Consider the following 72,089-nt stretch of genomic DNA (forward strand, 5'->3'; position numbering starts at 1 on the left):
TGCAGAAAGTGGTAGTTACCGTAGCAACCTTAAATCACAATAACACTAATCAGTCATAGACCATTGCACTAAACAGTGCAGTGAATTTATGTATGGCGTTAAGATTTTTAGCATAAATTGTCAATCTTATGCTGTTAGATTGTTTAATATACCCCAGTATAATCAACCGAGTTGAAAATAGAATCTTACATTAGCTTTTATTTTGCATGGGCAATTTTTTACCATTTTGGTACAGTATTAGATTGGTTTTTAAGTGCTCAGCACAATATACAATTTAAATCAGAACATTTGCAACAAAACAAGCAATCAATGATAATAGAAACATTTAGCAATTCAGAATGATTTTGTGTAATTTTAGCCTTTCAGATTATAATTTAAAGAAGATTGCAGGCTTCTGGTATTTTTTGTAAAATTCTGGGAATCAGCTATAGTAGTCAGTAGCTGTTGGGTGAAGACACTGACCTGTGTACCTGGTTTTTGCAGACTAGATACTGAAGTGTATGGGTTCTCATCAACTGGGGCTCCCCCCGCCCCCCATTTCTGCCAGAGCGAATACTCAAAATGTTGGATCAGGTCTGGTTGTGATATGTCCCTCAGGAATATTCCTTCTGTCTAAATTTCCTGTTGCATATCAACATTTGAACAGAAGTAGACCGCTCTGGCCTGCTACACCATTCGTTAAGATCACACTGATCTGATTCCTCAGTCCTAAATAGTGCAGATAACCATTCACCCCTTTGTTTATCATGCATCTTTTGACCTCGGCCTTAAAAATGCCTTTGCTTGCACCATCTTTTGAGGAAGAGAGACTTCCAAAGACTCAGGAGCCTCTGTGAGAAAGAAAATCTAATTATCTTTGGCTTAAATAGGCCAGCCCCTATTGGAAATGTTGACCCACAGTTCTAGATGATAGGGTGAGGTGGGTGGGGAGGAATAAATATAAAATTACAAAGAACGGAATCTTGGGATGAACCATTGCTGTAAATTGCGAGAAGTGAAATTGGATTTTCATTATTTTATCACTCGTGTCTATTAAGTCTTTGAACACATTACTTCGTCAATAGCTCATTTTAAAAAATGCCAGTAATTGCCAGGGTCTTGATGACCCTGCAGCTCCATAACATCAGCAAAATTGAAATAATTTTGAAACATGGCCCAGTGCTTGTGGAACCATGAACACTACATACTCGAGACTATAGCAACATGAAGGGAATACTGCAATGTTGCAGCAAAAATCTCGTCAAGCTTGATTTGCCTGATTGATCAGCTCCTCTGATCTATGTGGCAGGTTAGATTCCTGACGACCGCTATCGGGTTAGAAATTATTATTATTTTGGATTCCGCCCTTGCATTTAGACCTTGTAGTTGAGGCGTGACCATGGCTAACTAATACAGAACTCTGAGAATCAGACCTTTGCCGTACTGCATGGATAGATTACCATACTAATTCTGGTGTGAGGACTGTAGATGTAGAACTGTTGTAGATTAAGCAAGCGTTTACAAGTAACAAAAGAATGTTTTGTGATCTTTATTGAGGCTATTTCCCCTGCCTTGGAGTTCATGTCTCTGCATCAGAGCACATATATCATTATTCCACTCTATTGTGCAGAGAAACTGGAGTAGGCCATTCAGTCCCTTGAACCAGTTCTACGATTCTGTGTAACTTCATTCACCCAACTAGGCTCATACTCCCTTAATGATGATGGGCTTATGCTTGTAACGTCGATTCTCCTGCTCCTTGGATGCTGCCTGACCTGCTGTGCTTTTCCAGCAACACACTGTTGACTCTAATCTCCAGCATCTGCAGTTTTCATTGTTTCTTCATACTCCTTAATTGCCTTCTCTCAAAAAATTGACCCAATGTTTAAAATTATTTGTTGAGCTAGCATCTCCTTTTTGTGGGAGAGAGGTCCACTCTTCAACCATCATGAACATCATGAACTTACAGGAACAAATGCTTCCCAGCATCTTTCCTGAATGTCCTGTCTCTTGTTTTATACAAATACCTCATTTTCCTGTCCTCTCTCATGAGCAGTGGGGGAAATGTTGCTTTCTCTGTAACCCTTGTGTGCTTACTTTGAATACTTTTAACACCTGCTGTCACGCTCCATTTCACAATTTACTTGTTGCAACTTCCCTCTTGGTGAGGAACAGCAAGCACTGCTGTAGGAAGGTGCAGAACCTAAAGAAATGAATCCAGCCCTCGCTGTTGGAAGAAAGCTAACATTGGAGACAGAATCGTTCAATGTGCTGGGTGAGGTAACAACATCATGAAAGGGTTCAAAAGGAATGTTGTTCGACTGTTGTAACATAGTTAATAATGTCATTTGTTGTCTGTGGTTAAAGTTTTGTTTTGTAATTTTTACCAAATCTTTGTATGGTCGTCCAAGCTCTGTTAATTTTATCTCTGTCAACCCAAATCCTATTGTATTTATTTTCATTGTGAAACTGTAACAAATGCATGATATCTGATACTGTTCTTCTTCAGCCAACTTTCATTATTTCGAAGAATGCTACAAGATGAATGTGCTCATTGTAAAACTTAAATTTGTGAGGTAATGTTTATTGGCTTACTTTTTTGTCGATATTTAAAAGCTGTCAGGGCTTTCATTCCTAGGATAATTTTACAATAGCAGTTTCACTGAGCTCTTCCCTATTGATTGCAAATTGCATTTCGAAGATGGTTTCATAAATAAGGGGATTTGTACATTAAAACATGAATTTATGATTCCTATTAAAGAGTTTGGATTATCTGGAATTGGTCAGACCTGGACCCTTTACTTTCTCATTACTGAGTGCTACATTAAGATTCAAAGTAATTAAAATATTGATGTTTTTAATTTCTTATTGAGTTTATAAATGTCTAAGAATGATCAAAGTGTTGGTTAAGGTAAAGAAAACTGCTATCCCTCACTGAATTAAAGATGTGCTATTTTCAGTGAGACTTCTGTAATTATATTTATTAATAAGAAATAATTAGTTATGGCACAAAAAGACTCAGTGTTGGGACAAGCTGCCATCTGAAGAGGATATTCTGTGAAATGAGACTTCTCTTCACATTATGAAAATGTCACCGTGTTTCTCTTGAATGTGTTACTGAGTCAGGACTTCTCAGGCACTGGGGTGTCCTGTAACAGTAGGTTCAGTGTTTGCTGTTTTTGTTCAATTAAGTTTCCTTGATATCTTCCCTTTTGCTACTCAATGTACTGTGCCCTGTGGTTTTAATCATTTTTCTTGTGCATTGTATTTATCAAAGTGAAAGATGTTTTTGCAAAAGAATCTAGCTCTTCTAAAAGAGCGATAACATTCTGTGGAAGATACAAAACTCAACTCAGCATCTCCATCATGCCAGTGATGTCTTTATGCGATACACCATTTCATGGGTAACAAAGTTGTCAAACTAATGTCACTTAATGTTGAATTTGGGCAGAGTTGTGGTTCAGCTCATGCCCATTGGAAACACTGAAACTCCCATTGAACTTAAGCTCATCAAAATTCCTTCTGCCCCTATCCTTATTGATTGTTAGCTCCATTCACTCACTGCATTGACTAATTTCTTGCTTTTGAAACTTGCATCCTTTTTAGAGTCATAGAGATGTGCAGCATGGAAACAGACCCTTCGGTCCAACCTGTCCATGCCGACCAGATATCCCAACCCAATCTAGTCCCACCTGCCAGCACCTGACCCATATCCCTCCAAACCCTTCCTATTCAGATACCCATCCAAATGTCTCTTAAATGTTGCAATTGTACCAGCCTCCACCATATCCTTTGGCAGCTCATTCCATACACGTACCACCCTCTGTGTGAAAAAGTTGCCCCTTAGGTCTCTTTTATATCTTTCCCCTCTCACCCTAAACCTATGCCCTCTAGTCTGGAATCCCTGACCCCAGGGTCTATTCATCTATTTCTCTATTTATCCTATTCATGCCCCTCATAATTTTATAAACCTTTATAAGATCACCCCTCAGCCTCCGACGCTCCAGGGAAAACAGCCCCAGCCTGTTCAGTCTCTCCCTATAGCTCAAATCCTCCAACCCTGGCAACATCCTTGTAAATCTTTTCTGAACCCTTTTAACTTTCGCAACATCTTTCCGATAGGAAGGAGACTAGAATTGCATGCAATATTCCAACAGTGGCCTAACCAATGTCCTGTACAGCTGCAACATGACCTTCCAACTCCTGTACTCAATACTCTGACCAATAAAGGAAAGCATACCAAATGCCTTCTTCATCATCCTATCTACTTGCGACTCCACTTTCAAGGAGCTATGAACCTGCACTCCAATGTCTCTTTGTTCAGTAACACTCCCTAGGACCTTACCATTAAGTGTAGAAGTCCTGCTGAGATTTGCTTTCCCAAAATGCAGCACCTCGCATTTATCTGAATTAAACTCCATCTGCCACTTCTCAGCCCATTGGCCCATCTGATTCAGATCCTGTTGTAATCTGAGGTAACCGTCTTCACTGTCCACTACACCTCCAATTTTGGTGTCATCTGCAAACTTACTAACTGTACCTCTTATGCTCGCATACAAATCATTTATTTTTTCAAACATCTTCTGCAAGCTTTATCTCTGTAGTGTTCTCTGGCCCTGCGAGATGTCCCATCCTTCAATTCAGGCTACTTGTGCATCGTTGGTTTTACCATTGACTCCCATGCCTTCAACTCCTAAGGCCTGGAATACTTTCCAAATCTCTCTGCCTATCCACATCTCTTGACTCCTTGAGGTGCTCCTTGAAGACTACATTGTTGTGTTATTATCTTCAGTCAGTCAGCTATGTATGTACAACATTGGTATCCACGGAATCCAGACTACATGAGAGCTTGTGATATCATAGTGAAATAAACAGTTAGCGCTGTTAATAAACTTCAAGGTGTCCGTCCCAATTAGAACTCAAACTTACATGAAGCGACCTTGTACAGGTTTATTTTAGCGAGGGCTAGAGATAAGGTGAATGGCAGGTGTCTTTTCCCTACGGTGGGAGATTTCAAGATTAAGGGACATACTTTTTAAGGTGAGAGAAGAAAGATTTAAAAAAGACATGGGGGCAATTTTGCATTTGCACAGAGAATGGTTCGTGTGTGGAATGAACTTCCAGAGGAAGTGGTGGATGTGAGTACACAATATTTAAAAGTCATTTAGCTAAGTACATGAATAAGAAATGTTTGAAGGAATGTCAGCCAAGTGCAGGCGGGTAGGACTAGTTCAAATTGGGGTTCGGGAATGGTTGGACTGAAGGGTCTATTTCTGTGCTGTATGACTCTGTTACTCTATGAACTAACATACCTCAGGCTATCAGACAACTCACAGGCTGTACGAATTGACGGTGTTATTTGACCCATGAAACCATAACATGCTGTTGCGTCTTAAATCTTTAACCAAGTTTTGGCTCATCTGCATTGACATTACATTTTATTTGATGACACTCTGTTAAGTACCCTGGAACAGTTCGCTGTGCTAAAGACACTATAGAAATGCAAGTGGTTGTTGATATTATTGAGAGTGCTCAAGCTCTGTTTAGAGGAGTTTTGTTTACCCCATCATTTAAGATGGCTCAACAACACTCAAGAAGCTTGACACCATCCAGGAACAAGCAACCCCTGCTTGATTGGCATTACATCCACCAGCATCCACTCCCTCCACCACCGACACTCAGTAGCAGCAATGTGTACCATCTAAACGTGAACTGCAGAAATTTATCAAAGATCCTTAGACAGCATCTTCTAAACCCACAACCACTTGCATCAAGAAAGACAAGAGCAACAGAGACATGAGTACACTACCACCTCCAAGCCACTCACCATCCTGACTTGAAAATATATCGCCATTACTTCACTGTCACTTGGTCAAAATCCTGGAATTCCCCCCCTAATGGTATTGTGGGTCAACCCACAGCAGGTCGACTGCAGCAGTTCAAGAAGGCAGCTCATCACCATCTTCTCAAGGGGCAACTAGGGACGGACAATGAATGCAGGCCCAGCCAGCGATGCCCACATCCTATGAGTGAATAAAATAAACATTCACAACATGAATTCAAAAGCAGAATTTACTGATTTGAAGCAAATGTTCACACCAGAATAACATCCAATGTTAATTTTTCAGTTGCAGAGCTGAATGATAGGTTAATGAGACCCACAGATCGATGTGAACATTCAATTAAATATCAATCAATTTAAATAATATTCATTAATGTGAAACAAATTTGTGAGTAGTCACCCTGACCTAACACCAAATTCTGGCTCTAAGACAGAATACTCTGAATGTGGAACCTGCAGATGGTGACATTAACAAACATGAAGAGGTTACAAAAAAATCAACTTTGAACTTGGACAACAGTGTCAATTTCTGCCTTGGCCATCTGTACTTGGCAAGACATTTCTTGGAGAAGATGGAGTGCAGGGCTGTGAATTTTCTTGCCTCAATTTGCCAGGAATTTTGATGTTTGTACGTTTACTCACAGCTTGAGTCATCATTTGGTCTTGCGTCTCTGCTGGAAAGGCATGAAATGATGTGGGAGTTCTAGGAACATAAAATCATAAGAGTTAGGAACAGGAGTAGGCAGTTCAGCCGCTCAAACTTCTTCTGACATTTACTGAAATCATGGCTGACCTCAAGTTGGCCCTTCCTGATGAAGGGCTTTTGCCCGAAATGTCGATTTTCCTGCTCCTCGGATGCTGCCTGACCTGCTGTGCTCTTCCAGCACCACACACTTGACACTCACCTTGGCCTCAACCCCACTTCCTCCATCTCTGCAGTACGTGAAGGTTGAACACCTTCTCATTCGCTGCACTGATTGGGGAAGTAACTTATACTACTTAAGGCACCAATTAAATTACTGCAGCAGTTTGTTGCAAGCATGTGCAAAGACTCTGAGCTCAATGGAGATTGTTATCCTATAGTAGGGTTGGGAGACCATCGGCACACAAAAACTCCATTTTCCCTGAGAGGCTGCAGCAGAAGACAAGAATTAAGAGCAGGAATTCCCTCCATAAGGGCATTGTGGCTCGACCTACAGCACATGTACTGCAGTGGTTGAAGAAGGCAGCTCACTAACTCATAAGCATTTAGGGACGGGCAATAAAGGCTGGACCAATAAACGACTCCCACATCCCACAAACAAATTTTTAAAAACTGCTTTTCTACCTAATTTGATATCATTAGCAAATTTACCTGCCACACACTTAATCCCACAATGTTATTAGGGAGGGAATTCCAGGATTTGTAGATTACATCAGATCTTCAACTTAGATCCCAGTAGATATGATCTGGTGGAGAGGCTCTCATTTCTAGCCAGGCATCAGGATAAAGTGAAAAATCATGTCCTATTGAGTTCAACCTACTGAGAGTGACCGGATTTTCGAATGTCAAAACTGGAACATATTGAAAAGCGGTGGGAAGTTGGGGTTCAGTAATGACTGATCATCACTTGGTGACCAATGGGAGACAATAGAGTCATCGAGGTCTATAGCACAGAAAAAGGCCTTTTGGCATGTCACATCTGTGAATTAGAATTAGAGTGAGCCTTTATTGTCACATATAATCAATGAGTGTACTGAAAAGTTTATACATCGCTATTTAAAGCGCTGACTTAGATACAAAGGTACCTAGGCACGGCTTCTTTAGTTACAAAATCTTAGACAATAGAGAAATAAAAGTCCCAACATTGCGGAATTAAAAGTTCAGAACAACAGAGCATGCTGGAAGCTCGCTTCCAGACCAGGCTGGGCCCTGGCTCCAGATGGCGCTGGGCCCTGACTCCAGACCACAACAGGCCCAGGCTCCAGACTGCACCAGGCCCTGGCTTCAGACCGCACTGAGCCCTGGCTCCAGACCGCACTGAGCCCTGGCTCCAGACTGCAACGGGCGTTGTCTCCAAACCACACTGGGCCCTGGCTCCAGACCACTCTGGGCCCTGGATCCAGACTGCTCTGGGCCCTGGATCCTGTCCGCACCGGATCCTGGTTCCTGACTGCACTGGGCTTCACCTTGAAGATCATGAGGCTGGGAGATCGCTTCAGACTGCCAAGCGAGGCTGGCACGCCACGCAGGGTCGAGGACATCACCCTGGGAGGTTACCATGCCATGCCAGGACAGGAGGTTACCACACAACACTGGGAGGTTACCATGCCATGCCAGGCCAGGAGGTTACCATGCAACACCGGGAGGTTACCATGCCACGCCATGGTGGGGGTTTATCACGCCAGGCTGGGAGTTACCATGCCATGCAAAGCCAGGAGGTTACCACACCAGGCTGGGATGTTACTGTGCCACGCCATGCTGGGAGATTACCAATCCAGGCCAGGAGGTTATCACACCATACCAGGCCGGGAGGTTACCATGCTACACCACAGCAGGAGGTTACCACACCAGACTGGGAGGCCGCTAGGAAGTTGGGGAGTTATTCCTGGAGGCTAGGGATTGTTGCTCACCAGAGGTGAGGAATCATCTCTGGAGGTCGGGAATTGTTGGAGGCCACAAGAGAAAAAGATTTTTAAAAAGCACTAGGAAGAAGAAAAGCGAAGAAAAAGAAGAAAATATGAAAAAGAGTAGTGGAGCTAATGAGCTCTTGCTGAGCATTCTACTCCACTGCCATCTTGTCTCAATCAAAAATAACCACTTAACTATTCTAATTCTGTTTTCCAGCACATGGCCCATAGCCTCTTATATTTTGGCATCACAAATGCACATGCAAATACTTCTTCAATGTGATGAGGGTTTATGCTTCTGCACCCTTATACACAAAGCATTCCAGATTTCCACCATATTGGGGATACAGGCAGCACAGAGGCAAAAGGTTTTTTAGTATGGAAAGGCATCATGTGTCGGTGCAGGCCTGATGGGCTGAAGGGCCTGTTCCTGTGCTGTACTGTGTTTTGCTTTTCCTTCATTCTGATGTGTTGGGACTTTCTGGGAAGAAGGACCTAATATCCTATTTATGGTTAACAATTTGGAAAGTGGTGAACACTAGGATATTTTAGCTATATTTAGACAAGTGTTGGGACACTGAAGCATTTAATGAAAAATCTGAGATGTCCCAGCAAAGTCAGGGCAAAAATAGTAAAAGTCATTAAAAAAAGAAAAACCCTGGAAATGAATAGTCCCACTGAGACTGGAGCTCCATTTTGTGATGCACAGGAAGGTCAAACTAGTGCATGTCATTCACTAAAATATTAGTTTGTCCTTCACACACCCCGAGAACTGCATGTGGTAACTCAAAAAGAACCTTGCTGACTTGGTACTGAAATCCTTTCCCACTGTCCTGTAACATGGCCATCAATTGTAATATATTGGTGTAGGGAAAGAATTGGTGAGGGTCCTGTCACTATTGCTGTGTGTGTGTGTGTGTGTGTGTGTGTGTACTTATTTGTGTGTTTCTGTATAATTTTCCCATCAATTTAACTCTTAAGTGGAACTAGTTGAAGATAAATGCTTCCCATGTGAAAAATATACATCCTCCACAATATTGACAATTGACAATAAGAATGATCCCAGACTCTGACTTTTAACAATGAAATATTTACTTAACCACATCTTCAACTTGAAGGTAATGCTCTCAGTGTTTAGGAGCTGGAATTATGAAAGAACTGTTTTGATCAATGTGATCAAAGTAGCCTTAGTTACCAGGGATTATAAGGATTCCCAGAGGAGCCCTTTGAAGAGGCAATGCTACCTCTTTGGCATAGATGTACAAGTTATTTTCCACTGCGTTCCATTTACGGCAATGTTGTAATTTATCGGTAATCCCAAAGGGTGTTTTATTTGTGCTAATTGTTCCACAACAGAATAGTGTACCATCCTCTGACTCTGTGTGTGCCCCTTTTGAGAAGCAGGAACCTTTTTCTGTTACCTCTGCACTCTCAGGATAATTTGTCACCCATATAACCTTCAATTACACTCAGTGAGTGTTTAATATGACACAGAGAAAGAAAGTCATGAAGGCTCTGCACTGACCTTGTAGCAAAACGTCAGCCTTCCAAGCTAACATCAAATATCACAACAGTGTGTGTTGTAGCCAGTTGAAATGTTGAATTTCTAATCTTTTTTTTGAGAAGTATTAAACCTGACACTTTGTGTGCGTGCAGCCTTTTCATGTCTCCTTCAATAAACTCACCAAAGCTATGATCAGATTTAACAATGTACAAATTGTAATACATTATTCAGGTATGACTTTAATGTTGTTAAGACATTAAATTGGAGCTGTTTCCCAGCTCTCTGTTTTTCTCTGTCTTTGGTTGCGAGCTAATTACAATGAATGCAGACAAAGTCTTGGGGTTCAAGTCTGTCCAGGGGCTAGTGTGGATTCTTAGAACCAAGCAAAACCCAGTCTTGCTGGGTTAGCCTTTGGATAAATTTGGATTTTCTTTTGGCTGCCGGAGATGAGACAAGACTTTGCAATTGTGAGAATAAACCACTCACATGGATGCTTCTGTCGGGTACAGTATCCTCGAAATGGTGAATCTAATGAAGAGCTGTCCTGAGGATGATGGACATTCAGTCAATTAATTTGCTCTCAGCATTGCAGATTAATCTAACTTTCATTAGGGATTAAATGAACATCTATTTTAACTGTTGAAAGAGGAACTCTCACACGGAGACCAGATACTGCAATCACAATATAAAACTAACCATTGTATAGAGTTGGAATGAATTATCAAGGTTTCTCTGGTTGGATACACTCTTATAATTGCTCAATTTCATTAATACCTAAGCACCCGATTTTTTTATAATGGTATCTCAAGAATACCAGACAGCGTGTTTGTGGTTGAAGTACACTGCTAATTTCTTTTCCTACTTTGCTCAGCGTTGTACTATAATAATCATGAGGTCATTTAATTCCTATAATGTATCAAAAGGGCAAATTCTCTGATGCATTGGAGAACAGAAAGATCCCATAGTAGACAATAGTTTCCTCATTATGACCCAAGATCTCATAATACTTTCTTAGGGAATCCCTCAAAATGCCTTTCACGTGGATTAACTCATACTTAGTGCTGGCGGGGGTCAGACCTATATTTAACGATAGATAATTTTGATAACCTTGCCAATGAACGTTGGTTCAGATCATCTTAAAATTGATAGCATGCAGACATTTTTGAGTGGGCAATCGTCATTTGTACCCACAAGTGCACCACAATTTTATTTTGTGCATACCGCAAATGAATTATTCATCATTTGATGTTCATCGATATAAACTACTTGACTGAGATTTTAGCAATGTGTATTTGTCTGGAGTTAATATTTAGCTAGTCTTACTGTACTCAGGGAATTATATTTTATACCCCCACCTGCCCAGATCACCCACCACTGAGTTTGGTGGCATGGGACTCATAGATCTTTATGTGTGTTTTTTCCATTGTTGTCCCATCAGCCTTCGCTCTGACTCCCACTTTATGGTGTTACCATAGAATCCCTATAGTGTAGAAACAGGCCCTTTGGCCCAACAAGTCCACACCGACCCTCCAAACAGTATCCCACCCAAACCTATTCCCCATTAATCTACATTTCTCCCTGACTAACGCACCTAACCTACACATTCTGAACACTATCTGCAATTTAACATGGCCAATTCACTTAACCTGTACATCTTTGGACTGTGGGAGGAATACGGAGTACCCGGAGGAAACTCACGCAGTCACAGGGAGAGTGTGCACACTTCACACAGACAGTCGCCTGAGGCTGGAATCAAACCTGGGACCTTGGCACAGTGAGGCAGCGGTGCTAACCACTGAGCCACCATGCCACCCTGTTTAGTGAAGGCATCAAGCATCATCTCATGAGCTAATTAATAGCCACCTTTGGTGCCTCCTTCAGCCTCTGCTGCTATTTCACTCAGGGCAGACAGAGGGCCATGCTAGCTGAGAAACCTGGAAGCTTTCACTATATGGGCTAGTGTTGAGCAAAGTTTGGGTGGAGGGAGCTGAATATTGGGGTTCACCTATGCCCATAGGATGCACCCCTTCTCCAAAATCATATTCCTGCTTTAACCTTCACACCCTGGCCTCTCAAACTGAGCTCCACACTCCTCCCACACTGGCATCTGCCAGGCACAACCCACTGATTCCCAGAACCTAACTTGAAGTTGGTTCCATCACCGCATCTTGCCTGGGCACTTGCTCTGTGTCAGCTCTGCTAGACCTCTCACCTCTGAATCACTAAATTAGTCCAATTCTTGCATTGGAGATGTGAGCATATATTGACTCTCCAATGCAGTGCCAAGGGAGTGCTGTAGTGATGAAGGTGCTATTTTTTTGGACAAGATATTACAATTAAGCTCTGTCTGACCTCTCCATTAGACATATAAGATCCCACAGCCACTAATTCAATGGCAAAAAGAGAGTTATCCATTGTGTCTCAGCCAGCATTTATCCCTCATCAGCATCACAAAAACAGATTTTCTGCTCCTTCTCACTTTGCTGCTTTCGAGAGCTTGCTATCCGTGAATTGGGTGCATTGCTTCCTACATTACAGGTGTGAGTACTCAGTAGAAAGTACCTCACTAGCTGGGGACCACTTTGGAATTGAATGGTCATGAAAGGCACTCTGTAATTGTGAAGTATTTTTCAAACAGTTACAAAATGAGTATGCCTTTTACCCAAATTAGCCAATGATTCAAGGGATGTTCATAACATTCAGCTTTTACAACTCAGCAATCACCGTGATACCAGCCAATGTTTAGCAATGTCACACAATACGAGATTAGAATTACAACTTAAAATGTAGATGAGAGTACTGTATAATAGACCCAGTGAAGCTAAAAAGCAAGCTACAGAAATGATACAATAAAGGATATTCAACTCCCAACAATGTGAGAGGGCAAATAGTCGAGAATTGTTACATGTAAGGAATAGGCCAATAAGCATCAGGTCAGTTTGGGACAACCAATAAAGAAGGGTGATCACTACCACCTACAGGGCAACGAAGGGTGGGCAATAATTGATGGTGCAGCCAGTGGCACCACATCCCACCAGTGAATCAAAATTAAAACGTGGTCTTGTTGGTAACACACATAATTTGAGAATAAATCAGAAAAAATAAGTTTTAATAAGTGTAGATCAAAGCAAAATTGATTTATCAATCTTACTGAGGGTGAGATTGTGAAGTCAAACATTTTCTTAAATAAATAGTTTAAGGACAACTGTGAGCTCATTGAAAGGTTACCTTCTGAACTCCTGCGACATTACGTTATGTACCTCCAGTTTTCTCTCCTCCTCTCTGGAAGGTGCTAAGACTTGTTTGGGTCTAGTTTCACATATCCAAATCCTCTAGCACCTTTCCAAAGTGTTTATTCTTTTAGACAGCGAACATTGGAAAGATATTTGACCAGTGATTGAATCCCACTTGAGCCTGATTTTTAAATAGAAGGATTATTTCATAAGATTTCAGTTTTAATGGCGAGGTCAGCATTTGTTGCCCATTCCTAATTGTCCTTGAACTGAGTGGCTTGCAAGGTCATTTCAGAGGGCAGTCAAGAGTCACTGCTGTGTGACTGGAGTCACGTGTAGACCAGGTCCTGCCCCTGGTAGCCCCGCCCCTCCAACCGCCACCAGGACAGAACCCCACTGGTCCTCACCTACCACCCCACCAATCTCCATGTACAGCGCATCATCCGCCGTCATTTCCTCCACCTCCAAACGGACCCCACCACCAAGGATATATTTCCCTCCCCTCCCCTATCAGCATTCCGTAAAGACCACTCCCTCTGTGACTCCCTCGTCAGATCCACACCCTCCACCAACCCAACCTCCACTCCCAGCACCTTCCCCTGCAACCGCAGGAGGTGCAAGACTTGCGCCCACACCTCCCCCCTCACCTCCCTCCAAGGCCCCAAAGGAAACTTCCATATCTGCCACAGATTCACCTGCACCTCCACACACATCATCTATTGCATCCTCTGCACCCGATGTGGCCTCCTCTATATTGGGGAGACAGGCCGGCTGCTTGCGGAGCGTTTCAGAGAACACCTCTGGGACACCCGGACCAACCAACCCAACCACCCTGTGGCTCAACACTTCAACTCCCCCTCCCACTCCACCAAGGATATGCAGGTCTTTGGACTCCTCCGTTGCCAGACCACAACAACACGACGGTTGGAGGAAGAGCGCCTCATCTTCCACCACAAGGGATGAACTTGGATTTCACCAGTTTCCTCATTTCCCCTCCCCCCACCTTGTCTCAGTCAAATCCATCGAATTCAGCACCGCCTTCCTAACCTGCAATCTTCCTCCTGACCTCTCCGCCCCCACCCCAGTCTGACCTATCACCCTCATCTTGACCTCTTTCCACCTATCACATTTCCGACGCCCCTCCCCCTAGTCCCTCCTCCCTACCTTTTATCTTAGCCTGCTGGACAAACTTTCCTCATTCCTGAAGAAGGGCTTATGCCCGAAACGTCGATTCTCCTGTTCCCTGGATGCTGCCTGACCTGCTGCGCTTCTCCAGCAACACATTTTCAGCTCACGTGTAGACCCGACCAAGTAAGCATGGCAGATTTCAATCCCTAAAGAACATTAATGAAACAGATAGGTATTTAAGACCACCTGTAGTTTGGTTCGCCACTACTCATGTGAGATTTAATTACAGGTTTTTATTGATTGAATTCAAATGCCACCATACCAATGGATCATTAGCCTGCACCTTTGGATTACTAGTCATTACCACTGCCTCACCACTTCTCATTATGATTTGGAGATATCAGTGTTGGACTGGGGTGTACAAAGTTAAAAATCATACAACACCAGTCTCACTTCTCATTAAATCTATTACTACCCACAATCCCAACAGAATGATCATCCCCCCAGGAATCAATCCATGACTGGGAGAAGGAGCCTGGCTGATTATCTTTCTCCTTGCCCAAGAAGACTGACATCCAGTGGCAGATCTCCACAACAGGAATCACATCTGGGAACTTCTCCCTTGACAGCATCAGCAATGAAAGCTGCGCTTTTTTTTCCTGTTTCATCAGCTCGTCTGTGCAGAGTTCAATTAGCTATATTAGTAAATTCAGAAAGAAGGTGAGGACTGCAGATGCTGGAGATCAGAGTCAAAAAGTGAGGTGCTGGAAAAGCACAGCTGGTCAAGCAGCATCCGAGGAGCAGGAGAGTCAACATTTCGTGCATATGCTCGAAGGTCTTCCTGATGGAGAGCTTATGCTCGAAACATCGATTCTCCTGCTCCTCAGATGCTGCCTGACTGGCTGTGCTTTTCCTGCATCACACCTTTTGACTTAGTAACTTCAGATCCTTGTAGAAACATTAAGGCATTTAACATAATATAAATGGATTTATCTGGGAAAGCTGAAGTTTTTAAAAAAATGGAAGATCAAGGTAAGATTGATTTGTAATCCTTACTGACGGTGGGATTGTGAAGTCATCATTTTGTTAATTAAAATGTTTAAGGTCATTAAGAGGTTGTCTTCTGAGCTTCTGAGATATTGAAAAGGGTGAGTAGTCATTATTCCCGGGTGGGATTTTCATCTTTTAGGTGAGTAGTTGGAGTTGGGAAAGTTCCCAGCTTCACGCTAACTTAGGGCTGAGATCTTGACTGGGAGCTGACGTCAGGCTGACCCTGGGAAATGTTTGGACCCAGCCACAGGGACTGCCCATTGCCAAGGTGGGCTGTAAAAAGACCCTCTCTCAAAATCCCCATGACCTATCCTGACCACAGCATGTCCCTTCCCAAACATACCATGGCCCATCACAATTCCCTATGTCAAGATATGGCACCTCCATGCCATTTCACTCATTACATGCCACTGTATTTAGAAGCAATAACCCTGTAATAGAATTGCCTGTATCAGAGAAAACTTATACAAAAGAATGATTCATAACTGTTCACAATGTTACAATCACTATGTTTTCTTTTGAAAAATCAGACTAATAAAAGTTTCAATCACCCAGACCCTCGAAGGTTTCAGCCACTGAAGGCCAGCATGTAAAGCATCTAAGCATGTGTCATCAAACACTGGGAAATGGACAGGGATCAGAAAAGCATTAGTGCATCTTAGGACCTGTTGACTTTGAATAACTTGACTGGATGAATTTTTGCAGTGACATGTCAGTAATTTCATTACCCTGAGCAGAGAGAAAGAAAAATCTCCAAAAATGTGCTGAAAATGCTGCTGTTGTAAATGAATTTGAAGTTTACACAGAGGACAATGACACAAGTATTTTTTTCAGATTGTGTAAAGATACAATGGTTCCTTTCCTGATACCATCCGCTGTTTCAATTAAAGGGAAGCTTTCCATCTTAATTTTAATCTTTCCCGTCAAGTTACTGCAAATGAACATGAATAATTAATGAATTAACATATGAATAATTCATTTAGCCAACACTGGAATTACAAGAATGCTATTTCATCTTTATTAAGAAAATGTAGCATAATAAATGTTGGCTGGATCAAAGACTCATTATCTTTCGCTCCATACAAGTCTGTACCCATGGGTAATTTTGTTCTATTCTTTCTTTTACATATAATTTGCACGATAAATTCATATCTTTGCCTTTTAGTGGTAATTTGAAATTGTGAAAGAGATACCGTTTTCTGAAGAAGATAAAATACAAATAAAATTTACAAAAAATAAAGTCATGGTGACAAGGCTCATTACCTCCTTGTCAGCCTGCCACACATTATTACTTTAAAACTGATAGAATTTCTTATTAAGTGCCTCAGGACAAGAAATGCCTAGTTCAAAAATCCCACCCAAAGGATGTTAAATACAACATTTCTTGAGTACCTGTCATAAAATAAAACTCAGGTACAAGGGATAATGTTAAGCATTTGCAGAGCATTGTACATGGGCTCATATCTGAAGTAAATTAATCTGTCATTACTGTTAAACATTGACATACTGTTGGTTTAGCTTGGTGACACCCCTGTCACATCAGACATCTCAAGAGCGGTCCTTTCTTTTTGCCCTGTTGCTTTCCCCTGCAAATTACTTCTCAAATCACGGAGCTCTTTTGTCACAAGCTCCCTGTTGCTTGTCAACGCTCGAGATTTCACCAGCAGAATTCTAATTTAAATGTGAAAACTCAAATTTCTAGAATAAGGGGTTAACGTTCCCAGCCGCACACCATGATGCAACTTGATTTATGACTCTGAGTTATGGTTGCACCAGTTAATGGGGAAAGGTTCAGAAATGCTCCCTCCAAAGTAAATCATCTTAATAGCCTTCCCTATCTCACAGCCTCATTGTTGACAGATGTGAATTTTTTTTTACAGATGTACAATTATCAAGAAACTGTTGAATCTGGAGGATCACATAGCAGATACCTTTTTGTGACCTTAGATTATGTTGTAATCCTGTTCACACTCCTTCTAAATATTAAAACAAATTTAAATTAAGATAAATAAATAAGTGACAGTATATTATATCATGGAAATAAGTCACGTTAACATATTTTGCCTTGTGGATAATTGCCTAATTTAGCGTCCAACTTGGCTGATGCTTTATCCTGATTCAACTTCCTAAACACTGAAATTAAATTATAATTCAGGTGCTCTGAATTTAAGTCTGGAAAAGAATCTGAGCACTCTATTCATTGGGATTCAGAAGAATGATGGGGAATCTTATAGAATCATATCAAATTATGAAAGGGATAAAAAAGATAGAAGCAGGGAGATTGTTTCCACTGGTGGGTAAAACTAGAAATAGCAGGCATGGCCTCAAAATAAGTCAGAGCAAATTTAGGACTGAGTTTCAGGGTTGTGAATCTGTGGAATTCCCTGCCCCGTCAAGCAGTTGAGGCTACCTCCAAATGTTTTTAAGGCAAAAACAGATAGATTTTTGAACAATAAAGGAATTGAGGTTTAGGGTGAGCAGGCAGGTGATTGGAGCTGAGTCCATGAAAAGATCAGCCATGATCTTATTGAATGGCGGATCAGGCTCGAAGGGCCGGGCGGCCTACTCCTGCTCCTAGTTCTTTATGTTCTAATTTACACTCAAAAGCTTTACAACTCACTTCTGTTTCTGAACCAAAACCATGGATTTGTAATCCCGTTAAGGAAAGTTGGGACCCAAACACTCTCCACATCTACTGGAGTCATCGCGATTGAAGAATTTAAGTCGCACAAGTTCTTTCCCTTTCTGAGGTGGGGGAACCTCTGATCGAAATGACATTCATTGACTCCAAAAAGCATGTTAACAGAAAGGCATCCCAGCCCCCTCCCCGCAACCCTGCTCCCTCAGAGCAGGCTTGATTGACAAATGGATATCAGGTTAAAGGATACAAACTCCAGCTTTAACCAAATGCCCACAGCCAGCTGAACCTCATTAATAGCTCTCTACAGCTGTCACATTGGGATCAAAGAACACCTTTAAAAGACTCACAAAGCCATCCCATCAGCCTATGCGAGTGCTAATGCTTAATGGATTGGAATCCTGTCCCATTGAAAAGATGCCTCATGTTTGGGACTGAGAATTAAAAGTGTCAAATAACTGATGACATGTATCTCTGTGAAGTAGAATAGTCTTAAATCAAGCACCACTTTGTTATCGACGCGAACAATCATTCATTGATACTGAACAGTTGGGGACAGCCTGAGAACTCAATATCATTTAATTCTAAAGAAGTATATAAGAAATGCTCACCAACTTTTAGATGGTGCCAGCTCTTTCATTTTGCAAATGATGATTTATAACGTTTATGATGTTCTTGGTGGATTTGGAGAGGAGTTGGAGGGGGGGTGAATCTGAGAAGATAGATTGATTACCTCCAGTCTGTCATCGCAGGACAAACCTGCAAGTGATCAGAATGATAATAAGCAAGAGGCAAGGAATAGTCAATAATACCAGATTAATGGAAAAATGCCTGTTCTCAACTTTCTCAAATTGTCTAAAAATCGTATTCTCTGCTTTCATGCCCTGTGACAACCGAGTATGAGGTTATAAGTATATATGGAGCCTATTCCATTGTGTCATGGTTATAACACATGAATAATATTTTGTCTCTGATAATTATAGCCACTCTGATGCCCATTGTTAAAATAGAACCACTCAGCCTTTGTTGGAATAAAGTAGTCAATTTATGGGCTCTGAGCCAATAGTTCACACAGCCTCCAGCCACAGAAAGTGCTCTTTCTATTTATACGTTGCTGGGTATCACTTACCTCACTGTTCTGAATGTGCCTACAGCTTGTTTATCCCAGCAGGAGGCAGGAACATCAGAGAAATAAAAATAAATGCGGTAAATTTGTGTTTCTACGTGGTTCAACTTGACAGAAAAGAATCAAATGCTTTTTAAACTGAGTGTGATGGAAGACTAACCAGTTAATGCTCAATTCAGATCTCCTATTTGCATGTGTTAAGCTTGCGGCCTTGAAGAGAAAAATGGGGAGATTCACAGCAAATTTCTGCCGTGTAGGTGGTCATTGCAGTCAGAGTACCTGAACAAAGGGAGTTACATAAGAGAAATGTAAGGAGCATTTCACAGAACATTTAACTGGATCTTCAAAAGGATCTTCCTTATCGAGAATGTAATTGGGAAAGGTTGATAGCAGTGTCTGCTTTGAGCCAGAAAAGTGAATAGAGTCATAGAGTCATTGAGATGTACAGCAGGGAAACAGGCCCTTCGGTCCAACTTGCCCATGCCGACCAGATATCCCAACCCAATCTACTCCCACCTGCCAGCACCCAGTCCATATCCCTCTAAACCCTTCCTATTCATATACCAACCAGATGCTTTTTAAATGTTGCAATTGCACCAACCTCCACCACTTCCTCTGGCAGCTCATTCCATATATGTACCACCCTCTGCATGAAAACGTTGCTCCTTAGGTTTCTTTTATACCTTTCCCCTACCCCACTGTGGGGTGGCACGGTGGCTCAGTGGTTAGCACTGCTGCCTCACAGCTCCAGGGACCTGCGTTCAATTCCCACCTCGGGCGACTGTCTGTGTGGAGCTTGCACATTCTCCCCGTGTCTGCGTGGGTTTCCTCCGGGTGCTCCGGTTACCTCCCACAATCCAAAGATGTGCAGGTCAGGTGAACTGGCGATGCTAAATTGCCCACAGTATTGGGTGCATTAGTCAGGGGTAAATGTAGGGGACTAGGTCTGGGTGGGTTGCACTTCGGAGGTCAGTGTGGACTTGTTGGGCCGAAGGGTCTGTTTCCATACTGTGGGAAATCTAATCTAATCGAATCAAACCATCCTCTGGAGTTAAGCACATTCTCCAAACCAACCATTTTCAACTCAGTGAAGAAAGATTGATGCATTGCTAACTGTGGGGTTTCACCAGACACAGAAGGTTCTGCAGTCAGTCTTAAAGAATGTTGGAGAAACTCAGCAGATCTGGAGAGAGAAACAGATTTAATGCTTCAGGTCTGGTTTGACTCTTGTTCCTTTGCTGTTGTCAGGTCAAAATCCTGGAACTCCCCTCCGAACAATACTGAGGAATATCTACACTTTGGACTGTGGAGGTTCAAGAAGCTAGCTCACCATCACCTCAAGGACAATTAGGGATGGGTAATACATGCAAATAAACAATTTTTACTGTGGACAGATAAAATAAAGCTCTTCAGAAGCATTGTAAAGGACATGAAACATTAAAATACTCAAAATGCTGCCAGACGCCTCAGGCGACTGACTGTGTGGAGTTTACTCATTCTCCCCGTGTCTGCGTGGGTTTCCTCCGGGTGCTCCGGTTTCCTCCCACAGTCCAAAAATGTGCAGGTCAGGTGAATTGGCCATGCTAAATTGCCCGTAGTGTTAGGTGAAGGAGTAAATGTAAAGGAATAGGTCTGGGTGGGTTGCGCTTCGGCGGGTTGGTGTGGACTTGTTGGGCCGAAGGGCCTGTTTCCACACTGTAAGTAATCTAACCTAATTTAATCTAAACTGTTCAGTTTATTCAGTATTGTCTGTGCTTGGTTCAGATTTCCAGCATTCCGTGCTATTTTGCTTTTATTTGGGGTTCTGCTATCTCTTAGTTATCAACATCATTCCCGTTTTCACTTTTGGAACTTCCGTTCACTTTGGTTCTGTGTGAGTGGGATTCAATCTCAAGCAGCTACCCGGGAGTCTGCAGTGAGGAACCTGGCAGCAAATTGCATGGAAATATTCTATACAACAAGACACACACTCTCAGAAACCCAATAAAGGCACTGGCCCTAACAGCCTGGCTGAATTAATTCGAAAAAGACAAAAAAAACTGCAGATGCTGGAAGCCAAGGTAGACAGGCAGGAGGCTGGAAGAACACAGCAAGGCAGGCAGCATCAGGAGACAGGCAGGAGGCTGGGGGAACACACCAAGCCAGGCAGCATCAGGAGGGACAGGCAGGAGGCTGGAAGAACACAGCAAGGCAGGCAGCATCAGGAGACAGGCAGGAGGCTGGGGGAACACACCAAGCCAGGCAGCATCAGGAGGGACAGGCAGGAGGCTGGAAGAACACAGCAAGCCAGGCAGCATCAGGAGGGACAGGCAGGAGGCTGGAAGAACACAGCAAGCCAGGCAGCATCAGGAGGGACAGGCAGGAGGCTGGAAGAACACAGCAAGACAGGCAGCATCAGGAGGCGGAGAAGTCGACATTTCTGGTGTAACCCTTCTTCAGGACCTTGGGTGACACCCAAACATCAACTTCTCCACCTTCTAATGCTGCCTGAATTGATTCTAAAGCCTGCCAATGTTTTCCTGTCATATGGACTTTAGGTTGATGGCAAGTCATCCTTGAAAAGTGATCTGACACTCCTGAGTCCTTTGTACTGTCTTCTCAGACAGCAGCATATTCAACATGCCTCTGTATATTTAAGCCTGGTTTGGTCAGTACCGTGCTCAGTCTGAGTCCCTGGTCCGACTCGAGGGCTTGCAAACAAAATTAAAGGTTGGGACTCCCATACAGTATCGGGGGAGGGTCAGGAGCACCAATGTTGGCTGAGATGTTAAACCAAGGCCTCACCAGCTTCTCAGGTAAACATAGGAAATCCGCATCTCACTATTCTGAAGAAGAGCTGGAAGATTATCCTGGCGTCCTGACCAATGTTTATTGGTCCATCAACGTTCCAACAGTAGTTCACCTGCATTAACATATTGCTTTTGCTGCACATAAAATTAGCTGCTGTGTTTCCTACTTAGCGCAGTGACTACGCCTCATAAAATACTTTATTGCCTATAAGATGCTTTGAGATGTCTGATGGTTGGGAACGTTCTATGTTAATGCAAGTCTTTCCTTCTTGATGGTGGGCTAATGTCCCAAGACATTTCACAAGAGTTTCAACAAATATAACTTCACGTTGAATGATTGTTTGTTTTTTAAAAAAGAAGCATCTTAAAAGAGGAAAGAATCGCAAAGGATTCCAGGGAGTGGTAAGAACGGCACAGCTCCAGGCATCGGCAGCTAAGGATTGAAATCAGACAGACTCAAGTGGACAAATATAGGAGCGTACCAAGATCTCAGAGGACATCACTGTGTTAATTAACTGTCATGATTCGGAGATGCCGGTGTTGGACTGGGGTGTACAAAGTTAAAAATCACACAACACCAGGTTATAGTCCAACAGGTTTAATTGGAAGCACACTAGCTTTCGGAGCGACAATCACTGATGAAGGAGCGTCACTCCGAAAGCTAGTGTGCTTCCAATTAAACCTGTTGGACTATAACCTGGTGTTGTGTGATTTTTAACTTAATTAACTGTAACAGTCTTCAGATCTGACAGTGATCATAGAATGAGCAATGGTCATTCTGCTGAACCAGAACAAAGATGCATGACATGAGGCATTAAGCTGTTAGCATGTAATACAGGCTGTGAGACAATTTCGATGACCTGATTGCAATGACCAAGAACAAGGTGTCACATGAAATGTCCAGAACACAGCGAGAGGCCACCGATTTCTCATGTGCTTTACTTTGTGTTAAAAAATTCTCAGCAGACTTTTCCTTCAACAGAGTTGAAAAGTGTGGTGCTGGAAAAGGTCAGGAAGAATCTGAGGAGCAGGAGAATTGACGCTTCGAATATAAGCCCTTTATCAGGAATGGCAGAAGCCTTCCTGCTTCTTGGATGTTGCCTGACCTGCTGTGTTTTTCCAGGGCTGCACTTTTGGACTCTGACTCTCCAGCATCTGCAGTCTTCAGTTTCTTCTAGTCGCTGTTACCATCAACAGAACCTTCCCAACCCATATCCTCTATCATCCAGGAAGACAATGACAGTAGATACATGGGAACACCATCAACTGCAAGTTTCCCTCCAAGTCACCCACCATCCTCACGTGGAAATACGTCACTGTTCCTTCAGTGGTTGCTAGATCAAAGTCCTGGAATTCCCCTCCTAACAGTATTGAGTAATACCCATGTCTATGGACTGCAGAGGTCACCTGCATCTTCTCAAGGGCAATTAGCAATGGATAATAAATGTGGGCTTATAAACAACACTTACATCCAGTGAATAGATAAAAGAACGATTGCAAACAGAATTACCATCACTGTAACCTCCTTGACATGAGCATACTTGGTGGCTTCTTCTCAGCTTTCCCAGCAATACTATCCCTCCAACCGCAGACTTCAACCTTAGCCTCTCAGAAAATCACTGCTCACTTCTCCTCCAGATGCATTACCTCTTACCACAGACCTTCAACATTTCAGAAAGCAAGATAGACAAGAGTCAGTCGACAGTCCCCAGCGTCTAAAAGATCGAGAATGAGGTGGGCCGTGTGGTTCTGAATTAGCCTGAGAGAGAGATATAGAGAGCAATGACAGCAGCTTCCTAAAGAGCAGAGCAGAGCAGAGCTGTGTGAGAAGGGCAGCAGTAATGGCGGGAGATGGGATCTGACAGTCACCGTCCCCATCAACCTGCCAGAGCCAAAGGGCAATCTCACAGAAAACCGGCGGGTGGTTGGTAGATTTCTCTTGTGTGTCACTTGCAAATGGCCAAGTGGTTAAATCAGGAGACATTATTAAAACAGAAAAGTACAATTCACTTTTAAAATGTTTAACATTCAAATTAATTAATTCAATGGAATGGAAGTGGCAAGACAGGCGACGTGCTGTTGCTGAAAACAACCAGTGCTGGAGATCACAGTGGGTCAGGCCGTATCCATGGAGACTGAGCAAGCGAACGTCTCCAGTCTAGACGATGCTTCATCAGAGCTGATGAAGTGTGGAGGGGACAGCATTTATGTTATCACTTGGGCAGGGTGCCAATGAAGATAAGATGTTGTAAGTTCAAATTAAGTGATTGGAATGTGAGAATGGCAGAACAATGGTGTGTCTCCAAACAGACTTGAAAGGATAGTAAGTTGGGTGGGAGGATGGGAGAGCGTGATAACAAGCTAAATGAAAGGGAAGAAATGTTCACAATTTAAAGGTTTTGACCTCAATGTTAAGTCCAGAAGGCTATCAAGTGCCTAGTCTGAAGATGAGATGTTGCACTTCCTGTTTGTGTTTCACTGGAACACTGCAGCATGTTGAGGACTAGATACGTGGGCAGGATGCTGTGTTAAAATGACCAGCCACATGAAGGTCAGGGTAATGCTTGCACACAGACCAGAGCTGTCCTACAAAGTGGTCACTCAGCCTGTGTTTGGTTTCTCCAATGTAGAAACTTGGAAAGATTGTTTCGTCCTTTGGATGGTGAGCAGGGAGGAGGGGAAGGGGGAGGTGTGGCAACTTCTGCGGTTACATGGGAAGCTGCTGTGGAGAGCACAGTGGTGTTGGTGGTTGTGGAATGGATTAGAATGCTCCAGAAGGAAAGGCAGACAAGGGGAGTGAGGGGAAGATGTGTTTGATGGTGGCTGGAGTTGTCTGAAAAGGGAGAGAATGATCCTTTGAATGCGGAAGCTGCTGGGATGAAAAGTGAGGACAAGGGGGACCCGATCACGCTGCTGTGAGGAATGGGAAGGGGCAAGGGCGGACACACGGGTGATAGGTCAGATACAATTGAGGGCCCTGTCAATCACAGTGGGTGGGAAACAATGGCCATGGAAGAAGGAAACCAGTCAGCAGCACTGTTTTGGAAGGTGACATCATCCGAACAGACGCAACGTAGGTGAAGAAACTGGGAGAATGGGATGGAGTCCTTGCAGATCGTGGGGTGTGAAGAGCTGAAGTAAAGGTAGCTATGGGAGTCAATGACTCTAGAGGAGGGCAATAGACAATTTATTGCCCAAAATGGAAACAGAGAAAGGAAGGGAAGTGTCGGAAATAGACAATGCGAAAATTATAGAGGAGTGGAAATTGGAGGCAAAGTTTTCAAAGTTCTGGCCGGACCATGAAGTAGCACCAAAGCAGTCATCGATGCACTGAGAAAAGAGTTGTGGGAGGGGGCCAGTATAAGACTGGAACAAGGACTGCTCCACATACCCCATAAAGAGGCAGGGCATCATGGGACCCATGCAGATGCACTTAGCCCCTCCTTTGACTTGGCAGAAGTGCAATGAATTAATGGAGAAATTGTTCAGCAAAGTGAAGGAGGGTGGTGGTGGATGGGGATTGTTCAGGCCACTGGGTCAAGGAAGAGGCCGAATGGGTTGGGGGAGAGCCCTCCAGTAAAGGCTGGACAGAGCATGCTGCATTGTCCTGGCATGCTGTTGCTTGCACAACTGGAGCAGGCAATAAGGCAATGAACCGGAGGCTGAGAAGCTGGAGGATGGGAGCAGTTTTTCAAGGATGAGGACAGTCAGGACACTGGGGACGAGTAAGTTTTTCTTGCAGATGACAGAGCTCAGCTGCATCGGACACTATGATACAGACAGGACCTGACTGACTCCAGTTCTGGAAGGTGAGAGCTGGATGCAGACAGCTGTTATGGAGAGTCCAGACCAAGATTCTGACATCTGTTTTACAGAGTGGAGGCGAACAGCAGCCTGTGTTGAATTTCTTTGTGCTCATTTTGCTGGTTGACAAACAATCTCATGGTTAGACCTCTGTGAATTGCTTGCCTGTATGTGTTCCCCTACTGGATGATGACAAGATATGGGTGATAACTGTGTACTGGGGATAGAATAGTGGGGACACAGAGAGAGTGAGCAGGTGTGATGTTCCTACGGACAGGTAAAGGTTGTGGCCTGGTGACTAAACTACAACTGGAGGGAGAGAGTGTGAGAGAGAGACAGAGAGAGAGAGAGACAGAGAGAGAGAGAGAGACAGAGAGAGAGAGACAGAGAGGAAACATGACTGTGCATGTGAGGAGGAAGAGTTTGCCATGTCAGCTATGCACCAAGAGCAGTCTGACTTTGTGGCTGCTGTTCCATTTCATTACCAATCAGGGGCACTGTCCAATTTTCAATGTTTGTCTGGGTGCACTGTAGCCTCCCAAAATGGCATGGGTGTAAGGCATGCAGTGGATATCCGCTGAGCGGTGAGTTGTTCTGGGGATGGTGTGTGGTGAGATGGAGCTCGAATTTGATGTGAGAATTGCCTTAGGTAGTTAATGAGGCACGTTTGTGAGAAATGTTGCTGAACCTCGTGGCAAACATCCCTCCAACATTATTCAACGCAACTCTCTTTGAGCCAAAAACCACATGATTCATCCCATACCCCCCAAAAAATGAAAATGCAGGGATATGACAGTTAATGGAATTGGAAATGCAGCTCTTTAACTGAATGAGTTATATCCCTGCTGTGCTCCCCACTTTTTTCTCATTTACTATCCCATCTGACCAGCTTTTTGATGGGACAGTAGCCTTCCCTGTGCGGCATAATGCATTTTATCTGAGTTTTCGATGCCTGACAGGTTAACTGTGGTGAAATGTCTGCACTAGAAATTCCCCAATGCTTCAGAAACTCTGTAACACAATGTCTGTTGCAATAATATTCCTGCAATGCAAGTCCCCACTGCATAAATGACGTGATGGGAGGCACAGTGATATAATTATGAGCAATTCTTTTCACGAATCTTATGAAGTGCTTGAAAGACAGTCTCCAATCTGTGCTTTAAACCCAGTGCTGTTTGTTACAGCAATAGAGTTGATATTCTAATTTGAAGCTTACAAAGTTGCAGAGCTGACCTTTAACGTAACGAAGGCAGATAAACCTTTCCATTAATACAAATCCACTCTGTCAGTCCTGCCTAAGCTTCATATAAAACATTTATGCTTTAAGGGTGCATTCCAAGAACCTTGGATAATTAGATCTTATTTTTAACATGCTCCCAGGGAATTGTCACTAATAAATTCATCTACGTTTCCTTTAAAAAGGTGACACGCTATCCAATTTATGGAAAATTCCAGATTGCAAATGTCAGGGTAGGTGGCAGCTCTTAAGCAGCTGGCTTTTTTTTCAGGTCATTTATTCAGTTCTCTGCTTCAGTTAGAAATTTGTTTTAAATATAAATGATTCCGTCAGCAACCACTCAGAAGAAGCCGTGGTGTTGATTCAAAGGGGATTAAAAAATTGAGCAATCTGTGAAAACATCAGCCACAAGATGACAGTGTGACCTAGGTGTGCCCCCCAGCAACAATGACAGCAGTCACAAATCTACAATGTGCTTTCTCTCCCCGCTCCCCCACCTCCAGAGCTATTTCTATCATTCATGCCACACATCTCACGTCTAATCAGCTTGAGCAGTAGCTGAAGGGACACGTAAAAGTCCAGAAGGAAACCAATTGCTGCAAGCACAAATGTAATAGCCACCAGTGCGTGGCATAACAGCATCATTTCATGTCAACTTAGCTCAGTTAGTGACAATCTCAACTCTGAGTCAGAAGGTTGTGAGTTCAAATTCTGAATCTGAAGTTTGATTTGAGAATCAAAGTAGACATTCCAGTAAGTGCTGAGGGAATGATATATTGTTCACACATGACAAGCATTGGCATTTTGTGCTAACAGTTGGCACTTTGGGGAGCATGGTTAGTGTGTTAATATTTGCCGACAAAATCAGCAGAGGGTCACCCACCACTGCCAGTCAACCTGTTGTTTGTTAACTATACTGTGAAACGTTTCAGGATAAAGACGAAGAGTTCTGGAGAGAGACAGCTGGCAGCATGCGTGGAGAGAAAACAGAATTAATCTCTCGAGTCCAGTGGTTCAAAGTAGGGTCCTGCTGAGTTTCTCCAGCACTCTCTGATTTTGTTTAATATTTCCAGCATCTGCAATTCTTTGCGTGTTCTTCAAGCATTTTGGGATGCTTGATTTGTTGAAGGGATACTACATGAATGCAAGTTGTTGTCATCAGGTGAGAGGGTAATTACAGTATAGGATGGGCCAAATGGCCTAGCTTTGTTCCTATTTTCCTACATGTCAATGTTTCTAAATTGTTATATAGTAAGGGAATCCTTGTGGTACAGGATGAGGCTATTCACCTCATTGTTGTAGATGTGAAGAAGTAGGAATGATTAATAGATTGAACTGGATGAGTAGAGACAAAAAAATCTAACGTTTCAGAAGTTTACTATTCACTCATGGGCTGTGGGCATCGCTGGCTGGGCCAACATTTATTGCCAATCCCCATTTGCCCTTGAGAACGTGGTGGTGGGCTGCCTTCTTGATCTGCTGCAGTCCATGTGCTGCCTTTAGGGAGGGACCCAGTGACAGTGAAGGATCAGCAACACATTTCCAAGTCAGGAGTGGCTTGAAGGGAGCTTCCACATGGTAGCGTTTCCATGAGTATGCTGCTCCTGTCCTTCTGGATGGCAATGGTCATGGGTTTGGAACATGCTGCGTAAGGATCTTCTGCAGTGTATGTTGTAGGTAGTGCACACTGCTGCTACTGAGTGTCTGTGGTGGAGGGAATGGATGCTTGTGGATGTCGTGCCAATCAAGCAAGGTGGTGTCAAGCTTTTTGACTGTTATTGGAGCTGCACCATCAAGCAAGTAGAGAGTATTCCATCACACTTCTGATTTGTGCTTGTAGACGATGGGCAGATTTGCAGGAGAAGACTACCTGTGTAACAAGATGGGGTCGGTGAGTGGAGAATGTTTCTATGCTATTGTCTGACTTACAGCTGGTCAGTGGGACTCAAATGCCTTTGCCAGCTGGTTGGGAGTGAGAACATTGGGGCAAATGGATCATTGGGCACTGATGCACTGAACACAGTGCTGATTGGTCACTTATTGGTAGCCACAAACAAGACAGAGTAGTAGACTCAGTTCAAAGCTTCTTCAGTTTCTTTCTGGAGTAAGTTTATAAAGATAGTGCCATGCAGATGTTATTAACCCAAACGCAAAAGTCAAAGAAAATTTCAACTTCCAATAATCGGGACATCAGCCATTTTGAAAACCTTTGTGTTTAATCCAGCATCCTGACTTGTAAGATGCTGAATACAAGCAAAGTTCCCTCAGTGGCTCAGTGAGTAGACACATACTGCTTGTGGAAACACAATGTTCCAGATAAGGCAAGTTTCAGAAAGCTGTACTACAAACAGTGAATCCCTGAAACACTCGGTGAGTCAGAATGAATCTATGGACAGAGGATGATCTTTATGTTTTCAAAAAGGTGAGAACCTAATACATTAACTTTACCTTCCTTCACTCCATGGATGCTAGAATCTTCTGTTTATATTCCAGAATGTCCCCAGTTTAAATCGTAGACCATATTTTTTGATAGATCTCAAATGGGACAGCTGTCAGGTCACGCAGTAGGCCTGAGCAGGTGAGGTCCTACTGACATAATGCTTCCTTTCCCTACCTCAGGGTTCAAAGTACTGGGTTCAAGTCTCATTGTGCTGTGGAGGTGTACCGTCCTATATCTGAGCACCTTGATTTAAAACCAATTTCAAGCCCCACCTCAAGGGTTGATAACCGTGGAAGTATATCATAGCAAGTTGGTTAAAAATAATTTGTTTAGATCTCAGTAGCTGTGGTCTTAAGAGAGAAAACTCAGCTGTGACATCTGTTTCTGATCACTGTCCAGTGATTTCCAATAAAAAGCACATGCATGTAGCTCTCCCGGAAAACAACAGGATTGGGCTCAGTTTTGGTGTCACGTTTACACTGACAAAGAGTGATTAACTGTGTGAACTATACAGAGATATAGACAACTGAAGTGTTTTACCTTGCATTAATCCAGATAGCTTGTTGGTGGAACATACTACCACACAGCCAATCATCCCTCAGTCTAACATTTACATAATAATTGCATTTATACATGTTTGTCATGCTCACCAGATACTGCAAAGTACTTGGAGAAAGTGAGGACTGCAGATACATGGAGATCAGAGTCAAGAGAGTGGTGCTGGAAAAGCACAGCAGGTCAACTATCCCCTTGGCTCACAAGCCTCATTCCTGTTGAAGGGCTCTTGCCCGAAACATTTACTCTCCTGCTCCTCAGATGCTGCCTGACCTGCTGTGCTTTTCCAGCACCACACTCTCGACTGCAAAGTACTTTACGGACTACTTCAAGGGTAGTCCCCAGTCTAATGCAAACAACATGGCAGCCAATTTGCGTACAACAATCCTTCACAAACAGCAATATGCCATTGACCAGTTAATCTGTCTTTGTGATGTTGATTGAGGGAATATTATCCTGGACACCAGAGCAAAATCCCCCACAACTCTTCTTCCAAATATTGCCAATGAATCAGTGCTAGACTCAAGTGGTGCACACACCACCACACGCCATTTTTGTGCCTAGTGTGACTTGAACTCGGGATCTTAAGTCAGTGTAAAACAAAGAACTGCAGATATTAGAAATCTGAAACAAAAACAGAAATAGCTGGAGAAACTCAGCAGGTCCGGCAGCATCTGTGGAGACAAAACAGAGTTAATGTTTCATGTCCAATATTCTGATGAAGGGCTATTAACTTGAAACATTACCTCCTTATGTTAAAGGTAAGACTGAGTCACATCTGAGAGCTTTTCCCCCTTTTTTTATATTTCTACTATTTATTTATGAATATATTTCCTAACTCAATAACTGGCCCAGTTTCAGTAAGTTGTCCTTTATATCTGCTCAAGTGAAAACTAGATGACTGCATATAATTAAAAACAATTGGTACAAAATTAACAGAACCCAACAATGAAGAGAAAAGGCATAACCTTAGAACTGCGACAAGAATGCAGTAAGAAGGCCTCGCCAGCTCACGATAGAAAGCTTATATCTTTGTTCAAAATGTCTGCAATTCCCCAATTAAAGCAACAGTCAAGATTACGGAGAAAACAAAAAGGGAAAAATGATGTAAGGTACTCAGTTTTATATATGTCACTGAAGGATTACAACACATGTAATATACTCTTTGATCAGATGATTCCATTAAAACCCAGGTAATCCTGGATCAGAGAAGGAACAACAGTAATCAACAGAAACACTGTGTAATGCTGGTGCCTAACCCATCATGTTACCTAAAAGCAATGGATTTTCTTCTAGTAATCTCATTATTTTGCTTGGTTGCAATTAATAACATTTCAGATGTTAGTCATTGCAAAACCTTGATATATTGTATTAAAAAATCCTTTGACTTGACTAAAACTACAAGGAAATTTGTGACCTCCAGTTTGGCATGGTTCGACAGCTAAAAGCACTATGTAGTTTAATACAGAAATACAATGTTACATCTTTACCTCACCAATAGCAATTAGATAATTTAACAGTATATTTTTGGTGTCATTGGGTTAATGGGGAAATATTAGCAGGACATAATGAGGAGAAACCCCTTTTCTTCCTTCAATCTTTGGTTTCTTTAATGTCTATCACTGAATCATCAGCTGCAGATTTGGTTTTAACGATAAGATAGAAGACCATTGTGCATAAGAAATTAAGATAAAATAAAATAAACCAAACTATTTACATACAACACAGTTGGAAAAATGTCAAAACACACAGTTAGATACAATCCCAAGTATCTCAACACCATCTCTTTATGGACTCAAATACCAGAGTTTGTTATCCTATCATATCTATAGGTTCAATTTAGTCCATTCTTCCAATTGTTACTGTTGAGCATTTGATAGCCTTTTTCTTGATTAGTTATGTGATTGAGCCTAATCTTTCTTAGCTTCAAATGATCCTTTCAGGGTTGTAACCAAACACTTCTGTTCTGGAACTTTCAACCTAAAAATCCTTACCCTAACTAAAAGCCCCTGGGGGCAGCACGGTGACACAGTGGTTAGCACTGCTTCCTCACAGTGCCAGGGACCCAGGTTCGCTTCCACCCTCAGGTGATTGTCTGTAGAGTTTGCATGTTCTCCACATGTCTGTGTGGGTTTTGGTGCTCCAGTTTCTTTCCACAGTCCAAAGGATGTACAGGTTAGGTGTATTGACCGTGTTAAAAATTGCTCTGTTGTGTGCAGGCATGTGTAGGATTAGGTTAGCCATAGTAAAAACCCATGTGCGGTTACAGGGATGGGTTTGTGGGTCTGGGAAGGATGCTCTTTGGAGGGTCAATGCAGAGTCAATACACCAAAATGGCCTCTTTTTGCCCTGTATTGATTCTTTGATTCATTGAGGTAACCCATTGTCTAACAGTTCTGAATGAACTCCTTCCCTAAGATCAAGTCATTTCTTACATCAAATTTTAACCAGGAGAAATAGAACCAAGAGCATTCCAAGCTATGAATTTTCCCTTTAGTTAAAAAAAAATCATCTGCTGATCCTTCTAAATGAAAAGCAAGCTAATCCCTTTCCATGTTTAGTCTGTCCAATTATAAAACTCTTACAATGCAAACAATTTCCCATTATCACTCCTGGGCTCTTTCTCTCATTCATGCTGGTTTAAAAAAACATGGCTCCAAAAATACTGCCAAACTAATCATTAAGACTCCTCAAACCCACAGAACAGAATCCACACATCACCTGCTCAAAATAGGAACTCTAAAATAAATTGTATTTATGTAATTATGAGCCGCACACCTTACTTCACAATGTTAACGGTTGCAAATCACAACCTTGACCTTGTCTTTGCTTCAATAGAAGCCATGTTTCCATTTTGATCATAAAAGCCAGGTGGCAAGTTCCAATCATCTTTTATTTCTGTTTGACTAATTCATTTCGATCTCTCTCCTCTGAAGGGAAACTTGGCATGAATCTGAGCACAAAGCTTAAAATTGTCCAGGTTTTGCAATTCAAGCTGATGGTCTTGGATTTGTTCCAAAATGTTAACACTGTCTTCCCTCTCCACTGATGCTGCCAGACCTGTTGCACTTCTCTAGCATTCTCTGGGCTTGTTTCAGATTCCTAGCATTAAATTTTTTGCCTTTGTTAGATTTGTATTTCCATTTTGTATTTGCTGCAATGATTATGTGAAATACATGAACTATATCACTGCATAATAAGGTGAAGAAACAAGATTTGAATACTTACTTTACTAGGGTCACTAGCTTAACACTTTTAACACCCTGCAGACATGTGCATTCCCATAGGAATAAGAGGAAGTATCAGAATCAGGGATGCTTTGGTGGCTCAGCATTTACCTGACTCCTCAGAAGGTATGAACATGGAAGAAAACAATTTATTCGCAAAGGAAACCACACTTGAAATAGGTTTGATCAGAGGCAAGATTTGACCAATCACTGAACTTCAGGAGGAGTGAATGTAGGTTAAAAGAGAGAACATTTAATGGGACTGTCACATTAGATTGAAACTGTTCACGAAAGAGAAAAATACTCGAGTCAAAGGCACAGACAGACGTTTCTGTGGCTAACAGCGAAAAATCAGAATGGTGTGTTGTCTCCCTGGTGCCAGGATCAAGGATGTCTCAGAGAGGGTGCAGAATGTTCTCAAGGGGGAGAGGGGCCAACAGGAGGTCATTGCACACATTGGAGCTAACGACATAGGAAGGGAAAAGGATGATATTCTGAATGGAGAATAAAGAAAGGCAGGAATTTAAATAGGAGGTCCTCGAGAGTAGTAATATCTGGATTACTCCCGGTGCTACAAGATAGTGAGGGTAGGAATAGGAGGATAGAGCAGATGAATGGCTGAGGAGCCAGTGTGTGGGAGAAGGATTCACATTTTTGGATCATTGGAATCTCTTCTGGGGTAGAAGTGACCTGTACAAGAAGGACGGATTGCACTAGAATTAGATGGGGACTAATATATTGGCAGGGAGATTTGCTAGAGCTGCTCGAGAGGATTTAAACTAGTAAGGTGGGTTGAGGGAGGTGGTGGAGGGAGAGGATGTTGGGACCCCAGAAGGTAGTGAGGAAAGAGATGAATCTGAGACTGGTACAGCTGAGAAAAGAAGTGAGTCAAACTGTCAGGGCAGGTAAGGACAAAGCAGAGAACAAGGGAGGACTGATAAATTAAACTGCATTTATTTCAATACAAGGGGCCTAACAGGGAAGGCAGATGAACTCAGGGCATGGTTAGGAACATGGGACTGGGATATCATAGCAATTACAGAAACATGGCTCAGGGATGGACAGAACCCGCAGCTTAATGTTCCAGGATACAAATGCTACAGGAAGGATAGAAAGGGAGGCAAGAGAGGAGAGAGAGTGGCGTTTTTGGATAAGGGATAGCATTACAGATATACTTAGGGAGGATATTCCCAGAAATACATCCAGGGAAGTTATTTAGGTGGAACTGAGAAATAAGAAAGGGACGATCGCCTTGTTAGGATTGTATTATAGATCACCAAATAATAGTCAGTGGGAAATTGAGAAACAAATTTGTAAGGAGATCTCAGTTATCTGTAAGAGTAATAGGGTGGTCGGGGATTTTAACTTTCCAAACATAGACTGGGACTGCCATAGTGTTAAGGGTTTAGATGGAGAGGAATTTGTTAAGTGTGTACAATAAAGTTTTCTGATTCAGTATGTGGATGTACCTACAAGAGAAGGTGCAAAACCTGACCTACTCTTGGGAAATAAAGCAAGGCAAGTGACTGAGGTGTCAGTGGGGGAGCACTTTGGGGCCAGTGACCATAATTCTATTCGTTTTAAAATAGTGATGGAAAAAGATAGTTGAAGTTCAAAATTGGAGGATGACTAATTTTGATGGTATCAGGCAAGAACTTTCAAAAGCTAATTGGGGCAGATGTTCACAGATAAAGGGACGACTGGAAAATGGGAAGCCTTCAGAAATGAGATAACGAGAGTCCAGAGAAAGTATATTCCTGTTAGGGTGAAAGGAAAGGCTGGTAGGTATCGGAAATGTTGGATGACTAAAGAAATTGAAGGTTTAGTTAAGAAGAAGAAGGAAGCCTATGTCATATATAGACAGGATAGATCGAGTAAATCCTTAGAAGAGTATAAAGGCAGTAGGAGTATATTTAAGAGGGAAATCAGGAGGGCAAAAAGACGACATGAGATAGTTTGGCAAATAGGGTTAAGGAGAATCCAAAGGGTTTTTACAAATACATTAAGGACAAAAGGGTAACTAGGGAGAGAATAGGGACCTCAAAGAACAGCAAGGCAGCCTATGTGTGGAGCCATAGGAGATGGGGCAGATACTAAACAAGTATTTTGCATCAATTTACTGCGGAGAAGGACATGGAAGATATAAAATGTGGGGAAATAGATGGTGATATCTTGAAAAATGTCCATATTACAGGGGAGGAGGTGCTGGATGTCTTGAAACGCATAAAGGTAGATAAATCCCCAGGACCTGATCAGGTGTACCCTCGAACTCTTGGGAAGCTAGAGAAGTGATTGCTGGGCCTCTTGCTGAGATATTTGTATCATTGATAGTCACAGGTGAGGTGCCGGAAAACTGGAGGTTGGCTATTGTGGTGCTACTATTTAAGAAAAGTGGTAAGGAAAAGACAGGATACTATAGACCAGTGAACCTAATGTCAGTGGTGGGCAATTTGTTGGAGGGAGTCCTGAGGGACAGGATGTACATGTATTTGGAAAGGCAAGGACTGATTAAGGATAGTCAACATGGCGTTGTGCGTTGGAAATCATGTCTCGCAAACTTGATTGAGTTTTTTGAATAAGTAACAAAGAGGATTGATGAGGGCAGAGCGGTAGACGTGATCTATATGGACTTCAGTTGAATATTGCATGCAATTCTGGTCTCCTTCCTAGCAGAAGGATGTTGTGAAGCTTGAAAGGGTTCAGAAAAGAATTACAAGTATGTTGCCAGGGTTGGAGGTTTTGAGCTATGGGGAGAGGTTGAATAGACTAGGGCTGTTTTCCCTGAAATGTTGGAGGCTGAGGGGTGACTTTATAGAGGTTTATAAAACCATGAGGGGTATGGATAGGGTAAAGAGACAAAGTCTTTTCCCTGGGGTCAGGGAGTCCAGAACTAGAGGGCATAGGTTCAGGGTGAGAGGTGAAAGATATAAAACAGACCTAAAGGACAACTGTTTCATGCAGAGATTGATGTGTGTACGGAATGAGCTGCCAGAGGAAGTGGTGGAGGCTGGACAACTGCAACATTTAAAAGGCATCTGGATGGGTATATGAACAGAAAGGATTTGGAAGGATAAGGGCCAGCTGCTGGCAGGTGGGACTAGATTGGGGTGGGATATCCGGTCAGCACCAATGAGTTGGATTGAAGGGTCTGTTTCTGTGCTGTACATCTCTATGACTCTATAGAATTGAATTGAATTTATTGTCATATGTACCGAGGTTTGTCCTGTGAGCAATACAGACAGATCACAGAGTTAAGTTGCATAGATAAGTAAACAATAGGTAAACGGCAGCAAAAACAAAAACACAGGTACAGGCGAATGTTAAGAGTTTGTGAGTCCATTCTGTATTTTAACAACAGTAGGATAGAAACTGTTTCGAAACCGGCTGGTGCATGTGTTCAGGCTTCTGTACCTTCTCCCTGATGGTAGAGGTTGTAGAAAAACATTGCCAGGGTGGGATGGATCTTTGAGAATGCTGGCGGCCTTTCCTTGACATCGGGCCTGGTAGATGGATTCTATAGATGGGAGGTTGGCCTTTGTGATTGTCCGGGCCGAGTTCAACACTCTCTGTAACCGTCTCCGATCTTGAATGGTACAGTTGCCATACCAGGTCATGACACATCCAGACAGAATGCTCTCAATGGCGCACCTATAAAAGTTGGTAAAGGTATTCGCCGTCATGCCAAATTTCTTCAGTTGCCTGAGGAAGAAGAGATGTTGTTGGGCCTTTGTAACCAGTGCAGCCACATGAAGAGTCCAAGAAAGCTTGTTGTGGATGACCACTCCCAGAAGCTTGACACTCTCCACTCATTCCACCTCTGTACTATTAATGTGTGGGGGGGGGCATGAGTAACATCCCGCCGAAAGTCAGTAATGAGTTCTTTGGTTTTACCAGCATTGAGAGCTAGGTTGTTCTCAGTGCACCATTTTTCCAGGTCTTCCACTTTTCGTCTGTAGTCTGTTTCATCACCATCTGAGATTCGACCAACTATGGTGGTGTCATCAGTGAACTTGTAAATGACATTATTCTGGTTTTTGGCGACACAATCATGGGTCTACAGTGAGTACTGTAGGGAGCTGAGTATACACCCCTGGGGGGGCTCCAGTATTAGTGGGTATTAGTGAGGATGAAATATTGTCCCCAATCTTCACTGATTGTGGCCTATGGGTCAGAAAACTGAGGATCCAGTTGCAGAGAGTGGTGCTTAGTCCAAGATCACTAAGTTTAGTAATCAGTCTCGAGGGAATAATAGTATTGAAGGCTGAACTGTAGTCAATGAGTAGGATTTTTATGTAGCTATTATTGGTGTCAAGATGTTCTAGGGAGGAGTGAAGGGCAAGTGTTATGGCATCTGACGTAGATCTGTTGGTCCAATAGGCAAATTGGAATGGGTCAAGAGTGGTGGGGAGGCTGGAGTTGGTTAATGCCATGACCAGCCTTTCAATGCACTTCATGACCACCAAAGTTAGAGTCACTGGGCAGTAGAATGAAAAGATACCATAAACCATGAACACAAAAAAAGTCACACAGGATTTTTGAGGGTCAAATCATCCACTGAATGTATCAGACTCTGTAATGGCCAGTCACCAGCTGCATATTTAAAAAATAAAATGCTCACAGTCATAATAAGATTGATGAGAGACTTCAGTAAGGCATTTGACAAGGTTCCCCCTGGGAGACTGATTAGCAAGGTTAGATCTCATGGAATACAGGGAGAACTAGCCATTTGGATACAGAACTGGCTCAAAGGTAGAAGACAGAGGGTGGTGGTGGAGGGTTGTTTTTCAGACTGGAGGCCTGTGACCAGTGGAGTGTCTCAAGGATGGACTACTTTTTGTCATTTACATAAATATTTTGGATGTGAGCACAAGAGGTATACCGAGTAAGTTTGCAGATGACACCAAAATTGGAAGTATAGTGGACAGCAAAGAAGGTTACCTCAGATTACAACAGGATCTGGACCAGATGGGCCAATGGGCTGAGAAGTGGCAGATGGTGTTTAACTCAGATAAATGCGAGGTGCTGCATTTTGGGAAAGCAAATCTTAGCAGGACTTATACACTTAATGGCAAGGTCCTAGGGAGTGTTGCTGAACAAAGAGACCTTGGAGTGCAGGTTCAAAGCTCCTTGAAAGTGGAGTCGCAGGTAGATAGGATAATGAAGGCGGCATTTGGTATGCTTTCCTTTATTGGTCAGAGTATTAAGTACAGGATTTGGGAGCTCATGTTGCGGCTGTACAGGACACTGGTTAGGCCACTGTTGGAATATTGCATGCACTTCTGGTCTCCTTCCTATCAGAAAGATGTTGTGAAACTTGAAAGGGTTCAGAAAAGATTTACAAGGATGTTTCCAGGGTTGGAGGATTTGAGCTACAGGGAGAGACTGAACAGACTGGGGCTGTTTTCCCTGGAGCGACGGAGGCTGAGGGGTGACCTTATAGAGGTTTACAAAATTGTGAGGGGCATGGATAGGATAAATAGGCAAAGTCTTTTCCCTAGGGTCGGGGAGTCCAGAACTAGAGGGCATAGGTTTAGGGTGAGAGGGGAAAGACATAAAAGAGACCTAAGGGGCAACTTTTTCACGCAGAGGGTGGTACGTGTATGGAATGAGCTGCCAGAGGAAGTGGTGGAGACTGGTACAATTGCAACATTTAAGAGGCATTTGGATGGGTATATGAATAGGAAGGGTTTGGAGGGATAAGGACCGGGTGCTGTCAGGTGGGACTAGATTGGGTTGGGATATCTGGTCAGCATGGACGGGTTGGACTGAAGGGTCTGTTTCCATGCTGTACATCTCTATGACTCTATAACTATTAAAGCCTGCTATGAGCTTGCTTTTATGTTTTATTTTTTATTCTAAAAGGGAGGGGATTTATTAGCATTGAATCCGAATGAAAGCACAGTCAAATAACATCCTTTCAAAATATAAGGTCAGAGTAGCTATTCAGCCCCATTGACCCTTCCCCACTATTTTACATCATGGCTGATCATACCCTAAATGCCACTTTTCCATACTATCTCCATATCCCTCAATGTCATTAATTTCCAAAATCCTTTTGATTTTTATGTCAAACCTGCTCAATGACTGCGCTTCCACATCTGCTTGAGGCACAGATTCTGAAGATTCACCACTTTGTGAGTGAAGAAATTCCTTCTCATCTTGGTCTTAAATAGCCTGATTCTTAGACTGACGCTATGCCCCTTGTTTGTGGAGACACCATTCAGGGGAAACATCCCATCTATATCTGCACTATCATTCCCTGAAAGAAATTTGAGAATTTCAATGGAATCACTCCCCATTCTGTGAAATTCTCGGGAGTACAGGCCCAGTTTCCTTAGTCTCTCCTCAAAAGACTCCCAGGAATTCTTCTGGTGAACCTCCATTGCACTCCATCGATGTAAAGTTTTTATCTTTCCTTAGATAAGGAGATCAAATCTATACACAATTCTCCAGGTGAGGTCTCACTAAGGCTTGATACAAACGGAGAAAGACATCTTTACTCCCATTTTCAAGTCCTCTTGAAATGAATGTCAAAATGCTGTTTGCCTTTCTCATTGTTTGCTGCACGCACCTATGTTTATTGAGTTATGGATGAACACAGCCAACTTTGGATGCTCCATTTTCCAATCTCTCACTATTTCAGAAATATTCTGCTTTCCTTTTTTTTCAACCAAGGTGAAAAGCTTCACACTTGTTTTCATTATACTCCATCTGTCATGTTCTAGTCCATTGACCCTGTCTAAATTTGAAGCCTTCTTGCATTCTGCTCACAACTTCCATTCTCACCCAATCTACTGTCAGTAGCCATTTTGGAAATATCACAATTGGTTTCTCACATCCAAATCATTTTGATTTGATTGTGAACAGATGTGGAGCCAGCACCGATCTTAGTGATATTCCATCGGTAACAGCCTGCCGTCCTGACAATAATAATTTAATTTCCACTCTACACTTCCTGCATTTTAACTAATTCTCAATTCTGACTAGTATAAACCCACATTCCCAGTTTCATTTACTAATCTCCTGCATGGGACCTTCTCAGAATTCTCCTGAGAATACAAACACACCACCTCCGCTAGCTCTCTTTTGCACGTGCTGCAAACAACATCCTCAAAAGAATCCAAGAAATTTGTCAAACGTGATTTTCCTTTCATAAATCCACATTGACTCTTCCCAATTTTGCCATTTTCCCCAAATATTCACTTGTACATCCATCATTATTCAGTCTAACATTTTCTCCAATATGGATGTCACGTTAACAGGTCTATAGTTGCTCGTTTGTGCTCTTCCTTCCTTCTTAAATAGCGCGTTAAATTTCCTATCCTCCAGTCCGCAGCAAACTTTTTAGAATATATAGAATTTTGAAAGATAACCATCAATTCATTCACTGTCTCTTGCCATCTTCGTTAATGGTTTGGGTTGAAAATAATTTGATCCAGGCAAGTTAGCAATCATTGAACAAGATAATTTTTAAAGTAGTCTTTATTTTCTAATATTAATTTCTGTCAGCTCTTCAGAGACACAAGTCCCTTGGTTGGCTAATATTTCTGGGAGATTTTGTGAATCTTTTTAGTGTATTCCAACAGCAAAAGTTTCTCTGCCATTTTGCTATTCTCTTGTAATGAGATCACATTTACTCTTGCCAATCCTTTCCTTTCCACGTACTTGCATTCACACAATTGTCTACATTTACTTGTCAATTTTTTGGTCTTTACCTCTTTTGCTGAGCCCTACATTGCTCCCAACCCACAGGTGTAACACTATTTTTCACATTCTTATAAGCTACTGCCTTGGATTTAATAAAGTTTATGCCTTTATGGTAATATCACATGCCAAGGCAATTCACAGGTTGAATTTAAAACAAAATAGGGCTCTATGACACAAAAGGAGATGCTCTGATAAACGTTCAGCAGAGGTGGTTTTTCAGAAGTGTCTTAAAGCAAGTGAGCAGGGCAGAGAGGCAGAGAAACATCAGGAGAGAATCTGAGAGCTGGAGAACCCCGCCATCAATATTGGAGCAATTAAAATAAAGGATGCTCAAGAGGTTAGAGAAATGCAGCTATCTCAGACAATTGTGGACTAAAGGAAGTTTTAGGGCCAGAGACGGGCAAGGCCATGGTAGGTTTTGAAAACCAGGATGAGAATTTTAAAATGAAATTGCTGCTTAACTGAGGACTACTGTAGGTTGGAGAGAGGACAGGAGCTATTTGGTGTAGTTCAGAACAGGGGCAGAAGGATTTTGGATGACATCATGCTGAAGTGGAAAACTGATATAGATAATCCCGTCTCCAAGAAGAAGTTAATGCGATGAATGATGGGTAAGCGGCTTTGTACGGTATCGGGAATGATAAAAGCAACAATTGATAATCTCCTCGAGACAACTGAAATGTGCATTAGAGGAATAGGGAACTTTAAATTAGATGGAGAAAAGTTAGAGGGAGTGAGGGAAGTGGAGAACTTGTCAACCAAGCCATGACGACACATCTAGATGAAATGAAAGTAGGCAAGGAAAAGGTGGCATTTCCGACTCAGTGGTTAGCGCTGCAGCCTCACAGCACCAGGGACCTGGTTCGATTCCAGCTTCGTGTGACTCTCTGCATGGGGGTTGCATGTTCTCCCTGTTCCTGCGTGGGTTTCCTCTGGGTGCTCCGGTTTCCTCCCACAGTCCAAAGGAGTGCAGTTTCAGTGAACTGGCCATGCTAAATTGCCTTGTAGGGTCCAGGCGAGGTGGATTAGCTCTGGTAAATGTGGGGCTATGGGATAGGGTGAGGTAATGTGTCTAGGTGGGATGCTCTTTGAAGGGTCGATGCAGACTCGATGGGCTGAATGGCCTTGATCTGCACTGTAGGGATTCTGTGATTCTCAGGTTTGATTCAGATGCACGTGGTAGTGTGGTAGAGGGGTTGTGAGCAACAGAAAGGGATCTGAGCAGGATTGAGGTATCGATTATTGTGAAAGAAAGTGGAACAGCAAAGATGAATCGGCATTGGTTCCCATGTGCAGTGGATGCGAGAGAGAAGTGAAATGTGACTGTAAACATTTACAGTCTTTCTGAATTCGGGGACACGAAGAAGAGGGGGTAAAAATGATGGTGAGTGGGATGCAAGCAATGAATGGGAATCATGGCGGAGAGGGGTTTCTGAGCAATTGGGGTGGCACGGTGGCTCAGTGGTTAGCACTGCTGCCTGACAGCACCAGGGACCTGCGTTCAATTCCAGCCTTGGGCGACTGTCTGTGTGGAGTTTGCACATTCTCCCCGTGTCTGCGTGGGTTTCCTCCCAGTCCAAAGATGTGCGGGTCAGGTGAATTGGCCATGCTAAATTGCCTGTAGTGTTAGGTGCATTAGTCAGAGGGAAACGGGTCTGGGTGGGTTACTCTTCGAAGGGTCGGTGTGGACTTGCTGGGCTGAAGGGCCTGTTTCCACACTGTAGGGAATCTAATCTAATCTAATCATTCCTAAGGCTTTCACCGCACTATTTGGAAAAATGTGATTGCACTTGAAGGGGCTTAGCAGAGATTCTCCAGGATATTACCTGGAATGGAGCATTTCAGCTATGGAGAGAGGCTGAGTAAGCTTGGGTTGGTTTCTTTGGGACAGAGAAGTTTGATGGGGGGACCCTTATAGGATTATAAGGGGCATGGGCAGGGTAAATAGAAAGCAGCTGTTTCCCCTTAGTTAAAGGGTCAATAACAAAGGGGCATAAGTTCAAAGTCAAAGGCAGGAGGTTTAGTGTGGTTTTGAGGAAAGATTTGTTTACCCAATGGTGGCAGGGGTCTGGAATGTCCTGCCTGCGAGGGTAGTTGAGGGGAGAAATCTCACAAGCTTTAAACATACTTGGATGAGCAGTTGGGCTGCCATAACATACAAAGCTAAGAGCGTGATGCAGAAATCATATAACCCCTACAGTGTGGAAGCAGGCCATTCAGCCCATTGAGTCTACACTGTCCCTCTGCAGTGCACCCCACCCAGACCCCCTCCTACTCCCACCGTATCCTTGTAACCCTGCATTCCCCGTGGGTAATCCTACACATCCCTGAACACTATGGGCAATTTAGCATGGCCAATCTACCTAACCTGCACATTATTGGATGGTGGGAGGAAACCGCAGCACCCAGAGGAAACCCATGCAGACACAGGGAGAAGGAGCAAACTGCCTGAAGGTGGAATCAAATCTGGACCCCTGGTGCTGTGAAGCAGAAGTGCTAACCACTGGGAAAGTGGGACTGTTGTTGGTAATAGGTACATTTCTGGCACTACAGGCTTGATGGACCTGCTGAACTGTAAGATTCTAAGGCAGAGAAAGGGAAATTGAAGAAATGTATGAAGTAGTGGCTTGTGTAAGTAGAATAACATCTGTGTATTTATTGAGATTGAGGCCATTGCTTATGTTGTTGCCACTTGTATGTTTGGGAATGTGTGGTGTACACTGCTCCTTTATCAATTAGAGACAGAAAAACATTACCACCACACTAGCGTCTACAAAAGGCAGTCTGTGTCAAAAGAGTTATGGGTGAAGGCTGGGCAGTTGTGGGGCTCAGTGATTGCCTAATCCTGCAGGAATGCTTATAACAGGTTCCTTCTGGTATAAACATTTGGGAATGTGAATATACTACATTCCCAGTCAATGTGATTTTCTTCCTGCAGTCAGCTTGAACACAAATGCTTAGGTGAATATGCGACTGATTTGGATTCACTCAACATCAGGTTATATCATTAAACAGAACGAAAAAGGTTATGAGCTCTAATTTAATGTGCAATCAAGCTTAATTGTCGTCACAAAACAAACTATTAGGATTCTTCTGTCTTACTAAGATTAGTGTAAAATAGGAGACGCAGGTGGTGTCTTGTGTATCTGTCTTAGTTCACCTGCCTGGTCTGCTGTGTGAATTTCAGTTGCCCAAAAAGACAAATTAATTAGAGCCCTAAGGGGTTATTCATTGTAAGTGACTTTATTGTAAGAGGATGATCAGTCTAGCAAGGATTATATGTCCTGCACGATAAGGCATGTTTAGACATATTTCACCCAGGGTTTCCGCTCTCTGTAAGCAACATATTGCCAATGCAACAACATTTCTCTATCGTTCTCCTGAAGTTGCTAAAGGAGTAGAGAGAAAGTGCTGTGTTGAACCACTGTGAAATGTTTTGGAGTGACACAATGAATTCTAACGGGTAAGTGGAGGAATTTGGAATGGATCCCAACGCAAGGGATGCTTCCCTACAAGGTCAGGCATTTCCTGCAACTGGAAACTATGGGACTGGCGGTCTGAGAAATGTGGAGACTGGGAAATCTTGCAGCCTGATCTTAGGGACATAATTACATTTGCAGCTGAGTGGCCGGGGATCATGTCCTTACGTAAGCCAATGCATTATTTTAGTATTTTAATCATAGAATCATAGAAATATACAATACAGAAGGAGGCCATTTGACCCAGCATGTCTGTACAAGTTAAATCACTTGGAATCATGTAATTATTACAGAGTCATGGAGATGTACACACCTTTTGGTCCAACTTGTCCATGCTGACCAGATGTCCTAAATTAATCTAGTCCAGCGTTTTTTTTCCCTCACATGAATAAATGTAAACTGTTTGTGACAGAGTCTTATACGTGTGCAGAGTTTAATGGTTGAATGGAACATTGGCGGAGAAATGAATAGAATAGTAGAACAGTAATTCATTGTTACTTGTAATTTTACAAAAAAAAAATACAGTGAGAAGTGTTTACTTTGTCATACTTACATTAATAACAGAAGGAAAGAAAAAAATTTAAAAATGGAACCTTAACTGAAGAATTGTCCTATGGGTTTGAGAATAGGAAGGCAGGATGTGAAATTCAGCCAAGATTCTGACTTAATCAGATCAGAAGGAGACTACAAATTGATTTTTAACTGTGTTGGAGATATGAGAGGGAAAGGGACCTCATTCTGTGTGACCATAAACATGCCTCAGTCACTCCAGCATTGCAGATGGACAAGGCTGTTAGTGATAACACCCCACACAACTGCCTTTTTGCATTTTAACGCTGCATTGAAATTGTGGCGCAGGGAGAGTATAGCTCTGAACAGGATGGTGGGGATATAACTAAAAAACAATCAAGTGGGCCAAAAGCAAACATCATCTTACATGGAACCCAACGACAGCAAGGAGAAGGTATAAAGAAGACCTTGAAAAACAATTTGATGCCCTGGTTGCTGGAATGGTTGGGGTCATCACCCTGAAAACATGTTTGGAGATCTGTCAACATCCACAAAAATAGAAGTTGCTGTGAAAGCTCAGCAGGTCTGGCAGCATCTGTGAAGAGAAATCACAGGTAACGCTTCGGGCCTGGTGACCCGTCCTCAGGACTAATGGTAGCTGGGAAAAATGTCGGTTTTAATGCAGAAGATAGAGTGGGGAGGGGGTAAGGAGTAAATGGTAATTGGGAATAGAGCCCAAAGAGACATAGAACAATTGGACTGACAAAGGCGTGGAGAACATTCTGACTAGGAGGGTCAATAGCTGTTAATGGAGACTGTTCGTGGCTAACAATGGGTAGTGTGTAATGGCAGACTGTGTGAGTACAAGGCCTGGTGTGTGGGGGGGTGGGGGCTAGGACATAGGAGAGCTCAAGCTCAAAAGTAATTGAATTTTAAATTGAGTCCAGATGACTGCAGGGTCCCCAAGTAGAAAATGAGATGTTGTTCTTCCAGCTTACGCTGAGCTTCGCTGGAGCACTGCAGCAAGCCTGAGACAGAGATGTTGGGCAGGGAACAGGGTGGTGTGTTGAAGTGACAGGCAAGTGGAAGCTCAGGGTCATTTTTGCAAAAGAACATAGGTGTTCTGCAAAGTGGTCACCTAGTCTATGCTTCATTTCCCCAGTGTAGAGGAGACCACATTGCGAGCAGCGAATGCAGTAGACTAGATTGAGTGAAGTGCAGTTAAAATGCTGCTTCACCTGGAAGGTGTGTTTGGGCTCTTGGATACTGAGGAGGGAGGAGGTAAATGGGCGAGTATTATTCCTTTGGCGATTGCAGGGGAAGATGCCGTGGCGCTGTGATGGAAGTGAAGGAAGAGTGGACCAGTGTGTTCCGGAGCGAGTGGTCCTTGGAAGTCGGACAAGGTAGGGGAAAGAAATGTGTACCTGGGGGTAGTGGCATCTCACTAGAGATGGTAGAGATGGCGACTAATGGTTTTCTGGATGTGGATGTTGGTGGATGTTGGTGAGATGGGGTAGGTAAGGACAAGGGGAACCCTATCACTTTTGGGGAAGGGAAGGGAGGGGTGAGACATTTTCCTGATACTTTCCTAGTTGACATCAGTTCTGGGGAAGGGTCACTGGACCCGTCTCAGATGCTGCCATACCTGCTGAGCTTTTCCAGCAATTTCTGTTTTTGATTCTGATTTACAGCATCCGCAGCTCTTTCGGTTTTTACTTGGAGATCTGTCAACGGATTGACCATGTGAGATGGACCCTAGCTCACAGGGCTTTCAAACAACAAGTATAATTGTGAGAAGTGCTCAGTAGTCTAATAAAGGGGAGTGGCACATTAATTGGAACCAAGTTGTGTGTTATTCATATTTGGAGCAGAGCCTTTAGACCAAATAAAGCAATCTGTCAGCTTCTATTTTGAACTGATTATCTTACTGGACAAGTTTTCTCATTTGGATGACTATAAGGAACACATTGGCAAAGCATTGCTTTAGGGGATTGAAATGTTGTGAAATCTCACTTAGGCTGTGATTGAATACTCCAAGTATGCAATGCCGGATTGAGCACCTTCACGAGCGACTGACTCCTGACAGTGAGAAAGCTCACTGCATCAAGCTCCCAACAGGTAGTTAAGAGGCTGACCATTGAGCTTCTTGGTGAACCAAGAAGATAGGCAGGAGGGAGATGCTCGGGTATAGGGGAGGTGATAGTTTAATGGTATTATCCTGCACTATTAATCCAGAGACCCAGGTAATAGCCTGAGGACCTGGGTTCGTAATCCCACCATGGTAGATAGTGGAGTTTGATTCAATTTTTAAAAATCTGGAATGAGGAGTCCAATGGTGACCAACATTGGGGAAAAATCCATCTGACTCATTAATGCCTTTTAGGGAAAGGAACTGCCATCTTTACCTGGTCTGGCCTACATGTGACTCCAAACCCACAGCAATGTGAACTGCCCTCTGGGTAATTAGGGATGAACAATAAATGTTGGCCTTGCCAGCAATGCCCACATCCCAGAAGCTGCTGACAAATTTATGCTGGAAGCTTTTGGGTCCTAGGGATCATCAATGAAAGCCTCATCCAACAGGATCATGGCGGGGGCGGGTGTCAGTCATGGTCACAGGGAGAGGTGGTGTATGAGCTGTGGTTCGTTTGGGCTACGGTAGGGTCAGGGTTTTGTTGAGATGTTGGAGGCAGGATTGATTTTCAACGGCAAACGCCTTCCCTATCCCTATCCCTGACCATGACCCTGACCCTGATCAACCCAGGATTGGGGCAAATACAGACAGCCTCTGCATCTCATAACCTGATAGCCAGGTCACTCTTTTCGGAAAGCAGATACATTTCCCCCATGTTGAAAAGACAGGTCATTGAGTCACTTTGGTGCTTTGAAACCCTTAAATGGCATTTGTAGATAATTTAAAGGTCTCCATTGGTAAGAAGGCCACCCAGCACTTCATTGTTAAGATGAGAAGGAGGTAAATATTTCTTGGCATCGGGGGGTGGATAATTGTGCCTATTGAGTTAGTAAGGAGTGGCACAATTCTAAAATGAACAAGAATAACCAGTTATATTTTACAAGATGGTTTGGGACAGCAATTTCTTTTACACTTTCATAAGATGGGGACATTGTTGGCTGGGCCCAGCATTTATTACTGATCCCTAATTGCTCAGAGGGCAACTGAGAGTGAACCACATTGCTGTGGGTCCAGAGTCACATGGGACCAGGCAAGGATGACAGATTTCCCTCTCAAAAGGGCATTAGTGAATCAGACTTTTATAAATGATAATCAACATTGGTTCATAGTCACCAATTGGCTAGCTTTTTATATTTAAAAAATTCCATTTTTTTTTTAACTGAATCCAAATTTCACCATCTGCTATGGTGGGATTTGAACCCATAGCACTAGCCTGGGGCTTTGGAGTAGAAGGCTGGTGATATTAATGCGCTGCCACTGCATCATCATATTATCAAGTATCTATTAATGTCACTGGTGTCAACATATTAACAAGGCCTCCTAGTTAAGGAAAAGTGCTTGCCAAACTGTTTCTGTCAGTCTGACACTTTGATGTGCTGATACTGATTAGAAAGAATTATTTTGTCACAAGACTGTCATCCTGTTATTTGTTCATGGTTTAAAAATCACATTTAACCATTAAATGTTTCTCCCCTCATTGACATTAATGGACAATAAATGTGTCCATTCTCATATCTGCTCTCATACACTTACAGTGAAATGTAGGCATTACATCTTCAATACAAGCCAAAATACATCTCAGCCCATGAATTACTTTTGCAGTGCGTATACTGGTTCTGTGTAGCATACCTGACACTCAAATTGTTCATTAAGAAATCCTACAAACAGAAGAAGGGCTTATGCCTGAAACGTCGATTCTCCTGCTCCTTGGATGCTACCTGACCTGTTATGCTTTTCCAGCACCACATTTTTCAGTAATCACAATGACCTGGATCTGCTTTTAGCAGTCTTTCTTAAAGATAGACCAGTTGCAAGGGAGACTAAGTAAGCCCAGATTCTTTGATAAAAGCTGCCACAGAATTTTCACATCTGCCTGAAACAAAATAAGATATTGCCTCCATGTAATACTATGGTTCAGTGGTTAGCACTGCTGCCTCACAGCACCAGGGACTCAGGTTCAAGTGCCATCTTTGGGTGATTGTCTGTCTGGAGTTTGAACTTTCTCCCTGTGTCGGTGTGGGTTTCCTCCCACAATACAAAGATGTGCAGGTCTGGTGCATTGGCCATGCTAAACTTCCCAGACTGTTAGTGAGGGGTAAGGGGATGGGTCTGGGTGTGTTACTCTTTGGAGTGTAAGTGTGGACTTGTTGGGCCAAAGGGCCTGTTTCCACACTGCAGGAAATCTAATCAAAACACAAAGAAATGTTGTGTTTTTGTGGGTACATGCTGAAGTCTTCAATTCAAACTTCACCACTATGGTTTTGCTCAGGAAATTACAGATGAGGAAAGTTGTTCAGTCCATACTTTGACCCACCTGGTCAGGTATCTCACCTCCATTCCATTAATTGTGGTATCTAATTGTTTCTTAAATGATTTTTGGGATTTCCCTTTTCTATTCATTTCACTCACTCCTTGCATGTGATAGTTCCCACTTATGCCTTCCTTTCAGGCTGTCAGTTCCAGATACCCACTGACTTCCTGGTGAAACTTCCTTAAATTCCATCCACACCTCCTGCTCCTAACCTTAAACCTACCTCCTTAGTTGTTGACCTCCCCAATTAAGAAAATAGTTTCTTCCTATCTGCCCTGTCTATGCCCATTATAATCTAATATACCTCAATTAGATCCCCTCCCCCAACCCCTTCAGCCTTCTGTACACTAAGGAAAGCTACCCCAGCTTGCCTAGTCTCTCTTCATAGTTGAATCATGCCAGTTGGCAACATCCTGGTGAATCTCCTCTGCGTCGTCTTCAGTCCAATCACACCCTTCCCATAATGTGGCAACTGTGAGCCGTACTCCAATTGTGGCCTGATCAATATCTTATAAAGCTTCATCATCACTTCTCTGTTCTTATATTCAAAGCATTGACTAATAATGACCACATGCCTTCTTAACCTTGTCAACCTGTTCTATTGTCTTCAAGGATCTGTAGACATGCTCACCCCGGTTCCTCTGATCATCGGTATTTCCCAGGCTCCTACTGTTCACAGTGTATCTGTTTGTCCTGATAATCCTCCCAAAATGCATCAGCTCATCTATATTGTCCTATAGTCTGAGGTTTCCTTCCTCACCTTTTACAAAAGCACCAATTTTCGAGCCATCTGTGAACTTACTAATTATGCCTCTCACATTGATGTCTAGATCATTAATATACACAACAAACTTTAAGGAACGCAATGTTTGAACCTGATGAAATGTGAATGTTAAACAGATTTTGAGTCACACAAGCAAACTTCAACCGTCACCACCTGCGTCCTGCCACTGAGCTAATTTTGGATCCAATTTGCCAACTTGTCCAGCAACCCCTGGGCTCTCACCTCTTTAAGCAGCCTATCATGTGACACCTTGTCAAAAGCCTTATTAAGGTCCACATAGACTACATCAACTGCACTACCCTCATCTACACACCTCCTGTAAAAAAATCAATTTAGTTTGTGAGATATAATCTCACAAAACCATCTTGATGATCCTTGATTAGTCCTTGCCTCTCCAGGTGGAAGGTAATTCTATCCCTCGGACTATTTTCCAAACGTTCCCCTTCTGATGTTGGACTTACTGGCCTATCAACCAGTTGGAATAATACTACCACATTAGATGTCCTCCAGACCCTCTGTCCCCCTCTTGTGTCCAGAGAAGATTAGGGAATGCCAGGGTCCCTGTAATCTCCTCCCTTGCCTCCCTATGTAATCTGAGATATATCTTATCCAGGCCTGGGGGATTCATCTAATTTTAAGCCTGCTAAATCTGCTCATACCCGCTGCCTCTCAATACTAATTTGTTCAAATTTATCACAGTCTCCTTCACTGATTTCTAAAGATACACCATCATTTGCAGTGAATACAGGTACAAAGTACTCATTCAATATCTCACCCACATTTCCTAGCTCCATACTCAGATGACCACTTTGGTCCCTCATTCGTCCTTCTCTCTCCCTTCTTATCCTGTTGTCCCTAACATATTTATAAAAGGTTTTTGAATTTATTTTGCTCACCTGGGGTTTTGTTCATATGTTTAGACATGTCCAAATTCAATTTCCTCTGGATACATTGCCCGTTCCTGCAATGAATGAAACCCGTCTGATTTCCTTTTCAAAGCATGCAGGTTGCAAACATAAAACAGAAGTAAAATTCATCTGCAAAGATACTGTGTAAAATGTTATACTGAAATATTTTTCATGTAGGTCTTCAATTGCTGTTTCATAATCTCAAGGAGGCATTGAACAAAATATTCTTGTTCCCTGTGACAGAAACTCTTTGTTCTTTAGAGGGAGTAGCAGATTAACATTCTCAGGAGGTGCAAAGTCCTGCAGCACCCGCAATTAGCCTAAACACATTGTACGAAATGGGAGCTTCCTTACATAATGTGCACAATCAAATATTGACCCAATGTCTCACGTTGCTGCCTATGTTTTTATTCATGAAGTAGATCTGTCTTTAGTTTCACGATAGCAGTGTCTGATAAATTTAATATCCGAAGAAAATTCTGTATGCAAGCATGTTTTTCATACCAATCCCAAATTTGAGCATGCATAATTTCTTATTAATTTTAACATACAAAGGTTATTTTATTATATCCAGCACGAAATCTGCATATTTATTTAAATTTTTACTAATGGTATGTTATAATATTGCTTTGCTTCCTACTCTCAGTTTTCCTCTGTCTCAAACAATCCAAGTTATTCAATGAAAGGTTACATTATTCCAATTGAGATTCAGTTCAAGTGATATTTAAAGGCCTTCAACTGTTCTCATTTTCATGCTGTATTTCATAATGAGACAAGATCTCTCTAACCTTTTTAAGGAACACTGTGATTCAAAAAGAAAACTTGCCATGTCTCGTTTCTGGGTGGAGATTTTCCTGAATATTTCACAATGAATTCTGATGACTTTCTGATTCAGAAATGTTATCTGAAACTGAAACTGACTTCATAATTGCAGGTTTTAATTTTTCAGACGCACTTCAGTTAAATCGCCTTTTAGCCTTTAACCCAACATTTAAATTTTCTGAAATATTAAGATAAGAACCCAGAGCTTATGGTGCTTTATACTTTGACCAGGAATTAATGCATTTTATTTAATCCTTTTCTGCAATGTGGGAGAATTTTTAACTGGTGTTAATAAAGTATCCAATGATCTTCACACCTGTCACAGTCACTGTGTTTGAATTTTATGATAACATTGTAAACGTTTGGAGCTATTGCTACTTAAGAAAGACAATTTATTTATATGAGGCTAAAAAATTACATTAAAGAGTAGATGTTGTCACTGTGCTGACAAATAGGCAAATGCAGAACTGAGATTGATTATACGATAGCACATATTTGATAACTTCTACTTTTCGTCAACATTATATTGACACCCTCGAGAAAATCCAGATGTGACCTTTTGATCTAATATTGTCCACAAAGGAATGTAAATCTATTGGGAAGGATTATCACAAACATAATTATTGTCAAGAAGTGATTAAGGAAGTCATTAATATTCATATTATAAAGGGGAAGAAGTGTGTATCTTTTCTCCCCCTTTCTGAGGATAAAAATGAATATAAAGGGTTCTGCTTATGATTGCTCCTGGCTGTATTAAAATACAGGGGGCCGCAGCTAGTCTGACCTCCACTGCTATGACTGCAGTGAAATCGTTTTGAAATTGGCCAAAAACAGGGTAGCAGTGAAAAATTATTTTTAGCTGAAGTCAAGAAACCTGACCTAAATCTTCTGGCTCCACAGATGGATTGGCACTTTAACCCTCATAGACTGCACTCTCTCTCTCTGGTTATCCTCTTGTCCCTAATGTACTAAAATGGATGAGCCCTTCAACAGACAGCATTGAAAGCTAAATTCTGCATTTTTACTTGGGATGTAGGCATCTGTTGTAAGGTCAGGATTTATTGCCCATTCCTTACGCCCTTGTTGAGATGGTGATGAACCATATATATATAGTCCACATGATATAGGTACAGCCGCAGTGCTAGTCGAGAGAGTCCCAGGTGCTTTACTTGGTGAAAGTGAAAGAATAATGGTATGTTCCCAAATCAGGATGGCTCGTGGCTTGAAGGGAGATTTGAAGGGTGGTGTTCCTATACATCTACTGCCCTTGTCTTTCTAAGTAATAGCTGTTGTGTAAGGTAATGACTCTAAGGATTAATATGCATGATACTTGTAGAGATTTATAAAATCATGAGGGGCACAGATAAGGTAAATAGACAAAGTCTTTTCCCCGCGGTGGACAAGTCCAGAAGAGAGGGGAAAGATTTAAAAGGGTCCTAAGGGACAACGTATTCATGCAAAGGGTGGTGCGTGTATGGAATGAGCCGCCAGAGGAAGTGGTGAAGGCTGGTACAATTACAACATTTAAAAGGCATCTGGATAGGTACATGAATAGGAAGGGTTTGGAGGGATATGGGCCAAGTACTGGCAAATGGGACTAGATTGGGTAAGGGTATCTGGTCAGCATGGATGAGTTGGACCGAAGGGTCTGTTTCCATTCTGTACATCTCTATGACTATAATTGTACATTGGCTCTACCCATTCTACTGATGTCGCATAGTCTGTGGGTTGAGACTAGGAGTCCCATGCTATGGTTCAGAGGGTGCAAATGTTCCTATTCGAGATCCTCAGATTCCACCTGACCAAATATAGCTGTACTTACTTATTACCGGAAATATATTGATTAAACTGGCTCCTTAAGAACTGGCACTCTCAATGAACTGTTATAAACCTGAAATATCAGAAAGTTGCTGTATTATCACGACCTCTGTGATGTCCAAGTAGTCAGTTGAGATTGTGAGTGAGAAGGCTCTCTGCTGGTACTTACTTACTTACAGTGTGGAAACAGGCCCTTCAGCCCAACAAGTCCACACCGACCCTCCAAACAGCAACACACCCAGATCCGTTCCCCTACATTTACCCCTTCACCTAACATTACGGGCAATTTAGCATGGCCAATTCACCTAACCTGCACATTTTTGGACTGTGGGAGGAAACCAGAGCACCCGGAGGAAACCCACGCAGACACAGGGAGAATGTGCAAACTCCACACAGACAGTTGCCTGAGGCGGGAATTGAACCCAGGTCTCTGGCGCAGTGAGGCAGCAGAGCTAACCACTGTGCCACCATGCCACCCATGGTAAGTTTGATTGAAGGTAAAGTTGCATTATTACTTAAACGCTATAAATAAAGTATAATAGTGATGTGGATACCAGCTGCATTTTGTCTCTATTACTTGGTGTGTGTTTTATATTGATTATGTGGAGGTCTTGATCAACCAGGGTTATGGTCCAGACTTAATCTCCTCAAAACATATGAAGGAGATAGCCCAGACCCTAACTTTTATTTATTTAAAAGCAAATGTAAGACTCTGCATTCCAGTTGTGATTCGATTAGTTAAACTACTAGGCTTTAAGCAAAATATGCTTTATTCTTACATCACAATTAAAATACAAACAACAAAAAAATGGCAAAACTACAACTCCATACAAATACTTAACAAAACAATATATTATTTCACTACTACTCATCAATTGATCCAATACAGCAGCATCTCATAAACATACCCTTGGCAAAGGCAAATTCAGGAAAACAGCTTTTCCTCACTTGCTGCAGTCCAGGAAAAGGAACACTAACAGAATGAATCTAGCAGCAGACAGGAAGAAAACAAGGTTTTTGCAGAAGCAGAGAGAGAGCTGTATCTAGCAGCTTCAACTCCAAAATAAAAACCTCCAACAACTGAAAGCAAAACTAAAACCCTGGCTCTGTGTGAGCCTGCCTCCACTCACTCATGCTTCCTGTGTCTAATTAAAAAAAAACTATAAGCTATTTTCTCTGCATTCCATGGTTTACAATACCCCTCTTCAGGAGAAACAGGACAGAACAAACCCCTCTTGAAGGCCCATTTCATCACATAGGAATATTTGATCAAGCAGCTGACTCCTGGTCCCATAGGTGCCAGTCAATGAAAGGTTTGCTGTCCTAGCAAACAATAAACCTCCTTTGTATCTATGGGCAGTGCCTCTTCTATGGACACTCTACAGTGTACATTCTACCAAAAATCAGTAACCAGACCAAAGGCAAGGGAGGATTGGTGTCAGTGAGCGAGGTCAAAAATCCCTAATCCAGAACCTCAGTGGCAAATACCACGGGGAACAGGGACTGGTCTTCTGGGAGAATACTTCAGTGAGGATGGCATTTGGAAGTTGCTGTTTGGCCATGATTTGCTGGACAGGTTTATCAGATTATGTCAGACAATTAGACAGACAATTAGCTTCCTGAAAGAAACCCCCAGCAAGCACAGGACCCTCATTGAGGTATGTTAATGAACAGGTGTGTCAGTTAGTGGTATTCTTGCCTGTGAATCAAAAGATTGTCGGTTCAAGTCTGGCTCCAGGGTTTGAGGACAAAAGTCCAGCTAAGCCTTCAAACAGAGTGCTGGAAGAGCTATACTGAAGGAGGGGATTTTCTGATGTGACTTTGGTCAAGGTGCTGTCCATTCTATCTGGATGTGAAAAATTTTATAGAGCTATTTCACAGAAGGTCAATGGAAGTATCCTGCTCAATATTCATTACTCAATCATCACCACAAAACCAGATTATCTGGTCGTTATCACATTGAAGTCGTATAGGAAGTTGATTGTACACAAATTAGCTGCTGTGTTTCTCATTTTCATTTCAAGATTACCTTATTGGCTGTATAAATGTAGCTCCTTCATTTGAATACTTTTGGCACATTCAAGGCTTGTGTAAAGATTCGTAGCTCGAGTGGGTATGTTCGCTGATGTTTGGCATGTGCTTTGGCGTATGAAGGATCACAATCCAATATATCAAAACATATCAATATATGGTGATGAATGAGTATGAGCTTGGGTTGGCATGGTGGCTCAGTGGTTAGCACTGCTGCCTCACAGCACCAGGGACCCAGATTTGATTCCAGCCTCAGGTGAAGGTCTGTGTGGAGTTTGCACATTCTCCCCGTGTCTGCATGGGTTTTCTCCAGGTGCTCCCACCATCCAAAGATGTTCAGGTTAGGTGGAGAAGACCATGCTAAATTGCCCATTGTGTCTAGAGATGTACAAACTAGGTGAGGTGGCCATGCTAAATAGGGAAGTGAGTCTGGGTGGGCTGGTCTTCAGAGGGTCTGTATGGACTTGATGGGCTAAATGGCCTGCTTCCACACTGTAGGGATTCTATGAGCATGATGCCCACTGTATTGAAGCCTTTGTTACTAAAGTTTCAGAAAAACAAAGAATGACAGATACTGGAAATCCAAAACAAAAACAGAAATTATTGGAGAAACTCAGAAGAAAATTCACTGGATCTGAATTGTTAACTCTGATTTCTCTCCACAGGTGCTGCCAGACCTGCTGAGTCTTTTTCCAGCAATTTCTGGATTCGGTTTGAATCCTGAGGTGCCTGTTTTGGGACTGCAATTGAGTTTCAAGCCCAAATTTGCCCAAAACATTTGCCCAAAATTGGAGGCACTTCAATGGATATATGCAATCACAAAGTTTAAAAAAAGAAAGTTTTAGGCTCCAATCTGACATTTGTAAGACCTAAATTTAGCTTGTCAGCTGAAATCTGACTAGACGCAGTTCTTCAGGCAACGGGTGGAAGCCAGAATGCAAATTACATGTGTCAGAAGAAATTAAGAGCTGAGTGAGTGCACCAGAGTTTTCTTTCATGTGAAGTATGAGCTACTTGCATCAATATGTTATGCTGGACACTCTTAAGAGCTGGAAAGGGCCATTAAAATGTCATATAATACAAACGGCAATCTGTAGCACAATAAAGATACAAATGTTCAACATGAGCTTAATGGATAAGTGAGTTGTTTGAGTTAGTGACAGGCTGTCAAATTAACTATGTGAATTCCAACATCAGGTATGCCTGTATCATGTTGTGGAATTTTAAAGCATGACCGTTATGAAAATGGTGTCTTACACCCTCAAAGTGAGTTCAACCCAGTTTCATTCTCAGAGTCAATGGATCCCTCGTTGGTTTGTGACTTGTTTCCGTTATGCTGTGCATTCTCTGTAGGCGTTGGGAAATTAACAATTTAAAGTTCATCTAACTCAATCTGATTGTGCTTGAGTCGCTTGCTACCATTCCTGGAGAATAATTGTAAGAACAAAGTGTTAAAATTATCCAGGACATCGTTCAGATGGTGCTCCTTTTCCACTGAGTTACAGCAGGCTATTAGAAAGTCTAACCAGAAATGGGACCAATTGTTCCCTGAACTTATAGCAAATTGATCCCCATGGAGAGTCCTAACACTTAGATTTATGTCTGAGTGTCAAATGGGAGCCAACTTTTCCTATCATTGGTGTATTCAATCTTAAAGGCAATGATAACATATCTGCAATTTCACCAGCATACAAGAGACCCAGTCCAGAAGCTGTACACTGGGCTTAATGTGAACATTGGAACAAGGAACAAAAGAATGCCACTGCACCTTTCAAGCCCATTCTATAAGATCATGACTAATCCAATTTTAACCTCGACTCTACTTTCCTGCATTTCCCCGATAATCTTTCATCCCCTTAGCAACCAAGAAACTATCTATCTAAAAATATTTAAAGATTTATCCACTACCATTGAGGAAGGGAATTCCAAAGACTCACAGCTCTCCGAGAGATACTAAAAGTTTCCTCATCTCTGTTTTAAATGGATGACTCCATATTTTGAAACTATGACCCCTAGCTGTAGAGACTCCCACAAGAGGAAACATGTTTTCCACATCCACCTGGTCAAGTGCCCTCAGGATCTTATATGTTTCAACTCAGTCGCCTCTGACTCTTCTGAACTCCAGAGGATACCGGCCTAGCCTTTCCTCATAAGCCAATCAGATCATTCCAGGGATGAGTCTGGTAAGCCTCCTCTCACCTGCTTCTGCACTTTTATATTTGTTAGTGATCTCTGCAGTGGCATGGTGTGAATTTACAGGCGATACAGTAAATTGCAATGAGGAAATAAGAATCTTACAAATGGATATTGAAAGTTTAAGAGAGTGGGCCAAAATGTGGCAAATGGGGTTTAACGTGGATAAATGCGAGGTCGTGCATTTGGGTCTAAAAAATGGGAAGGTGGGGGAAGTGGACCCAACTCCAGCTCCTTGAAAACCGTGTTAGGGAATTGGAGCTGGAGCTGGATGAACTACGGATCATTCGGGAGGCTGAGAGGGGGTAATTGAGAGGAGTTACCGGGAGTTGGTCACTCCTAAGGCTCAGGAGAAGGATAGATGGGTTACAGTTAGGGGGAGGATAGGGGACAGACAAACAGTGCAGAGATCCCCTGTGGACATTCCCCTCAGCAATAAATATACCGTTTTGGACACTGCTGGGGGGGATGACCTACCAGAGGAAAGCCATAGCAGTCAGTTCTCTGGCACTGAGCCTGACACTGTGGCAAAGAAGGGAAGGGGGCAGAATAGAAAAGTACCGTGGTAGGGGACTCGATAGTTAGGGGAATTGACAGGAGATTTTGTGGTCAGGATCGGGATTCCCGGAAGGTATCTTGCCTCCCTGGTGCCAGGGTCCGGGACGTCTCCGATCGGGTGTATAAGGTTCTAAAAGGGGAGGGCAAACAGCCAGAAATCGTGTTACATATTGGCTCTAATGATATAGCCAGGAAAAGGATCGAGGATATAAAAAGTGATTTCAGGGAGTTAGGATGGAAGCTGCAAAGCAGGACGAACAGAGTAGTGTTCTCTAGTTTACTACCGGTGCCACGAGATAGCGAGGTGAGGAACAGGGAGCGGACGTAGCTTAACACGTGGCTGTGCAGCTGGTGTAGGAGGGAGGGCTTCAGATATGTAGATAATTGGGATGCCTTCTGGGGAAGGTGGGACCTGTACAAGAAGGACAGGTTGCATCTGAACTGGAAGGGGACCAATGTCCTGGGTGGAAGGTTTGCTCGAGTAGTTCGAGAGGGTTTAAACTAGTATGGCAGGGGGGTGGGAACCTGAGCTGTATACCGGAGGTGAGAGTTGATGCAGATGAGGCAGTAGCAAGAGGTAGGCCAGCTAGTGGGAAGGATTTTCCTGGGAAGGAACCAAGGGATCAGTTAAAGTGTGTTTGCTTTAATGCAAGGAGTATCAGAAATAAAAGTGATGAACTTAGAGCATGGATCAGTACCTGGTGCTATGATGTTGTGGCCATAACTGATACATGGGTTTCTCAGGGACAGGAATGGCTGCTGGATGTTCCAGGGTTTAGAGCATTTAAAAAGAATAGGGAGGAGGTAAAAAGAGGAGGGGGTGTAGCACTACTAATCAGAGACGGTATCACAGCTACAGAAGCTTCCATTGTCGAGGAAGATGTGCCTACCGAGTCAGTATGGGTGGAAATTAGGAACAGCAAGGGAGCAGTCACCTCGTTAGGGGTTTACTACAGACCCCCAAATAGCAGCAGGGAGATGGAAGAAAGCATAGCTCGGCAGATTTTGGAAAAGTGTGGACGTAGTAGGGTTGTTGTAATGGGTGACTTTAACTTTCCCTATATTGATTGCAACCTCCTTCGAGCAGAAGATTTGAATGGAGCTGTTTTTGTAAGGTGTGTTCAGGAGGGTTTCCTAACTCAGTACGTTGACAGGCCGATGAGGGGAGAGGCCATTCTAGACTTGGTGCTCAGAAACGAGCCGGGGCAGGTATCAGATCTTGTGGTGGGAGAGCATTTTGGCGATAGTGACCACAACTGCCTCACATTCTACATAACTATGGAGAAGGAGAGGATTAGGCAAAATGGGAGGATACTTAATTGGGGAAGAGGAAACTATGATGCGATTAGACATGTGTTAGGAAGCATGGATTGGGAGCAATTGTTCCATGGTAAAGGCATTATAGACATGTGGAGACTGTTTAAGGGACAGTTGTTGCAAGTGATGAATAAATATGTCCCTCTGAGACAGGCAAGAAGGGGTAAGATAAAGGAACCTTGGATGACGAGAGCGGTGGAGCTTCTCGTCAAAAGGAAAAAGGTAGCTTACATAAGGTGGAGGAAGCTAGGGTAAGCTCAGCTCTAGAGGATTACAGGCAGGCAAGGAAGGAGCACAAAAATTATCTGAGGAGAGCCAGGAGGGGGCACGAGAAAGGCTTGGCAGAACGGATTAGGGAGAACACAAAGGCATTTTACACTTATGTGAGGAATAAGAGAATGGTCAAAGAAAGAGTAGGGCCAATCAGGGATAGCATAGGGAATTTGTGTGTGGAGTCTGAGGAGGTAGGCTAAGCCCTAAATGAGTTTTTTGTTTCTGTCTTTACAAAAGAAACAAACTTTGTAGTGAATGAAACCTTTGAAGAGCATCTGTGCATTTTGGAAGTTCGAATTTCAAAGCTGAGTACAGGATTAAGGATAGGATTCTTGGCAGTGTGGTGGAACAGAGGGATCTTGGTGTGCAGGTACATAGATCCCTTAAAATGGCCACCCAAGTGGACAGGGTTGTTAAGAAAGCATATGGTGTTTTGGCTTTCATTAACAGGCGGATTGAGTTTAAGAGTCATTAGATCTTGTTGGAGCTCTATAAAACTTTGGTTAGACCGCACTTGGAATACTGCGTCCAGTTCTGGTCGCCTTATTATAGGAAAGATGTGGATGCTTTGGAGAGGGTTCAGAGGAGGTTTACCAGGATGCTGCCTGGACTGGAGGGCTTATCTTATGAAGAGAGATTGACTGAGCTCGGACCTTTTTCATTGGAGAAAAGGAGGAGGAGAGGGGACCTAATTGAGGTATACAAGATAATGAGAGACATAGATAGAGTCGATAGCCAGAGACTATTTCCCAGGGCAGAAATGACTAACACGAGGGGTCATAGTTTTTAAGCTGGTTGGAGGAAAGTATAGAGGGGAGGTCAGAGGCGGATTCTTTACATAGAGAGTTGTGAGAGCATGGAATGCGTTGCCAGCAGCAGTTGTGGAAGCAAGGTCATTGGGGACATTTAAGAGACTACTGGACATGCATAAGGTCACAGAAATTTGAGGGGGCATACATAAGGATCAGTAGTCGGCACAACATCGTGGGCTGAAGGGCCTGTTCTGTGCTGTACTGTTCTATGTTCTATGTAAACTAGTATCTGAATGGAGAGGGACTTCGGGGTGCTCCGGTGCAGAGGGATCTAGGTGTCCTTGTTCATGAATCACAGAGAACTAGCACACAGGTACAGCAGATAGTAAAGAAAGCGAATGGAATGTTGGCTTTTATAGCTAAAGGAATAGAATATAAAGGTAAGGAAGTATTGTTCCAACTATTCAAGGTATTGGTGAGACTGCACCTGGAGTATTGTGCACAGTTTTGGTCCCCTTATTTGAGGAATGTTGTAGTGGCATTAGGGGCAGCTCAGAGGAGGTTCACTGGATTGATCCCAGAGATGAGAGGTTTGTCGTATGGAGAGAGATTGAACAGTTTAGGCCAATACTCTCTGGAATTTAGAAGAATGAGGGGAGATCAAATTGAGGTATTCAAAATGATAAAAGATATGGATAAAATCCACATGGAGTGGATGCTTCCTCTTTTGGGGCATTCTAGGATGAGAGACCTTAGAATAGGGGTAGCAAATTTAAAACAGAGTTGAGGAGAAACTACTTAGAATTAGAATCCCTACAGCATGGAAACAGGCCATTCAGCCCAACAAGTCCACATCGACTCTCCAAAGAGTAACCAAACCAGACCTATTCCTCTACCCTATATTTACGCCTGACTAATGCACCTAGCCGATACATTCCTGAACATTATGGGCAATTTAGCATGGCCAATTCACCTAACCTGCACATCTTTGGATCATGGGAAGAAACCCACACAGACATGAGGAGAATGTGCAAACTTCACACAGACAGTCGCCCAAGGCTGGAATTGAACTCAAGTCCCTGGCACTGTGAGGCAGCAGTGCTAACCACTGAGCCACCTTGCCACCCTGAAGGATTGTGATTCTGTGGAATTCACTACCCCAAATTGTGGTGGATGCTGGGACAGCGAGTAAATGTAAGGAGGAGTTAGACAGACTTTTAATTGGTAATGGGTTGAAGGGATATGGAGAAACGGCAGGAAATGGGGGTTAGGTGGATATTAGCCATGATCGAATGGCAGAGCAGACTCAATGGGCTGAATGGCCTAATTCTGCTCCTATATCTTATCAACGTATGGTATTAAATTTGTAAGGGGAATGATAAATTATTTCCACAAGCTGGAACTGGACCCTGCATTTCTCATGAGCAATCTACCTAAACCTGCACAAGTTTGGACTGTGAGTGGAAACTGGAGCAACCGGCGGAAACCTACACAGACACGGGGAGAGTGTGCAAACTCCACACAGACACTCACCCAAGTGTGGAATCAAACACAGGTCTCTGCTGCTGTGAGGCAGCAGTGCGAACCACTGTGCCACCATACCACCTGCACTTCTACATACAAAGGGCAGTAGATGTTTGGAATTCTCTTCCACAAATGTCAGTTGTTAATTTTAAATCTGGGATTGGTCATTTTTTTGTTAGGCAAAGATGTTAAGGGTTAGAGGCCAAAAGCTGTTATATGGAGTTAGGCCACAGAGCAGCCATTGAATGGTGGAACAGACTCGAGGGGCTGAATTGCCTACTCCTGTCCCTACAAAATCAAGGGTCCTCCAACAACGCTTTCCCACCACACCCTTGAATGGTCATTTGGCTTTGAATGAATAAATGAAGAATGAATGATGTATTTGAATGAATGATTTATCTATCTATTGTCATTTGCATTTTACTGTGAATAATTCAGTAAAATTCAGTGAAAAGCTCCAGCAGTCACCACAATCTGGTGTCATTGTGAAGTACTTTAACAGTAAAAAGGATAAAAGATAGAGAGTCCTGAACCCTGAGTGGACTCACCAATGAGACCTGAGTTTAAATATTGGTCGGTGAGGAGAGACCAGCAATATGGTATGAACTGGTGCCTTGAGAACAGGAGGAGCAATAGCTGGGCAAGAAAAGTATAACGGGTACTAAAAATGAAAAGAATATTCAGTAATGTTTTATTGTAATTCCCTGCTTTAACGTGTAGAAACATTGGGGGAAGAGAACGTGGAAGGGATGGGGAGAGGTGTCTGAGTGAATAATTAGTTTTAGTTACAATAGTCACCACTGACCTAATACCTGAGAGCACTACATCATTTTTAGTTTTATGTTTTAATCAATCAGCCTGCAGACTTCAAATTATTAATCCTTTTAAAATTGAACCTGTTCATTTTCACAACAGAAAGGCTAGATGCAACTACTGACCTTGCAAGGCCCTTTTTGGGAATAGTCCCGTCTTTTTGCAAGGATTTTAATGATTGCAAATTATTTGAAAGCATCAAATGCGTTAATGTTTAGAAATTCTAATTCCAGCAATGTGGCTTTGTTCTCAGTATCGCGGACTTCGTTTTATTTCTGCTATCACACCAGATATCGGCACATCTGTCCCATGCTGAATTCGTGCTTTTACCAGAAAGTGGGGAATGAAGCATTGATCCCCGTGATTACTCTGTGGCGCTGACTTCATTAAGAATGATTAATTCAGCTACTTTATTAATTGTAATTTATGACTTAATGATGGTTCTCCTTGAGCATTTGATTGCTTCTTGGTGTCAATTTAGCGCAAGGTCACCTTTGTCTTTCAATAAAAGACTGTATCCTTTCAAATGAGAAACCTGTTCCCTTGATTGGGTCTTGGATCAAGGTAAACTCCCACTAGTGTGATAAAACCTATAGAACTACAAAGGAGCTAGCTGATTGTAGCAGGAATAGCTCAGTTACTCAAGTGAAGATGTCATTATATCAATATCTTTAAAAGCTGTGGGGGTATAAAGGCTTGAAATGAATGCAGTGGGCCATCCCTATCATGGATAGGCAGCAAGAGTGATTCCATAAAAGGCAGCTTGGAATATATTTTGCTCTGTTACTGCAAATGTTAAATTGCAGGTCAGAGAATGTGACATTTGTCTGTTTCAAGTGGTTTCAGCTTGGGCCTACACCAACTGTTTCAGCACTAAAACAGGCCATTCAGCCCACATGCTGGTGCTATGCAGTCCCACATGAGACCCCCCCCAGTGATTATAAAGGGGTAGACCTCATAGAATATAGGTTCCCTGATTGGGGCTGTTAATCTGGTCCACTTAGGGAACCCTGGCTGACTGATATAAACAGGAGTGTCAGAGGTTCTGCTCGCTCTGGGAGCAGCCTTTGAGGGAGCTGGATCAGTGTGTGAAGGATTTTCCATTTTGTGTTATGAAGGGGGTGGGGGGACTGACCTCTGAACTGCCTGGACCACACAGCCAATGTATTCATTACTGATGTTGAGTTTCCTACTGAGGAGGAGAGTTTTCCTTTTTTTGTCTCTTCCCCCCTTCAACTTTGTTTTAATTTTGTTTTATTGTTTGTTGTGATCTTTGTTTCTGGGTTTTCCTTCCATTTATTTCTTTTAATTTGAAGCTGTGCTCAGCTGCTCAGGCAGCTACCCCAGGCAGCTGCAGCCTGGGGAAAAAAATAAATAAACAGGAGTGTCAAAGGGTCTAGGTAAAAACAAGGACTGCAGATGCTGGAAACCAGAGTCTAGATCAGAATGGTGCTGGAAAAGCACAGCAGGTCAGGCAGCATCCGAGGAGCAGGAACATCGATGTTTCGGGCAAAAGCCCTTCATCAGGAAAGATGAAGGACTTTTGCCCGAAATGTCGATTTTCTTGCTCCTTGGATGCTGCCTGAACTGCTGTGCTTTTCCAGCACCACTCTAATCCTGTCAGAGGTTCTGTTCACCCTGAGAGCTGCCTCTGAGGGAGCTGGATCAGTATCAAGGTCTCTCCACATGTAAATAAAGGGTGCCTTGGTGATGGGATACCGGCGTCTGCGGAGTTATTTCAGTGGCAATGAGAGAAAAGCACACTCCTGAAAAAATTCACTCATAACAGTCAACTGATTGAACCATTGGAAAATGTGACAAGTGGAGTATATGAGTTGCAGGGTGTTCCAATGGTGGGCACCCTCGCCAGTCTGACTGAGTTTGGAGAACACCACTTGAGTGAAGGCAATTACATATCCTGAACAGAGGGACTCTAGATCAACCCACAGCAAAACCCCAAAACAAAGCCAAGCCTTGGCCAAACAGGTATGCGTACTTGAGACAGCGAAAAAGTCCTACCAGAGCTAAATTGAGTAAGAGAATTCATAGGGCAGTATCCAGGACAGTGCACTCACTGGAAAGTCCACCTACCTCTGGTTTGAAACAGTAAATTGCTTAGTAACATCTAAATCAGAACCAAACAAACGTGATGTCTGATTAAATAGTCACCCGGTCTTTATAAGGACTACCCTCAGATCGCCATTTATCTAGATGATGTGCTAATAACAGGAAAGACCAATAAGGAGCATTTGGAGAACCAGGACATAGTCCTTAGACAGTTCTCCCAGGCAACGTAGAAGGCAACAATGGGTGCTCCAGACACTCCAAGTGACTTTCTTGGGCTACAGAGTTGACAAGACCAGGTTACACCCATTGGAAGATCAGGTGAGGGTGATCAAAGATGCCCCGGCTCCCATGTCTGGAGATTAGGTCTTTCCTTGGAGTGGTGAACATTTACGGAAAGTTAATACATAACGTGGTCTCCATCCTGGCACCTTTGAGTCAACTCTTAAAAAATGTTCAGCCTTGGAAATGGACGTGTAGCCAAGCAATAGCTTTCAGGGAAGTGAACACACAGCTATCATTCTCTCAGGTGCTGACACAATACAATCCCAAGCAAGGTCTGGCATTGTCGTGCAACGCCTCCGCGTATGGCATCAGGGTAGTATTAGCTTATAGGTGGCCCAATGGTGAGGGTTGTTCAATAGTGTATCCATCCAGGACTTTGGCAAAAGCAGAGTTTTGCACTGATAGAGAAGGAAGGTTTGGTGGTCATATTTGAAGTCAGGAAGTTCCATCAATACCTTAACGGATGTAAATTTGCAATAATAATGTACAACAAAGCCCTGCTAGGTCTACTTAAAGAAGACAAGGCAGTGCTGCCCATAGCTTCAGGCCAAATTCAGCAGTGGGTTTGAATACTAAGTACTCACAATTACAATTACAACACTGTCCAGGAGGGCAAGTAGAGAATGTGGATGCACTGAGCTGCCTACTGCTGGCAGATACACCCCCGGTGGTTCCACCACTGGAACAGTCTGGCAGATACACCCCCGGTGGTTCCACCACTGGAACAGTCTGGCAGATACACCCCCGGTGGTACCACCACTGGAACAGTCCATAAGAGTTTTACATTTTCTGGACAGATTTCTGGTCACAGCTGACAATATTAGACTTTGGACACAGAAATATCCACTCCTCGCAAAACTGAAACAGTGGTGGTGGTGATGGCAGGAACCAAAAGGCCATCATAACCAGAATTAAAAGCTTTTTGGACACAGAGAGACCAGATCATAGTCGGGGATGGCATATTACTATGGGGAGCAAGAGTGATTGTCCTGAACAAAGGTCACCACCAGACACTGGCTGAACTCCACCAGGGTCATCCAGGGTTGTCCAAGATGAAGATATCGGCAATACGTTATACTGGTGGCCAGGGTTGGATGCAGATGTAGCCGTGTTGGAGGGGCAGTACCCAGACAGTCAACAAGGACAAAAATTATCGCCAGCAAATCCTCCACATTCATGAGAATGGGTAGAGTCATGGTCAATGTGAGGTCAAGTCCAGTGATGTATAAATTTCAGGGACGTGCAACGGTCCTGAAAAAGCATGTGGGCCATATGGAAGCTGCAAACTCGTAAATGGTGAGGGAACAACATATGCCCAACTCCTCGACGGCATGTCTGACAGTTCCACAACCCATGGCTTCTCCTTCTCTGTCAAGCGTTGAAGATCCCTCAGTATCTGTCATAGAGACATGTTTTATCTCACTTGGTCAGCATACTCCACAGTCACTCAATGTCCGTAGGTCTTTCTTGTCCTGATGTGGGACTTGCACCTCCATCCGAGGAGGAGGACCAATCGCCATGAGCCACCAATTAATTAAATGATCAGTAGCTCTCTTGTCTCAGTGATGCCACTGGAAGCAATGGACATTACTGCAACTGCATCCAGTTACAGAGAAGGCAGTCCATGATGGAGGAGAAAGTGAGGACTGCAGATGCTGGAGATCAGAGCTGAAAAATGTGTTGCTGGAAAAGCGCAGCAGGTCAGGCAGCATCCAAGGAGCAGGAGAATCGATGTTTGCCGAAACGTCGATTCTCCTGCTCCTTGGATGCTGCCTGACCTGCTGCGCTTTTCCAGCAACACATTTTTCAGTTCATGATGGAGTTCAAACTTTCAGATAAGTCCGGGCTTTTGTTCAGGGAAAGGAGGGATGACTAACAAAAGCTGACACAGCAGGGGAGAAGAGCAAAGGTGGGAGATGGAAAGAGATTTTGCAAGGTCTCCAGTGGAACAGGGGCCCATAAATATGGTACCCATTCTTTTAGATAGTTGATTCTCCCAATGAATTCTGCCAGGCTGGGCATTTGATGCTGAATGATCTTTCAGGAGGAATTGCCATTAATTGGTAGGTCTCCCAAAGCACCTCCCCACCCCTCCTCCCCACCATTCGCTGTGAGCCTGCAGTGGGACAGGAAGGTTGGTGCCAGGAACGGTCCCAATGGGGAATGGTCCCCAAGGTTTAGTTTCCAGTTTAGAGGCACCACTCCTGCCAGCCAACCTGCCCCCAGGCAGAACTGTGGAAGGCAGTCAGCTTTCACGTGCCTAGCTCAAGTGTTAGGATTAACACCTAAAACAGGCACTTTGGAGGCACATGTGAGATTTAAAGTGTAAAAAATCTGAATACTGACATCAACTTAACTCCATTTGAGCATACAAAATGGGAACAGACAAAGGCCAATTAGTCCTTTGTATCTGCTCTCCAATACAATAAGATCATTGCTGATCTCTTCATCTTCCAAATTCCACATTCCCATTTAACCCTGACAAACTTTGGTTCCCTCGCCCGACAAGAATCTATTACTTACGTGTTAAAAATTTTCAATGAGCCTACATCCACCACCCTCTGAGGCAGAACGTGAACAGGACGAGACAGGGTAATTGAAGTCCATGCCTCATATTGATCCATCGTTTCAAATTCAGTGCAGTCTGTCTTGTCTCAGCCTCAGGAGACTCACTGGATCCACTAGATTTCCATTTCATTGTTGGATCTGTTGCATCTGCCTCATCAGCTCCCATTATTGGACACTTACCCCACTTCCCCAACGCCCCCCCCCCCCCTCCCCCCACTCAGATCTCCAAATAGGAGCCCTCTCCCAGTGTCTGGAACATCCCCAGCCCAAGATCAGGTGTACTCCAGAAGTGACTTCAAGTATCTTGCATTTTTATAACTTCTTGAACAATGCAAAGCTTAAATGTGTTTCTAAGTATGCATTCGTTTATTTAAAATGTTTTAAAATATCTTTGCAATCACAAAATATCTGGACTCAACTCTAGCTTCTTCCAGTAGTTCCTCTATTTATTCAAGCTCTGGCTCCAGGTTTAATCAATCAAGCACAGTTAGCATAGATCAGTTATCACATTCGCATAACTGAACACTGAAACTTTGAGCAGTGCAGTCATCTCTGTCTGGAATCTGGGCTTGGATCTATATTGTCCAGCAACATCTCCTCCAGTGTTCCCTGCTCAACTGGGAGCCAAAGCTGCTCAGCAACTGCAAAGGTACAAGAAGGTGAGACAAAAATAGAAATAAGGGTCACTGGACCTGAAATGTTAACTCTGCTTTGCTCCACAGATACTGTCAGACCTATTGAGTTTTTCCAGCAATTTCTGCCTTTGTTTCTGATTTCCGGCATCCACAGTTCTTTGGTTTTTTTTTGGTACAAGATGATGACTCACTATCACTGTCTCGCAGGAAATTAGAGTTAGGCAGCAAATGCTGGTCTCCCAGTGGCTTCCACATTCCAAGACTGAATTAAGAAACAACAAACAACATCCTGAGAAGGTAAAATTCCAAAGGGTCACCATCTCCCAGAAGTCAACATTTACCATTCTTCCATAGTGCTCATTGCTATAAGGTGTGATCTTACTGGCTAGAGGAAACCACATTGCAGGAAAGTGGAACTCAAAGTTAAGCTGAAAAATTATCAAGGAGAACACCAATGCTGACCGTCAGACTTTTCAGCAGAACTACATTTTCCCCTTGGATACCTTGTCCAGTGGTCAGGTCCAATTTAATCTAAAACTTTAAAGCAAGGTTTTATCTGATGGGAGTTATGGTGAGTATTTGTCCACAATATTTAACATCTTGCATATTTTTAATTGACTCATCCATCTTAAGCCTTCAGGTCCTGCTTTTTTTATTTCTTCATGGGATATGAATGTTGAAAGCTAGGCCCATCCCTAATTACCCTCAAAGAGGTGAGCTCCTTTGTGAACTGCTGTAGTCCTTGGTGGGTAGGTATGCTCACAGTCCTAGGATGTCCTAGGCCCAACCATCTTCAGCCTCTTCAATAATGACCTTCCCTTCATCATAAAGTCAGAAATGGGGATATGGGGATATTCACCGGTGATTGCACCATGTTCAGCAGAATTTGTGACCCCTCAGATACTGAAGCAGTCAATGCCCAAAGACCTGGGTAATATCCAGGCTTGGTCTGAAAATTAGCAAGTAACATTCGTGCCACACAAATGCCAGGCAATAATCATCTCCAATAAGAAGCAATCTAACCAAAATAGTCAGAGGGAAATTGAGAAACAAACTTGTAAGGAAGTCTCAGCTATCTCTAAGAATAATAGGGTGGTAATGGTAGGGGATTTTAACTTTCCAAACATAGACTGGGACTGCCATAGTGTTAAGGGTTTAGATGGAGAGGAATTTGTTAAGTGTGTACAAGACAATTTTCTGATTCAGTATGTGGATGTACCTACTAGAGAAGGTGCAAAACTTGACCTACTCTTGGGAAATAAGGCAGGGCAGGTGACTGAGGTATCAGTGGGGGAGCACTTTGGGGCCAGTGACCATAATTCTATTAGATTTGAAATAGTGATGGAAAAGTATAGATCAGATCTAAAAGTTGAAGTTCTAAATTGGAGAAAGGCCAATTTTGACGGTATTAGGCAAGAACTTTCAAAAGCAGATTGGGGGCAAATGTTCGCAGGTAAAGAAACGACTGGAAGATGGGAAGCCTACAGAAATGAGATAACAAGAATCCAGAGAAAGTATATTCCTGTCAGGGTGAAAGGGAAGGCTGGTAGGTTTAGGGAATGCTGGATGACTAAAGAAATGGAGGATTTGGTTAAGAAAAAGAAGGAAACATATGTCAAGTATTGACGGGATAGATCGAGTGAATCCTTAGAAGAGTATAAAGGCAGTAGGAGTATACTTAAGAGAGAAATCAGGAGGGCAAAAAGAGGACATGAGATAGCTTTGGCAAAAAGAATTAAAGAGAATCCAAAGGATTTTTACAAATACATTAAGGACAAAACGGTAACTAGGGATAGAATAGGGCCCCTCAAAGATCAGCAAGGCGGCCTTTGTGTGGAGCCACAGAAAATGGGGGAGATACTAAACGAGTATTTTGCATCAGTATTTACTGTGGAAAAGGATATGGAAGATATAGACTGTAGGGAAATAGATGGTGACATCTTGCAAAATGTCCATATTACAGAGGAGGAAGTGCTGGATGTCTTGAAATGGTTAAAGGTGGATAAATCCCCAGGATCTGATCAGGTGTACCCGAGAACTCTGTGGGAAGCTAGAGAAGGGATTGCTGGGCCTCTTGCTGAGATATTTATATGACAGGAGAATTGCCGGAACTGGAGGTCGGCTAACGTGTTGTCACTGTTTAAGAAGGGTGGTAAGGACAAGCCAGAGGATTGATGAGGGCAGAGCAGGAGATGTGATCTATATGGACTTCAGTAAAGTGTTCGACAAGTTTCCCCATGGGAGACTGATTAGCAAGGTTAGATCTCACGGAATACAGGGAGACCTAGCCATTTGGATACAGAACTGGCTCAAAGGTAGAAGACAGAGGGTGGTGGTGGAGAGTTGTTTTTCAGACTGGAGGCCTGTGACCAGTGGAGTGCCACAAGGATCGGCGCTAGGTCCTCTACTTTTTGTCATTTACATGAATGATTTGGATGCGAGCCAAAAAGGTACAGTTAGTAAGTTTGCAGATGACACCAAAATTGGAGGTGTAGTGGACAGTGAAGAAGGTTACCTCAGATTACAACTGGATCTTGACCAGATGGGCCAATGGGCTGAGAAGTGGCAGATGGAGTTTAATTCAGATAAATGCGAGGTGTTGCATTTTGGGAAAGCAAATCTTAGCAGGACTTATACACTTAATGGTCAGGTCCTAGGGAGTGTTGCTGAACAAAGAGACCTTGGAGTGCAGGTTCATAGCTCCTTGAAAGTGGAGTCGCAGGTAGGTAGGATAATGAAGCAGGTGTTTGGTATGCTTTCTTTTATTGGTCAAAGTATTGAGTACAGGTGTTGGGAGGTCATGTTGCAGCTGTCCTGGACATTGGTTAGACCACTGTTGGAATATTGTGTGCAATTCTGATCTCCTTCCTATTGGAAAGATGTTGTGAAACTTGAAAGGGTTCAGAAAAGATTTACATGGATGTTGCCAGGGTTGGAGTATTTGAACTATAGGAAGAGGCTGAACAGGCTGGGGCTGTTTTCCCTGGAGTGCGGAGGCTGAGGGGTGACCTTATAGAGGTTTACAAAATTATGAGGGGCATGGATAGGATGAATAGACAAAGTCTTTTCCCTGGAGTGGGGGAGTCCAGAACTAGAGGGCATTGGTTTAGGGTGAGAGGGGAAAGATATAAAAGAGACCTAAGGGGCAACTTGTTCACACAGAGGGTGGTACATGTATGGAATGAGTTGCCAAGGAAGTGGTGGAGGCTGGTACAATTACAACATTTAAAAGGCATTTCGATGGGTAAATGAATAGGAAGGATTGGGAGGTGGAACTAGATTGGGTTGGGATATCTGGTCGGCATGGACGGGTTGGACCGAAGGGTCTGTTTCCATGCTGTACGCCTCTATGACTCTATGACTCTATTTCTCCTTGACATT

The 72,089-nt window shown here is 42.9% G+C and overlaps 1 long non-coding RNA gene across 1 annotated transcript; it reads right to left on the reverse strand.

The window, feature by feature from the left end:
• Nucleotides 1–5,733: 5,733 nt before the first annotated feature.
• On the reverse strand, nucleotides 5,734–51,252 carry LOC122563413 (uncharacterized). Its single transcript, XR_006315587.2, has 3 exons — nucleotides 51,044–51,252; nucleotides 18,596–18,743; nucleotides 5,734–6,524 (listed from the first exon to the last, which is right to left on the reverse strand). It is a non-coding gene; the product is annotated as an uncharacterized LOC122563413 (long non-coding RNA).
• Nucleotides 51,253–72,089: the final 20,837 nt, after the last annotated feature.

Source organism: Chiloscyllium plagiosum, unplaced genomic scaffold (genome assembly GCF_037043375.1).
Source record: "Chiloscyllium plagiosum isolate Xiang-an unplaced genomic scaffold, Cpla_swu_hap1 HiC_scaffold_30, whole genome shotgun sequence".
NCBI lineage: Eukaryota > Metazoa > Chordata > Chondrichthyes > Orectolobiformes > Hemiscylliidae > Chiloscyllium > Chiloscyllium plagiosum.